Source organism: Juglans regia, chromosome 16 (assembly GCF_001411555.2).
Source record: "Juglans regia cultivar Chandler chromosome 16, Walnut 2.0, whole genome shotgun sequence".
NCBI classification, from domain to species: domain Eukaryota; kingdom Viridiplantae; phylum Streptophyta; class Magnoliopsida; order Fagales; family Juglandaceae; genus Juglans; species Juglans regia.
Window position 1 is genome coordinate 22,479,204 of NC_049916.1, and position 61,127 is coordinate 22,540,330.

The 61,127-nt window shown below is 35.2% G+C and overlaps 4 protein-coding genes across 5 annotated transcripts; 3 read left to right on the top strand and 1 right to left on the bottom strand.

The window, feature by feature from the left end:
* Positions 1-8,560: 8,560 nt before the first annotated feature.
* On the top strand, positions 8,561-10,296 carry LOC109004777 (NAC domain-containing protein 83-like). Its single transcript, XM_018983448.2, has 3 exons — positions 8,561-9,033; positions 9,263-9,549; positions 9,759-10,296. The coding sequence occupies exons 1-3, from the start codon at positions 8,853-8,855 to the stop codon at positions 10,062-10,064; spliced, it is 774 nt and encodes a 257-aa protein (XP_018838993.1). The 5' UTR covers positions 8,561-8,852; the 3' UTR covers positions 10,065-10,296.
* A 26,166-nt stretch (positions 10,297-36,462) lies between these two features.
* Positions 36,463-44,179, top strand: LOC109008338 (pyruvate dehydrogenase E1 component subunit beta-1, mitochondrial). Of its 2 annotated transcripts, XM_018988396.2 has the most exons (16): positions 36,463-36,549; positions 36,742-36,826; positions 36,941-37,015; positions 37,366-37,446; positions 37,533-37,559; positions 37,775-37,837; positions 38,089-38,175; positions 38,672-38,797; positions 39,558-39,691; positions 39,913-39,985; positions 40,084-40,149; positions 40,774-40,812; positions 40,892-41,016; positions 41,116-41,230; positions 41,438-41,536; positions 43,966-44,179. In XM_018988396.2, the coding sequence occupies exons 2-15, from the start codon at positions 36,779-36,781 to the stop codon at positions 41,504-41,506; spliced, it is 1,128 nt and encodes a 375-aa protein (XP_018843941.1). In that variant the 5' UTR covers positions 36,463-36,549; positions 36,742-36,778; the 3' UTR covers positions 41,507-41,536; positions 43,966-44,179. The 2 variants fall into 2 exon arrangements, with proteins under 2 accessions (XP_018843941.1, XP_018843942.1); XM_018988397.2 differs by lacking the exon at positions 36,463-36,549 and having other exon boundaries at positions 36,941-37,144.
* Positions 44,180-46,329: 2,150 nt separating this feature from the next.
* Positions 46,330-53,375, top strand: LOC109008336 (uncharacterized protein At2g33490-like). The gene is made up of 11 exons (XM_018988391.2): positions 46,330-46,638; positions 47,254-47,326; positions 48,042-48,116; positions 48,903-48,964; positions 49,047-49,115; positions 50,096-50,124; positions 50,199-50,406; positions 50,503-50,739; positions 51,136-51,189; positions 51,588-52,593; positions 53,105-53,375. Exons 1-11 carry the CDS (start codon positions 46,525-46,527, stop codon positions 53,113-53,115), a joined length of 1,938 nt encoding a protein of 645 aa, XP_018843936.1. The 5' UTR covers positions 46,330-46,524; the 3' UTR covers positions 53,116-53,375.
* Positions 53,376-54,664: 1,289 nt separating this feature from the next.
* On the bottom strand, positions 54,665-57,335 carry LOC109008340 (leucine-rich repeat protein 1-like). Its single transcript, XM_018988399.2, has 7 exons — positions 57,105-57,335; positions 56,845-56,977; positions 56,186-56,257; positions 55,609-55,752; positions 55,203-55,274; positions 55,051-55,122; positions 54,665-54,952 (listed from the first exon to the last, which is right to left on the bottom strand). The coding sequence occupies exons 1-7, from the start codon at positions 57,187-57,189 to the stop codon at positions 54,877-54,879; spliced, it is 654 nt and encodes a 217-aa protein (XP_018843944.1). The 5' UTR covers positions 57,190-57,335; the 3' UTR covers positions 54,665-54,876.
* Positions 57,336-61,127: the final 3,792 nt, after the last annotated feature.

A 61,127-nucleotide genomic window follows, 5' to 3' on the forward strand; every position in this document is an offset into this window, starting at 1 on the left:
AATTATAAAATAAAAATAAAAATAAAAAAGCAAGAAAAGATCAGAAAGAAAGGGAAATAAAAATCAGAGCCGCAATTCGGCTTACGAAAGCCCACAACTTTTTCTTTCCATAGAATTATATTATACAAGTGGGTAGAGAGCAATTGCTTGTGGGAATCTCATACTTTATATTTATTTTTATTTTTATTTTTATTTTTATTCTTGCTCTGTATATATCCTTTCCTATTTGGTCATCTCATGAATTTGATTGTCTAGAATTACTTGTGGAAAATAAATAGTTTCCCATCTCCCTAAGGAATCGAATCTGACTAGCTACTTCAATTGTCAATGTTTGAGGCTCCCCGTTTAACTTATAAATCTCGACCGTGCCACGTTACTCTCACTATTTTTATTTATTAAATTCCACAACCATCCCTGATATTTCAGCATATCTCCAGTAATGACATTTTTTTTAGCCAAGTCTGCAATAATTATGAAAAATATATATAGAATTAGTGGAGCTGCCCAACAATATTAATCCATTACGTACAGTTCCACAACATTGTATATATATTCAAAAATTCAAATGCCATAAGAAACCGATACCAGGTTTCCAGCTTGGTACGTGGATTGAGAACATGAAGAAAGGATGTTTGTTAAGATGGCCTGTTGTCGTTATGTTTGTTCGATCCAGTACTGTGCATGCATGCTTAGAAAACCGCATGCAGTAGAAAATGGCGCATTGTTATAAAGAAAGTAGTAATTAACATAGTCATGATCAGATGTTGCAGTACTGTGTGGAAATTAAGGGTTATACGCTGCTTTGAAAGCTGACTCGATCCCAAGAGTAATTGTATGCCTATATTGGCATGTGCGGGCCAAGTCTGATCGAGTAACTTATGAAAAGAATCAAGAGATTGATAACTAGGGAACACAGACCAAGTCATGTACTGGTACTGCCCGTGGATCTTGGAGTAGTTCAAATGGGGTGGCATGCTGCATGACAACTAGAAATGGAGCCTACTGTGTACGTAGTGGGTATTGGCAAGTCAATCAATGACCCATGAAAAATGGTGCATGTAGAGTGTGCGCAACTTTGTGGAGGCTCGAATCCGATAATCAATTATTAACCAATAAATAAAACTAGAACAAATTGAAAGAAAATGACACATGATCGGCATTGTGGGATCAGATCAGATCGAGGATCGAGCTAGCTGGCCATATATATATATATATATAAAAGTTTGGGAAGAGTCTTTCTTTTTTTTGTGGGAGAATTTGAGGGAAAATATTAATTATTAATATTCAAATAAGAAGAAAAAAAAAACATAATGACATGATTGACTTCTTTAAATATTATATAACATTAAAAAATCTCAATAAATATCTGATCATGTATTAAATTATTAAATTCGGGTGCATGCATGTGCTGAATATTTTGAGTGCATCAATGATATGGGAACCATGATATCTGATCATGTAATACACTCAATCGTTTGAGTTTATCACGTACGTCTATACATTTATAAATTATAATAGCCACCTTTTGGAACTTCTGAGTTTTATAGACTATGAAAATAGATAACTCTTCGAGATCACTACACTTTCTAGACATTAATGGGTTCTTCGAGCTTTGTTATAAATTATTAAAGAGTTTTAGAGATAACATCCATTATCATTTTTAGGGTGTATATATATAATTCAAAAGGTTCTAAATCAATTTTTGTATAATTAATTAAAATTATTGAGATATATAGTTCTCTCAGTACCTATGTACTGTGGTTTGAGTTGTTCATAAATTTACTTGAGAAAAAGGAAAGGAAATTACTTTGAGAAGACGTTCCAACTTGTTCAATAATAAAATCCTACTAATTATTTAAATTAAAATACAAATCTTATTCCTGATGATCTTTAAATTTTATCATTCTAGCATGGAGTAATTTATTGATACGACATATTTTAGATTATTATTTATTTAATTAGTAGATAGATGAAAATATTTAAAATGTTTTGTATCAATAAATATGATTAAAAATTACTAGTTTTTGGAATGAAAAATAATAATAATACTAAAAATCAAGTAGCAATATAAAATCTATTAGAAGGTTTTACAAAATTGTCTTTTCAAATGGGGTACTGAATAATTATTTTAAAAGGAGCAATTACTTTTGCAACCACGAACATAAGAAAAGCGAATGATGGTGAACTATAATTACTGATCAGCATCCAAGAATGTTAATATCATTATGACTTCTCAGTTTTGATTGGACCCTATTACTCTTTTATAGTCTTAAAAATGATTGAGATTTGGAAAACAAAATAAAAATTAAAATCTCGAAATTCGATAGCCAACACAAAGTATATATCTGTACAAAATATATATATACATAGTTGTAGATATAAAAAATCTCATAAAAATAAATTTATAAATTAATATAATTTTATATGATACTTTAAATTTTTTTTATAATAATTAAAAGTAATTCAAAAGAAATATATATTAAGAAGATACGTGTGCAATTATTGTAAATGATAAAAAAGGAACAAAAATGTAGCAATAATCTCTTGGAATTAGGTGTTGAGCACAATATTTATCAAAAGAGGTCAGGAATTTGGATTGAAATTTGAAAGTCGTGATCTATTGTCCAAATAACACTTTTTTTTTTAAGAAGATGATTGCACTCTAATTTTATTAATAATTCTCACTTATAACGGAGAAAAACTGTGATTATAAACAGACATATGAGAGATACAAATAAGCATAAAACTAAACTCAAAGTATCGAAAAAACCAACTACAATACAATATACCAAAAGGTTCACATAGATAACAGAAACCAGATCAAATCAAAGGAAAAGAACCAGCCCTTAGCAAAATGATATAAAATAAAAAACCTGAAGGAACAACTAGGTGACACATGCAAATTGTCCAAATAACACTCATTCGTGATTATTGGTTTTGTTTGGTGTCCAATCTTCTATTGCTTAAAGAAACCCATAACCATATATAATAAGTCAAGGGTTGTCATTTTTTACCTAATCTAATGAATGCAAGCCAACCTTTTTGTTTTTGTTTTTTTTTTTTTTTTGTTTTTGTTTTTTTTTAAATGTATGTGACTTTAGGCTAGGTTTGTATGTTAAGGTGATCTAAGATAATCTTTGAATAATAGTAAAAAAAATAATGAATAGTAATAAAAAAAATAGTGAATATAGAATTTGTGAATAGTAGTGAAATAGTATGAGGTGATGTCAAATTACTTCACTAACCAAACATAGCCTAAACTCTTGGGTAAATATAAACCATAGAGTTTGATCTTAATTTAAAATAGAAACCCAAAAATTTTGCATTAGTTTTAAACTAAACATCGAATTAGTTTCAACCGAATCAACATCAAAACTTTATGATCATTACGAATTATTGCAATATGGTGTCATCATGAGTTTCTTTTAGTTAGAAGATGGCCAATGTGCACTGACTAAAAAACTGGTTGCAACCATTGTCTATAAAAGCGATTGAAAGTAAAATGGAAATCCAGAGAGAGAGAGAGGAATGATTTATTCATTGTTCCTTGATGATTCTTTTTTGGTAAATTCTGTAGAATTTTTGGAGTGTTCATGGTGAAGGATATTAATTATGGACTAGACAATTATTTAGCGAGAAATAATAGTCATAATCGTGAATGCACAAACGCCACGCAATCACTTTAAAAAAATTTATTATATACGAGATTTATATGAAAAAATAATAATTTTTTAATAGTAAATCTTACTTTTTTTCAAAGCGACTGCACGACACTTGCGTACTTCACGACTGCATATAACATTACTCATTTATTATATAGTTACCCTTAAATATAGATGTGATTTCTAGTGTTTAAAACCTTCCCTACTATCTACTAAAATAGAACGTAATTAAATTTGAATAAACTCGTTGGTTTCGCAAAGAAAGACCAATAAAAGTACCAATTCTTCTTATCGGACAAGAAAAATTATATATGCAGTGTGCACAAACTCTCTTAGCATCTTCTTTGTCCTTTGTCTATCAATGCCGCAAAAAAATGTTGTCCTACTCTCCTACGTGAGAGTGAACTTACTAACAAAAACAAAACAAAATAATAATAATAATAATAAATTAAAAAAAAATAAGAGAGAGGAAAAAAAAATAAGACGAAGTTGACAATTATCTATGCAAAGGATGACTCAATTTCTGGCACCTGCATCGATCTGTCTTCATCCCAATTGAGTTTAATTTGTTGCAATTTACAAATTTTGAGTAATGCTTTCTAAAATTTAATATCGGATACGTAGCTGCCTATAAAAACAGATTTTTAGGGTCCGTTTTGATTTAAAATCTCATCTCATCATTACAATTTTTTTAAATTCACACATAAAATATAATAAATAATTCTTAATTTTCTATTAATCTTATTTATCATGTAAAACTGAGCTCAAATATAATATTTCATGGATAAAAGTTTCTCCAAACCTAGGTTACAAGGTACATGAATTTACGCTATGTTTGGTTAGTGAGATCATCACCTCAGACTACGTCTTTACTACTATTCACTATTTTATTATTATTATTTATTATTTTTTTACTATTATTTATAGATCATCTGATATCACTTTAACATCTAAACGTAACAATATATTTTTAAAAAAAATTAAAAGTAATGGTTTGAGTTCACTGTCAACTCATTATCCTTTCAAACCTTAAAACATTTCTTTTGTTCAGTAATCTAGCATTGTTAATCTTATTAAGAAAATATGTCTGATTATGAATGATAAGAGAAAAAGGGTAAAATAAAAGTAAAATTAATCACACACACTAAGTTTATTATATGATTTGGCAACGTATTTATGTTTACGAAACTGCTGTGAATTTTATTTGAAATGATAATCAAAGTACAATGTAGCGGCTGTATATGAGTTTAATATAATATATAGTAAATCCTAATTAGCTGGTCGGGTTGGATTAAGAGCCAAATAGGTCAAAAAACCCCATAATAAATCCACTAAAAAATTCACAAAGAATTTTTATTAAGGCAGGTCATCAAGTGGGGCTGCTACAAATGCAACTATATATACTCCACACATAGAATCCCAACATGTCTGTCACGTAGAGTAGCAAAAATCCGAAAGTGGATGATGTGGTTTTAGTCATGTTTATTTAAGTATATATATATTCGTAAATTATAAGTAGATCAATGAAGTACTTATGGTGATTTTGATATAAACTTGTAATTTGTCTATTTTCATGAGTCCCCATAAATAAAATATATAAGCTAATTAAATCTTACTTTTATATATTAGACTATATTTATATGGAGATAAATAAATATAAAATATTAAAAATGAAATTAAATGTATTAATTTAATAGACTAATAATCTTACAATCTTGAGACGGGGGCCGGGCATCGTTTGAAGGTGGCATTTTAATTTTGTCAGTTATCCTAAATCCGACGTGAGAGGCCGTCGTTTTGGGGTGCAAGTAGGACCCCGGCCCTGACGTTATTCTCACCACGAAACCAACCATGGAGGCACACGATTGATCTCTCAATTGACCAAAGTACCCTCTTCGAAAACTTTATTTTGTTCCCATTCCCCCCGTGAAGGAAGATAAAGATAGAAAAAAAGAGCAACACTAGTCCTGTTTGTGAAATGATCTTATTTTAATGCATTCATTCATTCATTCATGTCAATGTCATGGAATGGACCCCTCCCCTCACCTCCCCAACAATACCACCTTCTTCTTCTTCTTCTTCTTATTCTTTTTAATGTTTTTACCAAACAATTAAGGTTATTAAATTCACTTTGCACTTGCGTGCACCCTAGCTACTATCATATTTTTATTTTTATTTATCTTCGTGAGATAATATCCATATATTATAAATCACAAAAAATTCAAAATCAAATCATGGTTGCTTGACCTTTTCATTTGAGATTTTCTATGCAAATCACAACTTCATTTCAATGTTATTCTCTGTGGTAATTTTGATTAGGAGGTGGGTATATGCCTTATTGTGATACATTTTAAAAGAATAATGTTAAATATATAAGTTTCGGGATAAGTCTCTTTTTAGATATTATTATTATTATTTGTAGATTTTAATTTTTATGAAAGAGCTTTCCCTGAACATACACCAGCATTGTACAAATCACATTCCATTTGGGAGATTTGTCACCCGAAACAAAAGAAAAATCATTCCAAAAAAAAAAAGATCGAGCTTTTTGAATATTTTTAATTTTTAATATCAAATATCTTTAATTGTTTAATTCAATTTGGCCATTTATAAGCTTTAAGCATAAGATTCCTAACTTCGATTGACCACGTGTACATGTTTCTCCATGATCGAAATTAATGGCATATTATTAATTATCTAATTTTATTTTATTATTATAGTTTTTTTAAATTTTCATATAAAATATAATAAATAATTTAATTTTTTTAAAATCTTAAAATAATAATAATATTAAAAAATAATATTTTATTTAACTTTTAAATAAAATTATTTTATACTATTTAAACGTGCTTATTCAATTATTGTGTTTACAATAAGAGCATTCTCAATGAATTAGCTAAAAGTTAAATCTATTGAGAATTTAGCTATTACAACATAAAATGGCATCACAATAGATTAACTAAATTCCAAAGCTACAGTCACTTCCAAAATAATTTTTAAATTTGAAAGTAACTATTCATACATCAAATATATTTTATATTAATTATTTCTCTCTCCTTTTAAATGACAATTGAAAAAATATAATTGGAATATGATTACTAACTAATATATAATATTATGAATAGTAAAATATGATAAAATAAAATAAATTCATAATTAAAAAAATTAAAATATTTTTAAAATTATTAATTATTTATTACTATATAATGAATAAATAGATAATTTAATATAGAGATTTGATGTGAATAGTCAAAGCCGAACATCTTATATTATTTTATTATCATATAATGAAAAAATAGTTATTCTAATAAAAAGATTTATGTAAATAAAATAATTAAAAATTAAATTTATCTTATATTTATAAAAAAAAATATACTTTTAATTTTAACTAATTTATTAAGAGTGCTTTAACAAGATGATTGTTGAGATTCTCCTGAATTTTAATTAATGAAAATGAAATTGCCTTTTTAAGGGGGAGAAAAAGATATGCAGTACAAATTTCTTTAGGCTTTGGTACCAATAGAACCGCAGGCATTTACTAATTCCGTACATTCTTGGGCGAGACCGTGAGAGCCTCCCAACTATCTGTTAGATATGTTCAGTGAAATGATATATATAAATTTTTACAATTTGTTTATAAAAAAGTAAATCTCATTTTTTATTTATTATTTATTATTATTTTCACACATCATATTTTTTTTTCTCTTATTAAATGTGTAGTATATGGATAATAAGTAAAAAAATTCAATAAATTTAAAAAGAATAAAAGAATAAAAAAATTAAAAAATATATAGTATATAATATATAAAAATATGAATAACAAGAATCTTTTAACAAAAGTAAGGTTTATTATAATATAAAATTAATATTTATTCATTTTGTAATAAAGAATTCACGATATCCTATGATCATGCAAATCTTGGCATAATTGGTTCTCCGGTCACATGGGCACCAACAAGGGTAACTTTGTACTTTCGCAAGGGCACTGCTGAACCCCAGCTGTAAGCATGACACGAGCTGACTTCACTGTACCCCCTCGTGGTCAATAGCAAAATAACCATATTACCCATTATCTTTTCCATGGCACATGACAAGACCGAATTGAATTGCCACCACAACTCAATCCATCACCCCCCCATAAATTGCTTTGAAGAGTCGCGGAAATTTACTTCAATTTATAAATTAACTAAAAATCCTTAAAATACGATACATAATATAATTGAACTATGATATTCAAGTCAAAAAAATAATATTTAAAAAAATGGGTCTTGAGGTGATAAGTTGATAACTCTTACTAAGTTATTCATAAAAATTCTTTTTTTAAAAAGAAGTTTAAATTTTATTAAACAAAAATCTTTAAAAAAAAGTTTTTTATTTATTTATTAGTAATTGTGAAGTATGGTTCTCGAAAGGATAATAGACTCATTTATTTTTACAGATGAGATAAGATGAGTTGAAATTAGAGTTAAAAATTGAATAAAATATTATTAATATTATTTTTATTTTAAGTTTTAAAAATTTTGAATTGTTTATCTTATTTTGTATAAAAATATAAAAATTTTATAATGATTAGATGAGATTAATTGAAAATAATTGTGAAAACAAACGAAACCTTAACTTAAGAAAGAATCATTTTTATTTCAAAAAGCTACGAGAGAGAGCTTAGATTATTCACACACAAAGGTCACACATTGGTGTTTTATTTTTATTTATTTATTTAATTATATAGGAGACCCCCAAATGAAACTCTTTAGACGTTTGTTTGTTGTATTAAGATTAAATTAAATAGAATCAAAGGAAGAATTAAGAAAGGAGTTGAGTCTTGTTTACGCCAAATGGGTCGTCGTACTCGTATCCCATTCCTCTTCTCTCAACTTTTCTCACTTTTTTTTTACACCCATTACTATAAAAGAAGCACCCCCCACTTCTCTCAAACACCCCCACGCTCCCTCCCTCCCTCCCCTTCTCCTCTTACCTTTTCCCTTTCCTTGAATGCCATAGCATCTCCCCCCTTTTCTCTTTCTTGTTCCTGTTTCTTCTTTTTCTTCCTATTCCCTGTGCTTTAAAGCGGCTATATAAGTGGTCTGCATGAGTTGCTTGCTTCCTTGCTTGAGTTGTAGCTAAGTTTGGTCCAGTTTGAGTTTTTGGGACAAAACAACAGAAGGGCTAAGCTTTGTCTTGGGTTAATTGATGGAGAGGCTAAACTTTATTAAGAATGGTGTGTTGAGATTGCCTCCTGGATTTCGTTTTCATCCCACTGATGAAGAACTTGTTGTTCAGTACTTGAAGCGCAAGGTCTTCTCTTGCCCTCTGCCTGCCTCCATCATCCCAGAAGTCGATGTCTGCAAGTATGACCCTTGGGATTTGCCAGGTAATTTGGCTAACATAAATACAATTAATCAAAGCTTTAGGAACTCAAAAGTCCCTTCCTTTTTTGTTTTATTTAATGAAATATAAAACAAAAAAAATTCCAGATATTGTGCTTGGTTCTTGTATATAACCAAATTACAATGCCATATGGCTCCAAAATCAGTTTCTTGTAACATTTAGCAGTTCTTTTTTTCGAATTTTCTGATGCATGAGATCTTTTGGGGGTTCAGGCGATTTGGAACAAGAGAAGTACTTCTTCAGCACTAGGGAAGCCAAGTATCCGAATGGGAACCGATCCAACAGAGCCACCGGTTCCGGTTACTGGAAGGCCACTGGAATTGACAAGCAAATTGTAACTTCTAGGGGGAAACAAGTTGTGGGGATGAAGAAAACTCTGGTTTTTTACAGAGGAAAGCCCCCACATGGGTCCAGGACTAACTGGATCATGCATGAATATCGCTTTGTTAATACTGAAACCACAGCCGCCAATGCCCCACAAAAGAAAATCCCAATTGTGGTGAGTTCTTATTTCTATCTTTTTTCTGTTTCTTTGTTTCACTTATGTTGCACTGTTACTAAGAACACCAAATCTATCCGAAATTTCAACAGCAAAAAACTTCAAAAGCATCCATGAAACTCTGCTCTATAAACTACCTACCAGCATTGGTCTTGTTAATTATGCTAAATCTGTTAGCAAAGTAACGATCTTGTTTGCATCTTCTGCAGAGCCCTGGGGTTCCAATGGACAATTGGGTTCTTTGCCGCATATTTTCTAAGAAAAGAAGTTCTAAAAACGAGGAGGAAAACGTACAATCAGGCCAAGATAACGCCGCCGCCGCCGCCCGGAAACTTGCGGTTGCTCGGCCAGTTCTCTATGACTTCATGACAAAGAGCAGGACTGATTTGAATCTTGCACCTGCTTCCTCCTCTTCAGGATTAAGCGGAGTCACAGAGGTCTCTTCTAATGGGTCAGATGATCACGAAGAAAGCAGTAGTTGCAATAGTTTCCCTTATTTTAGAAGAAAACCATAACAAGTATTTAAAATCTTCTTAGCAGTTCTTAAACTGTACCAGTGATTTGGGTGCCTGATTCCCCTAATCAGAATAACTTAAGCTTCGTGTCTGTCTCCTATATGTGATTATCCTTTCAAGAAAAAAGATGAATCCAAGAAACAATGAAACCCGGCATCAACTGTCATTGGCATATGGTCCTCTGTAGTGAAATCCCAGATCAGTTTCAACATGAATAGTTAGTTAAACTCCATTTGCTTGCATTTGAACAAGTTTCTCATAACACGTTATAAGTTGACGTTGTTAAAGCACGCCATGCAAAGGTACTTATTTATCGAAAGGTAAACGATTTTTTAGTATGAATTGAAAGAGGGTAAAGAAAAGCGGAAAGAGGGAGGAAAGAGAGGGAAAGGGGAAGGCATGCATGTGTCTGTAATATTAACTTTGAGAAAAGGGAACCGAACCAGTTCTTGGAAGCACAAGAATAAGAACATGATCTTCGCAAGATCGGCTTCGCACGTGGCTCCATTCCCCCTTTAGGGAAAGGCAAAACCACTTGAAAGAACCAATTCCTTGGTCTTGTGTCCAAATGAATCGAATCTCCAAAAAATACAAAATAAGAAAATACGATTCGTCCAATAACATCATAATCTTCATAAATACTACTCCAATCCATATCATTGGAAAAATAGCCGAATCTTGTTCAGAGAAACAGACATCCTGAAAATATATTCACACATTCATAGATATTCTAATCTGCTCATTGAAAAAATGGCTCATTCTTGTTCAAAGAAACAGACATCCTGAAAGCTATTTTCCCAAACATTTGTTGCAATTGTCTTGCTCTCTTATAATACCAGTACAAGGAACAGGTATATTGCTGCTGTAGGAAGACAAGGTTAACTATAAAATTTGAATCTCCAAGACCAGTTGGTGAAAGTAGAGAGACTAGAAAAATGGTCTCTGTTTTGTGGGGGAGGGGGGTCTCTAGCATTGAAAACTAATACAATGGAGTTAGGTTGTCAGAACTTAGAAGTGCATGATTCCTTGCACCTTTCTGCAAGTTAGCTTAAACAATCCACGACAGAAAGCATTGGTCCATACTGGCAGAGAAGTATAAATAGGCTTATATACAGAGTGATGATGATTTTTTAAAGATTCTCCATATACAGTACATTAACGGGACACGATATACATTACTGCCAATATTTTCTTAGACATTCTCCATCAACCTTCCAACTACACTGCAACTTTCACCTAAATAAAGTGTGAAATACTAACTATTTTATCAATACATATATACCACCTTCTATATATATATATATATATATATATATATATAATTTTTTTTTTCTTATTATTTTTCATACAAATCTGAGAATCAAAGAGTGGAGAATGGAGGTAGATCACAAGAATAAGTTTTAAATCTTTCTTTAATTACCCTTTACCCCCACTAGAATTATTCTTCATTTTGTATCATGAGTACTGCTAAATTACCAGATTTTTCATTTTATCCCAAAACTATCGCTCTATATTCGTCCCCCTCCTTTGAGATCTATTCATCAAAATTATTTCATGTCATTTATTTTTCAAAGGGTAAAGTGATAACCTTATTAGCTTTGCCCACAAAAAATCCCAGATTTCTATTGTACTTTAATCTTCTTCATAGAAAAAACTAAACTTTTTAAGTACATATTGTCTTGGACGTGTCATACATGCATGGAGTCACCAGCCGGCAATAGTTGACTTATCCAATGATCAATCTATAAATTAAGCTGAAAATACAACTTGTCCATCAAAGTGATGATGATAATGATCAGGTACTTAATTATTAAAATCCATTAATGGAGTTCCAAATTATAAAAATGAATAATTAAGGGATCTGTTAATTCAGGAAATTGCTAAAATATGGTAGAGCAAAACCTGCAAGTTAGCTTGTCCCCGCACTCCTACAAGGATGATGATATCGTATGCAAAATAGGTTAAAAGGGCAGGCCACAAACCCCACAATTGCGCCAAGTGGACACTGGGTAGATGAAGGACGGCATGCAGGATACCTTCTCAACTTGATTAGTTTTCTCTTATCGAACTTCTATTAAGTTGTCCTTATATGAGAGGGAAATTAAAATTATTTATAAGAAAGAATGAGTCCTCCTACCTCCTACTTGCATGTCAGTGTGGACGACACATTCTCTACGCTGGTTTACTTAATAAAATTTGAAAATTTGCATTGTATTATGCATTTGTGTGTAGAGTGCATCAGATGATAGTGAGTTGCAAATAGAATTTTTCAAATAAAAGATAAGGAAATTGTTACGATCGAAGTGAGTTCTACCTAACGGGTTCATAACAGAAATCGTATTTTTCCAACCAGCGTTTTTTGTGACAGTGGTTTAGGGAAATGGACTCACCCTAGAGGCTGTTGGAGTTCTTCACGTTACCTTTTTGTATATGAATCTCAATTTCATAGAGTTTGTGGATTGCTGACTGGGGCAACAATGTTTGTCAATCACATGGGCAGCTCGTCATGGGACACCGCACACTCGCAGCTCAACAGGCTCACCTGATTTAAGGTCAATCACAAAAAAGAAATCCTATATAAATATATCTATATATATATATATATCTGTGTTGGAAATTGGTGAGGACAGACCATGTGGGTCAGTATCATAGATGGGCAGAGTTTTTGATATCTTCTATTCTAAATACATTGCCTTACAGACAGGGAAAGGGAATGGATTATCAATTATGTTGACCTGTTCCCAGAGGGCCAAAACCAACCTACTTATATATGCAGTTTTGTTTGCACCAAAATTAAGTTCAAAACAATTGTTGCTTTGTATCTCTGCAACAATGACATCTCCATTTTTTATTTCTTCAAAACCATGTTCCAATCTATATGATCTGATCAAATATGAGTATAAAATGTTGTGGGCCATGTTTGTACTTGAAGATTTTTAAGAGTCCCCCCGACCCTTCTACACCAACCAGATTGGTGTGCCTGTCAATCTTAATCATCCATTCACACGCTCCAGAGGCTTAAAGAATCTCTCTCAAATGAGGATTCTGACCTCAGAAACTGAGAAACTTCCAAGAAAATAAAATTCACAAGTTATAGTCAGAAATCAACTCCCCAAAAAAAATCTAATTACCAATGAACTGTCCGACCAGATAAAATGAATGTGTTGATGGATATGTTAATGATATTGGGACAGTTGCCACCCAAAGAGGTGGGTGCCCCACTCATCTGAAGCATCAGAATGCTGAGCTCAGGAGCAGTTGGCTGCGGTGCATGGATGGTCATTGGACGGCAACAACCTGAATTATTGTGGGGGAGTGTAGTTTCGTACTCTGCTGCAGTTCACAAATATGGCTACTTACTGAGGGAGTGCAACATATGCAGAAAAGGAGCTGCAACATCACAACCATGTTAAAAATTCAAGCTGCAGAACTCACATGCTATGTTAAAAGACAAAAAGTACACATTGGATGAACATATGAACAAGTTTTCTAGAAAGGCCCACAGGTGAGAACATCATGTTAGAGTTGCGTGTAAAAGCTCAAACAGCCTCGAGAGTGGCAAAAGGATTTCCTTGGAATACTGTAGATGTAAATGGTGCATACAATTATTGAGAGTTAAAAAATTATTAATTCAGATATTTTGAATGTCAAAGTCAGCCTTTGGGTATTCACAGAGGGGGAGCAGGGGAGGGAGTTTTCAACCATTCTTTCGGTTTTCGAGTCCACATATCATATATCTATCTAACTAAAAAAAATGTTAGTTTATTCTTGAATTTGACTGTTAGTGTATTTTAATTTTTTTCTTAAATGTTTAAATAAGTTATTACTAATATATTTGTATATATTTTTTAAATGTTAAAAGAAATATTTGATAAAAAAAAATGCAATTGTACTAAGAGCACACACAACAGTACAACTGACGCAGGCCCAGAGAAGCAGGTTCTTTTTTTTTACAACCACAATTTCCTTCAACAACAACAATAAGTATTATATATTCATATGACGACTGACTGAGATTCTCCGTGAGAAACCACAAAAAAGATCTCTCATCTGGCACTTCAACTTGGGAGGGACTACCCTTCCAAAGTTAGTGCCACCAGAGAAATATTTACGAGGCCTAAATGTTTCGCACGGGGCACGAAACCCCTTTATTCAAACAATTGCGTAGAAGCAAAGTTACATTTACATTGACACCAAAGGAAATGCTTTCACTGCCAAAAACCAGCAGTCATTCGACTTGAATAAGTACAAACTCCATGATATATATGGTCTTCCCACCAACCTCAAAACTAGGCTCCCGCACTGAGAAAAGTGATCCACTTGTGATTTACACAATAAGAAAGCGCATCAGATAGAGAACAGTTGGGCAGCTAGACAATCACAACTGGTTCAACCTTTGATGCTCATCGTTAACAAGGGAGTTTTGGAGATTTTGATTGATGACCCAAAATTGTTAAAAAGTTAACAAGCCCAAGATCATACAAGACTATGATTACACTTTGTTTAAAGAATAACAAGATGCCAAACACTTCCATTCTCAAGATAAATATCTTATATTATAGAACGATCAAAATGGTGGTCTGCTACAATATCCAGTTAAATTTTAATTAAAAGGAACATTGAACTATGAGAATGGGTAAATTAACTCCTCTCAGGCTTGCCAGGTGTTCTTACTCATTTCAATTACTTAATTGCTCCTGCTGTCTTTCTCACTAGCTACATCAGTACCAGCCCCTGAGGTTTTCGAAGGAGGTGGTTCAGCACAAGCCCTCAAGACAGCCTCATTCTGCAAGAAAAAATGCATTTCTGAGACGTCAGACATTGACATCTACAAATCCATAAAACAAAATCCCAAATACAAGCAGGTGTGTAAAGTATATGAACATGTATGCTCCATATATACATTGGCACATGAAACAAGACAAATTAAGCATGCCTCTGAGCCTGATTTACAAGAAATACACCTTTCTTTTTTCAGTTATACACTCATCCAATGATCCCTTGATCTCTGAACCCACGATCCCTCGACCCTGTTGGTATTAGGGGTGAAAAGTGACCTAAAGTAAGAGCCAGAAATCCTTTTTCTTTTCTGGGGGGGGTTATATTATGGATTTTAAAATTTTTGGGGTTCAAAGTTTTAAGAAAGATTTAAGGCTCATTTTGAGTTTCAGCAAAAACTTGAATGCATGTATTTTCTTAAAAAACATTTGGGAAAAATTATGGTTTACTAAAATTTTTCTAGGGTGAGAGGGTATTTTCTCTTACCCCAAGACTATTTAATTTGAAACTTCCCTAAAATCACATATGAAGCTCATTTTCACATAATAAGTAGCTGATGTAGGACTTAATACCCATGACTAACTTTACAACCTAACCACTCAGTGGGCTATTCTTTTATTTTTTTTTATTGGTAAACAAAATTTTATTGAGAATAAGAACTGTGTGGGTTACTAATATTCCCAATGTGAGACTGCCTAAAAGAAATATGTTCATATGAGCTACCAACAATTCAAGCATGTGAATGGAAAACAATACGACTTAAACAAGCAAATGTAGAGCTATTGAAACAAGTATGACACAAAAAAGTGCATTTCCCATTGCATTGGCTGCCTAGATTAGTGAGAAAGATGACATGCAGCTTCCAAATAAGCTACAAATCAACACCATAATAAAGAGTTATGAAGAAAATAAATGCGCATAAATGGCATGATACAAAATAATAGAAGTATTAGATTATTTCAATCATTATATATTGATTGAAAATTATGGAAGCCAAAAAACAAGCAATAAAGTCGTACCAGAGATTGTTAGACATAAATATTGAAGTGATAGCAAAAATACAAAGGTAACATGCCCCTACTCTCAAATGAAGATCATTAGATGAGAAGCTTTCATTTCCTAAAAATCAAATAGCCAAGACAGAGAAACTTGTGCCGGACTCTGGCATAGTTGAATTTATATACAGGGAGTTTCAATTGGTGGATCCTAATTCACAAACTTAAAATGCCACATTGATGCTATGCAACTAGTATTGGTGATTTCATCTTCCCGATGGCAGAAACGGCTTTCTCATATGCATTTAGTTAAAGCAGATGAGCAACAGGAAATAGGCCTTCTCTGCCCACCATTTTACATCCCCATTGGTATGATCGAGTGCCATAGAATCAAATCAAATTCATGTATGTTTATATCAAACTGTTTTCCACAGAGAGCATCCAAAGAAGGTTAAATCATTCAAGGTAACGTATTCACAGAGCGCAACGTTCTAAATATTACAGACGCACACCTGACACCATATTTCTACCAACGACAACGGATAGCATATCAAATGAAATGCAGCAAGCATATGAACAAGTTAAATAAGCAACAAAATAATGCTAAAATATCACACCATTAAACGTGATTTAATCAGACCATAAAAGATACAAAACCCTAATACAATTGAAGAGAGGGAGAGAACGACCTGCCAAACGCGGAGGAGGCGCTTCTTAGCGTTGGCTCTGCGAGTGGTAGTGAGCTTGATTCGCTTCCAGACTAGACCTCCCGAATCGTGCTTCTTCACTATTTCCATCACTCTTGTCCCCCAGAACGCACCCCCCATCTTTCTCTATCTCCGGTCTGGCTGAGGAACAAAACTGGCACCGTTTCTATTCATACAAACATGCACATAAAAATTCGGACTTTCGCCAACGACGTTATGTTATGAATTACGATACTTCGGCCCATTTTCTCTTTTGAACCTCGACTCGTCCAGTTCTTTCTGGGCTTGATCAAGGTTTAAGTGCACTGTCTCGAAACAAACCCTTTTTCTATCAGAGATTCCATCCAGATAAATGCAGTCTCTTGACCACTTTTTTCTTCTTTTTTTTTTTTTTTTTTTTTGGGTAATTTGCAACAGTAAAGAAAAGAAGCAAGATTATAGACATGAGATGGAATGAAAAAGACGTTGCTTCGAATAATCCACACACAACACTGCTCAATATTTTTCGCAATATTTATAAAGTGATATTGTTTTTATATAGTATTTTACAATAATATTTCTCATTTTAAAATATTCATATATTGTGAAAAATATTGTGTATTTATTATTTTTTATACAATTATTGGTAGCAGTGCATCTAATTATGTGAAAGCAAAATGATAGGAGTCCGAACCAACCAAGGAAAATAAAAAAGAGAAAAATGCACTGACAATAGTTCGAGTCAGAATATAAATCAAAATTACTTGTGATAATAAATTTTAACTTTTGAACTATAAAATGAATTTTAAGCCAGTTGGATACTTTGGAAATACTGTAATAATAAGTTTACTTTTGAAATAATAACTATATCTCAAACCAAACATTCTACGTTAAGAAATGATTCGTATGATCAAGTCAAGGTCGCTACGTTGATCGGCCCCATCACTCTTTTTTGAAAAAAAAAATAATGGTCCTTGCCTCCAAGAACTCCCTGAAATCAAACTTAATTTGACTTGACAATATAAATACACGTCGTGAGAGCAAACGTGTCGTCTTAACTAGCAGCCATGTCATTACCATCTTAGCGTAATAATGTAATTCAGCATAATTCTCCAAAACAAAAAAGTTCAGCATGTTTGTACTAATTGACAAAGGAAAAGCAACGCCCACGGGCCACGACCACCATCTCCATGAACAAGTGCACAGATAGATATCTACATAATTTCAACCAACTTAGAAAAATAATATAGTCTAATGTGATATACTTAACGACTCAACCCAATCAAGATAGCACTCTTTACATTCTATTTCTATCTTTACATTCTATTTTTTAGGATCAAAAGACACTTAAAAAAAAAAAAAGGTGAGTCTATGCCCACCGTTGGGAGCTTCCGTTAATGTATTTTGTACTTTTTTATTATTTTACTTTTTTTTTTACATGAATTTTTTAATATCTTTAAATATTTTTAAAAAAATAAAAAAAAAATTCACAACATTGTTACTTATTTAATCATAAAGTTATAAAAAAAATTAAAAAATAAAAAGTTACCGGCAGGAGCTCCCAATGGGAGCCCCAACACTAAGCATAGCTTTGTTTTAAAAATGGGAAAAAAAAGTGAATGTGACAAAGCAAAAGCCGCTATTCTCTCTGGAAAAAATCTCTTCCGTCTCTCTAAACCCTAAGTTTTCAAGTTTTGGAATCGAAAGGGGGTGGGAGCTCCGGCTCCTCCCCCCTCTTTCTCCTTTCCCCTCCCCCTTTTCGTCCGTCCAGTTTATCTGTGTAGTGTTTTTATCTTGTTTTGTTTTCAGGCCGAATAAGGGAGGATCGCCGTTCGTGTCTTTGCAGCCTTCTTCCTCCTACACGCGCCCCACCGGGATGAAGCCCAGCCGCCGATCTTCAAGTCCACCAAATACGGCGTTCATCGGAGTGGAGCGTAGCCCGCACGCGCGGGACGAAGTTCCGGATCCCGTTGATGTGTGCTCGTCACGCGCCACCGCGGAGCTTTCTGCCAATGCCACGCTCGGCTTCTCTGGCCTCCTTGTATCCGGGGCTTCCACGAGTGATCGGCGGTTTTCCTCCCAGAGTGACTAGCACCTGCACGCGCCACTGCCGCCGCTCGTGCACTGTTCATTCGATTTGGGTCTCTGTTTTTTTCTGTTCCAGTATTGTGTAGCGTCTGTTTTTGTGTTCTTGTGTTTTTTGTTGACCCAAGTGAGGTGTTTGTGCCTTTGGATCGTACGTAATCTGGGGCAAGAGCTATTCGAGAGTGGGGCGATGTCATGGCCAGTGATATCGTACGACCAGTATTCGCGCGTAGGTGCTACCTGCGTAGTGGAGGCTGTTGTGCCCGTGCGTGAGCTGGGTGCGCGTTCCATCAGGGCTCGAGATGCCGATGCTTACGGTGGGCGTGTCGTCCGGGTCACACCGAGGCTTGTGGCTTTACAGTTTAGTTGGTAGTTAGTAATTGTTAGTTAGTAGTTGCTATTGGATTTTGTATCCATAGCAGTGTCCCGTACTTTTCCTCTATAGGAGGCTAGAGGAGCCGTCTAGTTCTGTTTACAGAACGCTTTTCTAGAGGAGCCGTCTAGTTCTGTTTACAGAACGCTTTCTCTATTTGAAGAAAGTTTATTGAGAAGTTAAGACAATGTCCGCTACAAAGAGATTTTGTGTGTGGGGAAGCCCCAGAGCTTAGGCGTAGTTGGCTTATAGTTTGGATTTGTCCATGTATTAAGTCACATTTGTAACTTCGTTTTCATTAATGAAATGAGAGTATTTCTATAAAAAAAAAAAAGCTTTGTTTTAAAAATAAATAAAAAAGGACAATAGCCACATGGGAAGTATTTTTTTTAACTGAAACATATATATATATAGAGTGATTTCAATCAGGACTTCAGTGAATGTCCACGTATGCTTTACGCATTTTGCTTCCTTTTTTTTTTGGAAAATTCTATTCTTAAGCCAGTCCAAGGATCACACTCCACACAATTATGAGGTGGCAAACCCGGTCCATGCCAAATCCGGCCTAGTAGCCTAATCACTCTCCCCCTTGTTCCCTCTCCCTCTACCGAATCCCTCAATCCGGTCGACACGAAGAGCTCTCGCCCAGAAATTTTGGACGTGGTAGAGGAAGGATCCCTAGTCGGTTAGACACTATACATTTTGATTGTTACTCGAGAATTTCTGAAGTGGTTGGACTGAGGCATAGCGAGACGCTCGGGTTTTTCATGATGATGCTATAGAACCCATGTTCACACTATCTCAACCTGCATATGAGGGAGTGGAGTAGGTGGACACTTTGCCCAAGGTGCTAGGAATTTTTCTTCTTTTTAGAGAAGGGGTCTTCCCCAACTTCATTCAAAATCCCCAATAAAATCCAGATTTCGTGTCCCATGGCCATGGCCATCTCCAGACTTCATTCAAAGTCTCCTATCCCATGGCCATCTCCTAGAAGAAGATCCCAAGATGGTTTTGATGGACATCCGGAATTGACTCATTCAAGCTGGAGGCAGCCCAGACAGAAGAGTGAACCTAGTAGCGGCCCCAGACGGTGAAGCTGGCGAAGGGGTGAAGTGGGGAGGAAGAACATGCTGGAGGAAGGAAAAAAATTCGAAATGCCGTCAAATCTTGTTTTGGATATGTGAACCAAAATGCATGCGTTTTAAAAATAAATAAATAAATGCCACTTCATCGCGTGTGTGGTGTATGTAGAATAGATGGGCAGATGAGTAGAACTACTCTTTTTTTTCACCTGAGCACACACGCTTCGTGATGGCCGATGACATACATGGTCGGGCATGAATTCTAGCAGTGGCAACAAATTATCAACTTAATTTGTTCTAATAAAAGAAAAATGTTGTGCATCAATTATTATTTATTCTTATTCTATATATTTATAATTTTTTGTATAAGGTATAGAGGTATTTTTTATATAGTGTGGGATAGTAAATAGTGATTGATGAAAAAAAAATTTCTTCGACAAAAGAGTAACAAATATGCCACATACGGTATATGCTTTTTTTCCTAAGAATAACATGATCTCCAATCGATAACACAAATAAAAATATTGTTAGAATATTATTTTAGAATTTGAAAAAATTGAATTGTTTATTATATTTTGTATGAAAATTTGAAAAAATTATAATGATGAGATGAGATAAGTTGAGAATGTTTCTGTATTCAAACGGGCCCTTTAACAATCCATTCAATAAATTTGTATAATTTTTTTTTTTTTATAAATGGAGCACATTCATTCATTAAAAGTGGATATTATAAAGTTGACTTGAAACAAACAGCACAAGCTAATTATAACATTAATAGCTTCATAGTACACTTCTGTGACTGACATGTCTAGTCCAGACTACAAATCTCTAAAGATCTAAGTCTAAGAGACTGCACAGCTCTATCCACGACGGAGGTCCAGACTGCACAAACCTAAGTATTTGCGTGTGCTGCCTATTTATACTCATCAGTCTGGCCTTCATGGTAGTGGGGTGTCGCTCTATATGAGATCGGATACCCATGCTGCCCACCTGTTGTACCACGGGACACGTAAGCGTGATGGCGACTACTCCTGACACAATACCTTTTGTCGAGCATACCGAGCCCTAGGCTACATTGAATGCGGCATGTCTTCTTCTCTAAGTTTCTCATATCTCATTAATGAAGGGTATCCTCCACCCTGATATTCTTGGGTCGCATTAAATGCGGTGTGCCTTCTTCTCTAAGTCTCTCATATCTCATTAATGCGATGTGTCATTCGCCCTAATATTCCTGGGTCGCATTGAATGCAGCATGTGTTCTTCTTTAAATTTTTCTCATCTCTTCTAATTAGACTTTTGAGGTATGCTCGGCTCGACCCAAACCTCATGTCTGAGTTCTGACCTGAGTCTTTCGAGCATGTTCGGCCTTGTTTAGACCTCAAGTCTGGGATTCGATCCGGGCCAGTTGATAACTCCTCTCACAATACTAACCATGAATGCCATCCGGAATGTGCCTATTGTTAACTGGAAATTTTTTGAGTGTATATACTTTTTTCCTTTCTTTGGAGCGGCTGGTGGATGAGACATTTATCAAACGGTTGGGGAAATAGAATAGCCAAAGTCAATTGTTTTTCAAGCATAAAAATGAACCAGGAGCAAATTGAAGGTATTGAACGTGTGCCCCTTCCCAATCTAGCCTACTGAAAACGAAACTCGAAAAGAAGCACATCTAAGTCTATATTGTAGTTCACTCAAGCAGGCTATTCGGGCAGTAGGCCCATTATTTCCCAAGTAGTGCTTGGATGCTGCCTAGTATTGATTGCTCAGCATGTTGGCTATATAATTTCATTTTTTTATTATTTTAAATATTTTTTAAAAATATAAAAAAAATATAAATATACTAAATTATTAATAATTATTTTATTAATTATTAAATAAAAAAATTAAAATATAAGAGGTGACAAAATGAGTTATTCCCACGTGCAAAGAAGTCATTCAGCAATTATTTACTGTTCATACGTTTTCAATGCCAAAAAGGTTGGGGCTAGACAGACTTTATTTCCACGCGCAAAGATGTCATTCAGTTTCGTGATGATAAATCTTATAGCAATTATTTAATGGCCACGCGGCTAAGATTTCCAATGCAAACAAAAGAAAAATACGAGACTGGGGCTAAGAAGAGCCTAGACGAGTATGAGCCACAACAAATCCACCGCCCACTGATAACGTGACAGAATGCATTGCCTAATTACCCGAGAAACTTCGCCGCATAGGGACATTCACCACCGCGTGTCCCTTTTGACGCTCCCAATAGATATCCATCCATGTATGTAATGTTATCAGGACTAAACATTAATGAGAGGATCATCTCGTTCCAGCATTCCAATGTACGGCTCCTTCTGTTCCTTTCAAGTTTCAATATTGCAACTCTGCGTCACGCTGTTGTATCGCATCGGTGCTGGGTCGGTCCGATATTTTAGATTATAAGTACAGCAATCCACAAACTCCACGATATGCAAGCTTTTAGGGCTATCTCATCTCTGTGCGATAGATCCTGTATCACTGTATCAGTACGTATGTGGTTTTATTTTAGTAAAGTATGGGGGAAGATGGGAGGGAAAGAAGGTTTTTTTTAGGCGCACATTAGCTTGGCACCATCAAAACTTCTTGAGAGGGGTGATGGTGCCACGCTGTGTGCGTCTGAAATGGCGGACTCGGCATTTGTCAGATACATGGAAGTGGATGAACAACATTCGTCTGAAGAAAATGGAGTGCGCCAAATCCTGTCTTCCTCTCTCCCACGGATCTCGTTGATTTCATCCACATGCTCAACACCTGTTACTCTGCCGGGTATATTAATTTTAGAAAAGTTATATTCACAACAAATCAATTTTAAATTTATAAATTCGTATAGTACAAACCAAACTGTGATATATATGTGGATGATGTATTTTAACTCTTAATAAAAAAAAAAATTCCATGTAAAATCAGGTCGTTTCTGTCGGTCATGATTGAAAAACCGATGCATAATTTTTTTGTAGATATAAAAACAATTAAAAATTAGAGTTTTTTTAAAAAAAAAAAAGGTTTTACAAAAGTAGACTGAGGAGTGTTTTAAATTTAGAGATGAGTTGACATGATTTATGAATAGTAGAATAAAAGTTGAATTATTTATTATATTTTGTGTGAAAATTTTAAAAAGTTATTTTAAAATTTTAAAAAATTGAATTGTTTATTATATTTTGTGTAAAAATTTAAAAAAATTATAATAATAAGGTGAGATGAATTAAAATGAATTGAAATAAATAACAAATATAAACGAGGCAGTGTTACAGCCACCTACTTTTTACATGACTATCCAAAGTGATTATAGCCACCCACTCGGAGGTGGCTAGTTCCATCCTTTGCATAATAGGGGTGGGATTTTGCTGTTTTAAACATGTTTCATTAAAAAAAACCATGGTGCTGGTTTAAAAACGTAATAAAATGGGAGATTACGTACGTTATTTATCCTTCAAATTGTTGCACTCTTTTTATGAGGTAGTAGTTATTAAACTCTTGAACTTGTAATTTTGTCTCTAAATTATCACTCTTTTTTAATTTTGCTGATAAATATTTAAGATCATTTCAGATAATATATATATTAATTAATTACTTAAATTGCAACATATATTTCAAATTAGGTGTTAATTGAGATATTGCTAAATATAGTATATGTAGTGTGAGGGAGAAAAATACACCAGGCTAGCCCACCAGGTCACCACTAGGAGATAAAATAAGAGAGATGGGAAGGGGACAAGAATGGACAAGGGAGTGAGAATGTTAGGAGGCAGAGAGTGTGTTAGGAGAAAGTAAGAAATGAAGAAACGGTCAGACACATAAAACATACATCCATTACCACTATCGAGGTGCACGCGGGAAGAGAGTCATATAAAAGCAAGTGGCCATATGACTCGAAATGAGCTTCTTTTTTGACTTCTTCTTCAACCTCTGGAGGGAGAGCTCTAGAGAGAATATCTTCTCCAGCAAATAGATATCATGTTTTCATTGTACAGTGAAAAATGAGAGACTATGACTGTAAACAAGTATATTATAGTAGATTTTTCCTCTCTAAACGCCCGTAGACGTAGGCAACATGCTGAACCACGTAAATTTGTGTGTACATTTTTCTTTATTTTCTCTGCATTTGTTTTTCATTCACCGTCACATATGTACACACTGACACCATACAGGCTCACCGGACCACTGTCGGGGGCTCCAAACAACCCTGATCGAGGCCCGAATCATCTCAGGGGGCCAATAATGACTCATTCTCTCATTCTGGCTTGTTGTGCAAATTTTCATGCATCAATAGTGGTGCCGTCTGTGGGATTCGATTCACTTTTTAAGCCGAAAGTGGGAGAAGAACAAATTTCCAGTGCGTTGGATAATTTTTGAATGAACAAATGAAGCTTCTTCCAGATAAGTACTCCCAACTTTCCTGCTCTTATTTTTATTAACGACGTTATCACAAAAATCGAGCGAGTAAACTCTTCATCGTCCATGTAGTTGATAATAATGTACACTTAAGTGCATGCACATGGCACTTACAGCTCAAGTGACCGGGCCACTCATCTTCCTGACCCAGGGGTGTAATTTATGCACGGGACACATGCTCATGGCATAAGCACTGGCGGGAAAATACTGTGCACTTAAATGCACAGTGCCTAAACCCTTGACATAGTACTCTATGCATTGTAAATACATTGTACACATACATGAATACAACAGGCAAACACTGTGCACTTAAGTGCACAATGCCATGCATGCACGTAAGAACTGTGCATGGCACACACAGTGCACACGAAAACGTGCACCCAGGGGCCTTGATGCAGCCCACCTGCGTCGTCTGTCTCCTCGGAGATGGTCCACGACCACCTGGCCACGGCGGGGCCCTCACTGCATGGCCACGTGCATGAGAATGCATGTGGCCATCTGTCTCCTTTGTGTAATTACATTATTGCCCTCTAATTCATGCACGTGGCCATCTGTCTCCTTTGTGTAATTACATTATTGCCCTCTAATAGTTAAGTGGGTTTAATTTAATTGGGCTTGAACTCTTGTGGGCTTGATTATTTTACTTGAAGTTGGGTTGGGCTTAATATTTTAAGTTGAGTTTAATTTTATTAAATAAATATGTTAGTCCAAAAATTTTATTTTTAAAGAAAATATTTAAGGATTTTTAAATTAAATTACTAAGCATTAAATTATGAGATCTCTTGCTAAATTTATTTTATGAAAAACACGTGACACTCCTAACCTACGGGAAGGGGGTGTTACAATTTGGTATCAGAGCCGGTCAAGAGATTACGCAGACTTTTGAAAAGATAAATAGTATTTTATTAATTCTAGGATAAGGTCACTTAGGATGCTCCTGGCTCGCTCGAGAGTTATTAGAATATTTCAGATTTAGATAAGTCGCTTATTAGCTTTCAGTAGATAGCACTATATGATGTTGTTACTATTCTCATAATTATAGGTTATTATTATTGTTTTTAATTTTTCTAAACACTAGTTATTGGTTAACTTAGAATATGACACTTGGTACCAGATAATTTTATGTAGCATAGATATTTAGAATTTTATAGATATTACGTGTGTTGTGGGTTATGTGACAATATATATGGTTAGGACAATATAATTGATTGAAGGAACGTGAAGTTAGAAAACTTTTACTTTTAAGATTGATTGATTGAATGGTGAACAAAAGATTTTAGGAAAATGTCAGGTATCGTGGAATTATTTAGCAATAGGGTTATGGAAAGAAATTGTAAAGTCAATATATTTTTTAGGTATGAGAATTTAAGGTGTACGAGCCGAAGATGATTTAATTAATTCGTGCATGCCTTAGATATACACATCACAAGTTTGATGATTAGGCTAGCATAGTATTAGAATGTCACGAGATTTTGAGGTTTGATTTGGAAGTTGTAATTAATGTTGCTATGCTTATAATTGAGGTGCTTGTTAATGAATTAGACATGGATGCTAGACAAGCATAATTTGAGTAACACATTGGAGATGTGGGCCCATAACCCATAGGCCAGAATCGTTGTGGTATTTCATTTTTAAAGATTCTAGAATAGAGATATTTTAGAGACTCCAAGCTTTAGAAAGTTTTATGCTGTTATTTATTTTAGATTATTATTTTATGTGAGAAAAAAAGTATTTTAGTATGTTATGTGGAGAATCTATTTATTTTCTTATGTAGAGATAGTTACTCACTATTTATTTGGAGAAAGATAATGGTTTGGGTGATATTATTATTAGGTTTTTAATCAATCTTGTTGTCGAGATTTACATTGTAGGCTTGTATTGTATTTTTGTAATGTGTGATGGTTGACATTAAGTGCACGAACGTGTACGTGTAAAAGGATTAGGAAAATATGCGAGGTTTAGGAATGAATAATATAGGACTAAAATCTTGAAATGTTAGGCTCAACTAAATGATTAAAGATCTAAAATAGAAACATGGAAAGAATGTGATAGACAAGTATGTAGGTTGCTTAAGGTACTAGCAAATTTCGAGGACATAATGTTTTTAAAGAATGGGAGTTTGTAATAACCCAATCATAAGATTAGGTCATAAGATAAGTTTTATGTATTTTTTTCATATAACTATAAATATTCTATTATTATTACTACTATAATTATATCAGATTTATTATTATTATTACTACATTGTTAATTTTAATATCATATTGGAATTATTATTACTAATGATAATTTTATTCGTTATTAGGATGATTATACTTTAACTTCCATGTTTTCCCTCCACTCCACGTTCTCTCTCTCCTCTCGACGTTACTCATTTCCATAATCGACAAATTAAAACTATTATTTATCTTTAGACTCTTCCTATCCTTCAGAAATCCTCCCAAAAATCGCAGCAATTATCCTTATGGCAACACTCTCTCCATCATCATGCAGCAATGTCCTTCCACGGCAAACTAGAAAACAGAGCAAACCGCTCACCATCACGCAGCCATCATGAACTCCCCTTCGCACCACTAGCCGAAGTACCACATTGCAACATCAACAGACCCCATGCATGACAGTTCGCATTAGGGAGCCATGAAGCCGAAACCCGGATAGCCACCACCCAATGCACAGAATCAACCGCCAACATCGTCCAACCACCCTTAGCCACCAAGGCACGCCGCAGCAACCACAAACGTGAAGCCCGAAGCTGAGTTTAGCAAGCTTATGTCGCAGTCCCTCTCTTCCACAGTAAGCCAACGTTGTCCAGCCGTCACGAGTCTTCGGACAGCCCAGAAAGTGTCGCCGAGTAACTCTCCATCAGCCTTGCGTCGCTGCAAGATCCTCCACCACGCATGTGGGAAGCCCAGTAACACCGTCGTGGTTCTGGCCTCAACCACTATCTCCTTTGTGCCCTGCCTCCTTCCGTATGATGTCAAAGGTCCTTGGTTGCTCTCGGTAAGCATTGCCGCACAGCCTCTTGAGTGAATGTTTGCTTCACAAGTTAAAGTTGCTTTTAGGTTTTCAGTTTGTTACATACAAATGTTAATAAGATTACAAAGATGCCCTTAAAATCCTTAGAGCAAAGCTCCTTTTGTAAGGTCTCCTTAAGGATTTTGTGTAATTACGTTACTCTCCTCTAATAGTTAAGTGGGTTGAATTCAATTGAGCTTAAACTCGTGTGGGATCGATTATTTTATTTGAAGTTGGGTTGGGCTTAATATTTTAAGTTGAGTTTAATTTTATTAAATAAATATGTTAGTCCAAAAACTTTATTTTTAAAGAAAATATTTAAGGATTTTTAAATTAAATTACTAAGCATTAGATTATGAGATATATTGTCGGGTTTATTTTATGAAAAACACGTGACACTCCTAGCCTACGGCAAATGGGTGTTACACCAACCACTGGCAGGACTCATCGGCCAAGGACCCTCCCCGGCCACCACATACATCTCGGGCAAGTTGCTCAGCATCACTTCCTCGCCAACCTTGCCCAAAGTCACCCTTATCGGTCTCTGTCAGCTGCTCGCCTCGTCCTGTGACATGTTGCTCGACCATTAAATTGCAAGCACCCCTTTGTTCGGCCACCCACTGGCGCGCATCTCGGCCACATGCAAAGGCACGTGGGCAACTGCTCGACCTGAGCATGTACTTGGCCTCAGCAAACGCTCGCCCTGCGCATCGTGCAGCCCGAGAAAACGCTCAGCCTAGGCAAAGGCACAACCTGCACAAACACTCGTCTTAAGCAATTGCACGCCCACACGCATAGCTGAAGTTTCCTGGAAGCACTTCGACCACAAGCTTCACAGACGAACAAGAACATCTCAATCCCCACTCGGGTCAGCATGTTGCATGGCTCATGCCAGGTGCTTCACCATCCCCTCATCGGACAGAAGTTGCTTGCCAAGCTGCTCGTCTAAAGTCTGATTGCCTTGTTGATCGGCTTGCTGCTCGCCCAAGTCTGCTCACCAAAGTTTTCCTGGTCATGAAGCCCTTCTCCCCAAATGCTCAAGCAACAGACCACAAGCCACAAAGCCCCCCACCCTAAAAGTGAAGCTAGTCAGCCGCATTCAGCACAATGAAATTCACTCTGCGATAATAAAAATAAATAAATGAATAAGAGAATAAGAAGACAAAGAGAGAGGAAGGCGAAGAAATTGCAACTAGTTGCGCGCAATTTTCAGTCAAGCAAAAATTGACTACATCGACTAAAACTACCTGGTTTGTCTCTCTCAAAATTTGTTTGAATTTATTTCTATTGACAAAACTGTTTCTTGTGATGTGGAACACCGGCCACGTAGCCCCGCTCGAGCACGACCCAAACGTCCAAATATAATTCCTTCGGGACAAATTGTTTGGCACTAATGCGCATGTGGGCATAATCACCTCACTCGGCGGGCAACTTCCCGATAGTTAACAACCAGTGTTTAAGTGTGTGCCGCACATGTGCAATGTGCACCACGGATGAGCCATCCACAATATACGTAATGGAGAACAAGGAACAACCCTGCCCCCAGCGCACGTTTCATGGCTCTACCAACTTGCTCGCCCAAGTCTGCTTGGTCGATTTCAATCAAGCAATAATCGACTACTACAATCAAAACTCTCATAATAAATTGCCTGGCATCGCAAGCACCCGAATCTTCTTCATCATCCAAATATGACTACCCGCAAGCCTCACCAGCACATCTCCAATCTACGTGCTCCGGCAGAGCAATTCAGGTTTGCCACCACACTTTGTGATTTGAGCCATTTACGCTGACCGAATTGAGTTTTTTTAGCACGGACAAACGCCTCCGTTAGCAAAGCTGAGTCCTTAGACTCATCGCGATACAACAATCAAACACAAGTCCATAGATTTGTCAACACTCATGCTAGCAATATCAAGTCCCTATACTCGTCGCGATACAACGGTCGAGCACAAGTCCTTAGACTTGTCGACCCTCACGCCAGCAAAGCCGAGTCTCTAGACTCGTCGTAATACAACTATCGAACACAAATCCCTAGATTTGCCGACCTTCGTGCCACCAAGTTGAGTCTCTAGACTCGCCACGATGCATTGGTCGGGCTAGAGCCCCAACGCTCGCCCGCATGACCAGTTGGACACAAGTCCCTAGACTTGTCGACCTTTGTGCCACCAAGTCGAGTCCCTAGACTCGCCATGATGCATTGGTCAGGCTAGAGTCACAGGGCTCGCCCATAACCAGTCGGACACAAGTCCCTAGATTTGCCAACATTCGTACTATCAAGTTGAGTCTCTATACTCGCTGCGAAATTTAGGTCGGGCACTAGTCCCAGGACTTGCCCAAAAGACCATTCGGATACAAGTTCCTAGACTTTCCGACCTTCGTGCCATCAAGTCGAGTCCCTAGACTCACTGCAAAGTTTAGGTCGGACACTAGTCCTAGGACTTGCCCAGAATGCCATTCGTACACAAGTTCCTAGACTTGCCGACCTTTGCGCTGATACGAGTCCCTAGACTAGCGCCGAGTGTCACACTCGAGCCATAACCGCTGCCAGTGGGTTACCTTCGGGAACAAGCCTTTGGAGTTAACGGACATCCGAGCTCCACAACTGCCTTATGCGGGTTACCTTCAGAAACTAGCCGACAGACTCAGCAACCGCTTAAGGTGGACCTAGGGAGACGAAGTACCCTCTGATCGCTTTGAGTGGGTTACTTCATACAAAACTCCAACACCAACAAAATTGAAAACAAAAACATCGGGTGTACATACACTTTCAAAAAATGATAGACATACATACAAACGTACTGCCGAACTACGCACATTACACGGTTGAGCACACCTCTCGCCACAGTCGAGCTACGCTCTCACATCTTACGCGATCAAGTACACCTCTTGCCACAGTTGAGCTACGCGCTCGCATCTTACACGCTCAAGTACATCTCCAGTCATAGCCGAGCTACGCACTCGCATTTTATGTGGGATGTATCCATCTCCCGCTTATCTTTCTAATTCGAGTCATACGCTCGCACTGATGTGCTTAATTTCTATACAAGTTTTGTCATACTTTTACTCTTAATGTTATGCTAGTTTGTATTTACTTTTCTTATTTATTAGAGTTTTTATTTATTTTATTTATTTTTGTTTAGGAATAAATAGTCATGGAAATTGAAGGAGTCATCAAGAAAATAGGAAACATTAATTTCTCGAAATTCTTGAAGTACCCTTTGGTATTTGGAAGATAACTTTTTCTAGACTACTCCAATAAGGGAGATTTCGGTGTCTCCAGAAATCCAAGAGAAAACCCTAGAACTTTTGTGTTAAATCCTTGGCCGAAAATGAATATCTAGAAGGCATAAATGATGCATCAAGTCAAAAGTCGCAAAACTATCGAATTCCTGAAATAGCCTTCAGTATTGGATCATAACTTCTTCTAAAAAACTCCAATAAGGGCGATCTAGGTGTTTACAGAAATTTGTGATAAAATCCTCCAACTTTTGTGTTTAAGCCAGAGCAAAATACGAACATCTTCATAGAGGAAACAGTGCATCAAGCAGAAGGTCAAAAATATGTAGAATTGGAGTTCATCAACGATTAAGATTCTCAATCTACATACAGTTTCCTTCTTAACTATTTCATCTTCTCTTTGTATAATTTTCATTATGAATTCTAGAATTATTATGGTTTGTTTAGATTTTATTATGAACTAATTTATATTACTAAAACTACAATGTAGCCTCTCCATGACAATCCCGAATCTTATTTCTACGTGATCATAATTTTATCATTACTTTTGAGTATACATCATTGAGTTTAATGCTATCAATTATTTGGCCAATAGTTGAATGATTTGATGTGCATGTTTATTCGAGAGACGATGCATGTAGTTTAGATTCGTATAATGTATGTCATGAATTGAACGAAAGCAGGAATGTGCCAACGTGATTTGTGTGGGTTTTGTGTGAAATATTGTTAATCTTAATGTACTCAAATGCTTTTAAATTCGCATAGACATATCGCAGATTATCGTATGTTGAGTAATTCTAATTCTGCTCAAGAAAGGGTTTTAGATAAGTTAGAATTTTTCGCCATCAAATAGAATGATAATTGATTGATTATATGATTAGGATTTAGGATTGGATTGGTTAGGTGAGTCAGATGCCTTATTGTTTGCTTTTTGGGTGAAATCTTCTTCTTTTCAAGCGTGTGATCAATTCTTCATTTGTTGATTTAATTTAATTTGTTGCCAATTCTGCAGATTTTCAATCTCCTGCTTGATGCGTCGTTTCCTCTCTGAAGATGTTCGTATTTTGTTCTGGCTTCAACATGTAAGTTGTAGGGTTTTATCTCAGCTTTTCGTAAACACCTAGATTGCCCTTATTTGAGTTTTCTAGAAGAAGTCATGCTTCAAATATTGAAGGGTATTTCAGGATTTCAGCAGTTTTGCGACTTTTAACTTGAGGCGCCATTTCCTCCTTCTAGATGTTCGTTCTCAGCCAATGCTTTAACAAAAAAGTTATAGGATTTTCTCTTGGCTTTCTAAGTCGAGCCACACGCTCGCACTGATGTGCTTAATTTCTATACTAGTTTTATCATACTTTTATTATTAATTTTATGCTAGTTTGTGTTTAATTTTCTTATTTATTAGAGTTTTTATTTATTTTATTTATTTTTGTTTAGGAATAAATAAATTGAAGGAGTCATGAAAATTGAAAGAGTATCAAGAGAATAAGAAACGTTCATTTCTCAAAATTCCTGAAGTACCATTTATTATTTGGAGGATAACTTTTTTCTAGACAACTCCAATAAGGGCAATTTCATTGTCTACAGAAAACCAAGAGAAAACCCTAGAACTTTTGTGTATAAGCCTTGTCCGAAAACGAACATCTAGAAGGCGAAAACTGCGCATCAAGTCAAAAGTTGCAAAACTGTCGAATTTCTGTAATACCCTTCAGTATAAGGATCATAACTTCTTCTAGAAAACTCCAATATGGGCAATCTTGGTGTTGATGGAAAGCTGAGATAAAATCCTACAACTTTCTTGTTTAAGCTGGAGCAAAATAGGAACATTTTTATAGAGGAAACGGCGCATCAAGCAGGAGGTAAAAAATCTGCAGAATGGAGTTCATCAACGATTAGATTCTTGATCTACATATAATTTCCTTCTTAACTCTTTCATCTTCTCTTTTTATAATTTTCATTATGAATTCCAAAATTATTATACTTTATTTTGATTCTATTATGAACTAATTTCTATTGCTAAGGCTATGATGTTGCCTCTCCATGACAATCTCAAATCTTATTTCTATGTGATCATAATTGTATTATTCCTTTTGAGTATACATCATTGAGTTTAATGCTTTCAATTATTTGGCCAACAATTAAATGATTTGTTGTGCATGTTAATTCGAGAGATGATGCATGTAGTTTAGCTTCGTATGATGTATGCCATGAATTGAACAAAAGACAATAATGTGTCAACGTGATTTGTGTTATTTTTATATGAAATATTATTAATCTTAATGTGCTTAAATACTTTTAAATTCGCATAGACATATCGCGAGTTATCGTATGCTGAGTAATTCTAATTATGTTCGAGAGAGGGTCTTAGATAAGTTAGAATATTTCACCGTCAAATAGGATGATAATTAATTGATTGTATGGTTAGGATTTGAGATTAGATTGATTATGTGAGTTGGGTGCCTTAGTGTTTTATTCTTGGGTGAAATCTTATTCTTTTCGAGTGTTTGGTTAATTCTTTATTTGTTGATTTAATTTAATTTGTTGCAGTTTTTCAAATTCAAAATCCACCATTTTTCTTGATTTTTGAATAATTTAGAATTAGAAAAATTTCAATAGTTAATAGGTAACTAGTCATCGTGGGTTCGACATCTTTCTTTTCATTATATTAGTTGATACGATTTTGTTCACTTGCAAAATTTCACAACATGCACCCCACGCGGTCGAGTTCACATCCTGCCACAGCTGAGTTGTGCGCTCGCATTTTACGTGGTTGAGTACATCTCTCGCCACATCCGAGTTCCGCGCTCCCATCTTATGCGGTTGAGTACATCTTCTGCCATAGCCAAGTTATGTCGCACTTTACGTGGGATGTGTCCATCTCCCCCTTATCTCACTATGTCGAGCCACGTGCTCGCACCTCACGTGGTCAAGTTCACCTCCTGCCATAGATAAATCCCACGCTGGCACTACACGTGGTCGAGCCTAATCCCGCGCTTAGAAATCTTTACCACCTAACGCAAGAGTAACAGATGAACAGGGACTAGCTCCCATAATTTATTTCTCTATGGACTGGGACGGATCAGTTTGACTGCATCTTTCACCTTTGAAGATTCTTAAGGTCTTCTGTTTTGAGCAAATTACCCTTATGAATTGCGGGCAACTACGAGAGGGTAAAATACACCAGACCCAAGACCAGACCCAACCCACTAGGCCACCACTAGGAGATAAAATAAGAGAAAAGGAGAGGGAACAAAAAGGAATAAGGGGTGAGGGTGTCAGGAGAAAGTAGGAAAGAGAGAGACGAAAAACAGCCATCCCTCATCATTACCAAGGCGCACGCGGGAAGATGGTCAGATAAAAACAAGTGTTTAGACGACTCAAAGGGGGCCTCTTCTGCGACTTCTTCTTCAACCTCTGGGGGGAGAGCTCTAGAGAGAACATATTCTCAAACAAGTAGATCTCATGCTCTCATTATACAGTAATAAATGAGAGGCTATAAGAGATTGGAAACAAGCTTATTATAATAGATTTTTTTCTCCCCAAATGCCTGTGGAAGTAGGCAACATGCCGAACCACGTAAATTTATGTGTCCATTTCTCTCTATTTTATCTATATTTGTTTTCCATTCACCGTCATGGATGTACATACTGACACTGTACAGTTGCATTAGAATACTGTTGGAGGCTCCAAACAATACTAATCGAGGCCCAAATCATCTTAGCGGGCCGGGAATGGCTCTTCTCCCATTTTGGCCTGTATTGTGATTTTTCATGCATCAACATGTAGAAACATTGTGTATATTTAGAGGTAACTTGAAAATAAAATTAGTTATCAAATAATGATATTTTTATATACAGTTTATTTCACAACCAATCAAGATATTAATATGATAGTGTCACTTCGAAAAAATATATAAAAAAACTCTTTAAATTTCAGATTTTGCATAACCGATCTTAATTTAAAATAAAAATTATAAAAAATTATATGCATATAATTACTCAATACTATTATCCAATGTTCAGACAGATAGAGTGTATATATATTTTTTGCCCCTTTAAAAATATAAATAAAAAGTTACAAGAGTCATGGGTTGTGGCAACTATACATAGAATAACAACCATAATAACTTTAAAACCTGTTCTATAACAATATAATATAAAATATAATATTATACTATATTTAGTTGATATGCTTTGTCGAGTAGGCAAAAGACATGAGATAAATAGACGTTAAAAACAAAAATAAAAACCTGATCGATGAAACAATTTCATGGTCGGGCCACGTGTAGATGCTCATGGCCTTATTATTATTATTTTTTTCTTCTCAAAAAAAAAAAAAAAAAATCAATAAAGAGCAGTGCCGAGTAACCCGCTGCGAGTTACCGGCTAAATTTATCTCTTTATTTTTTTAATTTATATATTTTTATTATTTTAAAATATTTTTTAAAAATAAAAAATATCAATACACTAATAATCAAAAGAAAAAAAATTAAAATACATGAAATATTAAAATAAAGAAACAAATTAAGCAAATAAAATAATATTTTTCATCAATAAAAATAGTAACTCGGTTAGCCTTATCAAAATAATAATAATAATAATAATGAAAAATGCAATTGCATCAAAATAGCAAGCAATTGTTGATATTAAAAAAAAAAAAAAAAACAATTGTTGACTTTACTCCAATGGTTAAGTTGGTCACATTCAACAAAATTGTTATCCCAAAAACTTGTTAATATTCTCTGAAAATTCTCATAAATCCCATATAATTTTAAAAAATATCCAAAATAACTACTGAATTTATCTATCAAGTTTTATAAAATTCAATAACATATCTAAAAATAGAAATAAAAAGTCTAAATGAATTAAAGTATCTCTCCTCTTCACCAAGATTTTCCTCATAAGATTATTTATATTTTCTTAAAAAAAATGGGAATGATAAATCCAAAATTCAAATATTATATTGTGAGTAATATTAATTATAGTCATGAATTGTGAGAATGCCGCATACTCATTTTAAAAAAGAGTGATGTCTACTATTAAAAAATTAATTTTTTTATGTGAATCTTATATTTATTTATTTTTTTAAAAGAAATGTGTAATGCTTATACATAACTGTAAATATCATTTTTCTTATATTTTTTAAAAAGACGAAACCCAAATTGTATTTATGAGCCATTCTTCCCTTTTGTCAAAGGATAGAAATAAATTATACATGCAAAACTAGTTTATAATTTTTACATAACATGTTAATAAAAGATTAATTTATTTTTAATTTAAACGCATCAAATTAAAATAAAATAAAATAAATTAAAATTATTATTTTAATTGAAAAAAGAGAAAATAATTATTTATTTTTAAATAATTAGTATTTTAAAAAAATATTAAAAAGGAAAAACACAAATGTTTATCAAAATATATATATTTTTTGATAGGTACATTTGGTGGGAGTTTCATTTTCCATATATTTTTGCATGACGAAATTGTTAGGTGAAATGGAGCTTTGGCAATCGCAGCGGTGGAGGTAGTTGGGTCGCAAACCGCACGCTGTTGCTCCCTGCCCCCCACCTAAACTACACGTGGACCTACGCGTTACGTCACAGCGTAGGATTCCCGCAGCATTTAGTGGAATTTCCCGCAAAAATAAAAAATAAAATAAAATAGAAAATAAATTAAATGTGTACATAAAAGCTGGTTTAAAATTTAAATATATAATAAATAGTAAAAGACAAATTAGATAACCGATAATAGAGGACGGAGACTGCGAGAATTGGTGGCTGCTTGAACCGAATCTCATTTCTTCAGCTCCTAATCAGTTAGGTCCGTCCTTCTGTCCATACCTTTCCTCATACATCCCTAATCTGAATCTGCTTTCATCTAAATTCCCTCTTTTACCATTTTCTCCTAGTTCTAGGTTTTTTTTCTTAATTTTTTTTATATCTCATATATATTTCAATACACTTGTGGATTTGCTTGGAATGGCTGATAGTCTGAATGCGTTTTTTCTTTTAGTGTTTATTTGATCAGAGGTTGAGCGAAAGGGAGAAAGATGTTGGGGGTAAGGCGGAAAATCGTTGCCGGAGGCTCTTCTCTACTGGTATACCCTGAATAATATCTGTTCCTTTTTTTAAACGTTTGGTTCATGGAGTAGGTTTTGCGATGGGATTTTAATTGTTATACTTCGCTTAATCGTAAATGTCGTTTTGGGCAGACTTCAGGACGGTCCTTTCAGTGGACTCGCCCTGCCGTGTCGGCATGGAGAAGCTACTCATCAGCGGCAAAAGAGGTAATCGTCATTTTTGTACCAATTTCCATGCCGGTTGCATTACAATTGGGTTTCTTCGCTCCCCGGTGGGTGTTGGTGGATCAAGAAAACGCCTCATAAACATTTATAAGACTGCGGCCATAGATTCTGGTATTAATTAGAGAACCTGGAAACCATTATTCTTCTTCTTCTTCTTTCAAAATCTCTGGAAATTATTTTGCCAGCTGTGTAGTGCTAGCTGAGTCCAAAGGGCTAGTCTTACATTTAAAAAAAAAACGAAACATATCAGAAGCTGCCCCTTCTCTTTCATGTTCGTATTGTTTCTACATAAGCATCGAGTCTTGAACCTTTGAAATTATAATTATGCACAGATGACAGTGAGAGATGCTCTAAACTCTGCGCTCGATGAGGAAATGTCTGCTGATCCTAAAGTATTCTTGATGGGGGAAGAGGTGAGGTTAACTAGAAAGAATTAGTACTTTCTAACCTGGTCTTTATTCTTTCTACTCTCATGTTCTTTTTGATCATTTGAGTGCAGGTTGGGGAATATCAGGGTGCATACAAGGTTAGACTCATATAACTGGAGATGAAATTCGCAGATTAGAAAATGCTGTTCGTGTACAATGTTTATTCTACTTAAGGATTCCTTTGTATACTAACCTATGTACTTTAGCTATGCCTTGTGTTTTTAATAAAACCGTCGATTACTTGTATGTAAAAAATTGAAAACGATGTTAAACAAGTGTCTAACATTCAAGCTCTTAATCTTTATCTTGTTAGATATCCAAAGGGCTCCTGGATAAGTATGGTCCTGAGAGGGTTCTTGATACACCAATCACAGAGGTTATTTCTGTTACTTGACTTATTTTCTTTTTGTTGGTTATTTGGTTACTTCCATGGTTCGTCAAGTTGATTAGGAATGATACTGCAACCTCCTTTCATGCATAGGGGTCATTATAATATACTGATGCTTCTTGTTTGTTCCTAACCCACCTCTCCCCCTTCTTCGAGAAGGATATATGCATGTGTGATTCTTGTTTATATATTCTTTGGTATTAGTCTTCTAATACCATTTTTCTGTAATTTGTTTTCAGGCTGGGTTTACAGGGATTGGAGTTGGTGCTGCTTACTATGGGCTGCGACCTGTTGTAGAGTTTATGACGTTTAACTTCTCTATGCAGGTATATCTTGTATTCGATTTGAATCCCGTGCTAAGAGATCTTTTAATGTTATTTGGTGCCATAGAATCAATTGAGCACTCTACTTTCCTCTAAAATCCTAAAATGGCATCCTAATCGATTTGGACATCTATTATAGTATTAAAGTATAATGTTTTTTATAAGTAAGGATAAAATATTATATTATTAAAGGATAGTATAAGGATAACATGGTTTTTGTGCTTTATCTCTATCTGACACATACATAAAAGTCTTGGCCTGAAGGACAATTGTGTTGCCTCCTGGAATAATTCGAATATGCCGATAAATTTAAGCTTAGGTTTTTTGTTTATTTAATTACAGTGCACATTGATAGGTTTATAGCTAACTTGATGATTTCAGTCTTTTGATTTTATTGGTATGATCCGCACATTTTATTTTGGTTTGGTATTTTCAATTGATTTAAATATATTTCTTTTTTTATTTTTGCTCAAAAAATCTCATTCTATCTTTGCTGCAGGCAATTGACCACATCATTAATTCTGCTGCAAAATCAAACTATATGTCTGCTGGGCAGATATCTGTGCCTATAGTTTTCAGAGGGCCTAATGGTGCTGCTGCTGGTGTTGGTGCCCAGCACTCTCAAGTATGGTTTTTTTTTTATAAGTAAATAGATAGCTTTATTGAATAGAATGAAACTAGGCAATGGCCAAGTACACAGGAAGTATACAAAGTGAGACACCTAATTACATTCTAGTGAGCTGAAAAGAAGATAGAAACTCATGGACACTCCCACCCTTCAGTACAATAGCAGAAAACCACTGTAAAAGAGAGAATACAAAAAAATTTCAGATTTTACAAAGTGAGACACCTAATTACATTCTAGTGAGCTGAAAAGAAGATAGAAACTCATGGACACTCCCACCCTTCAGTACAATAGCAGAAAACCACTGTAAAAGAGAGAATACAAAAAAATTTCAGATTTCCCCCACTGCACACTCGTTGTTAAAGCACCTATCATTCCTTTCTGACCATAAACACCACATTAGGCACAAAGGTAACATACGCCACACTGCTGCCAATTGTGCACTGCTATGCCTCCTGTTCCAGCACGCTAGTAGTTCCACCACTCTTTGGCATTACCCAACTCAGTCTGGCTTTATCAAGGATACCAGCCCATAATTCCCCCACCACCTCACAATGTAAAAGCAAATGATCTCTCAAGTATGTTTCTTTGGGCTTTATTTGTGTACCCAGTGTCTTCTTGGTTACCTGACCATTTCTATGTCACGTCCTTTGATTTGGTGCTGGTGATGTCCTTGAGGACATAGCTTGTTTGAGTTCATTGCCAGTTCTAGGGAGACAAACATTTGGCAAGCTCTCTTTAATTTTCTTCTTTAATGCAGTGTTATGCTGCGTGGTTTGCCGCCTGCCCTGGGTTGAAAGTGTTGGCCCCTTACTCATCTGAAGATGCTCGTGGACTGCTAAAGGCTGCCATACGAGATCCCGATCCTGTTGTTTTCCTTGAAAATGAGTTGTTGTAAGTACATCAGTGCATTTTTTTTTTTTTTTTATAATTCATTGTCTTAAGTACATTAGTGATTTGTGATGGATTAAGATTGTTCATACTCATCACAACACAAAAAAAAAAAAATGCTGGAGTGTGATAGTGCTATGTTAAGATGGCTCATGCTCAAAAAAGATATATTGTGATTGTTCATATCATGTTAAAACATTGTTGATGTAAATATCGTGATTCAGATATGGTGAGTCATTCCCTGTTTCAGCCGAAGTTCTTGATTCCAGTTTTTGTCTTCCAATAGGGAAAGCTAAGGTACTTTAATAATTACCTTAACAATGATTGTTATGATCCTCCTGTGTTCTCATTATATTATTACTCATGTTTACCTTGTAATTGTCTATGACTCATAGATTGAGAAAGCAGGAAAGGATGTGACTATTACGGCTTTTTCAAAAATGGTGGGCTATGCTCTCAAGGTTTGTCTGCAATACCTGCTTTAGATGTTATTATATTATCTGATTTTCTGTTTCATAGGATGTAAACTGACCTGGCAGTTGCAACATGTGTGGTAATATAATAAAATTCAATAAAATTGTGTAGTTTGTAATATGAAAAAATGTATGGCATATATTTAGAGAATTACTAGAGATATTAGAGATATTTTTTGTTAAGTGTAATTGGTTCGTATATTACAACTGCAATAGCTGGAAGCTATATGCTTGAGTATTACAGGCTCTGGCATCTTTTGAATGTATTGTTGCATCGTCACGAGCCCCAATTGCATTGTATCATCTTGCAAAGGCTTGGTGCTCTTATCAGTGTGACATTACTCTTTGCTGCTCCTTGTATCTTTCCGAGGCTTCCCTGAATGTGTGGTTTTGTGTGCTGTTTTCCCCAAGAGATCATTTTATGAGAATTTTAGAATTTATGCTCCTATAACATCATTTTCTTTTGTTTGGGCATGGGTATGAGTTTCTTCTAAGTTCGTATCTATGTAGTCTGTGTTGTAGTCAGAATCTCTCTCTCTCTCTCTCTCTCTCTACACATACACATATGTTTGTTTTCTCTGTCTAGAAATAATTGTGTGGCTCTATGTTCAGGCAGCTGAGATACTCACGAAGGAAGGTATCAGTGCTGAGGTAAAGAATGAACACAAACTTACTACCTGTTCCTGCTATTAGTTATGAATGTATTAATAATTAATTCTCTTAATTTTAGGTTATAAATTTACGCTCAATTCGGCCACTAGATAGACCCACAATCAATGACTCTGTCAGAAAAACCAACAGACTGGTAACAGTTGAAGAAGGGTTTCCTCAGCATGGTGTTGGAGCTGAAATCTGGTTGATCTCTTTCCATCTCTTTCCACTAATATATCTAAAACCTTACCGATTGGTTTTTTATATCTGTTAGACTTATACTGTACTTCTTCCTTCAAACAGCACCTCTATTGTTGAGGAGAGCTTTGGTTATCTTGATGCACCAGTCGAGAGAATTGCTGGGGCTGATGTTCCTATGCCTTACGCAGCTAATCTTGAGAGATTGGCTGTTCCACAGGTCATTTATTACTGCCGATCCCATAATCTGCAGTTAAATTTATAGGTTTACCGCTGTGGATATGTTTGTAAGAGATGGGAGTTGATTCAACGATAGTATTCCTAGATTATAGGTTCATAACTGGTTATTTTACTTTTTTGGTATGCATATGTAAATCCTATTTACAATACATATATTTATATAATTCTTGGCTCTTGTGGTGGACAGGTTGAAGACATTGTTCGTGCAGCAAAGAGAGCATGCTACAGATCTATGCCATTGGCTGCAGCTGCCTAATTCCTACCAGATCCATCCAGAAAAATCCAGGTTATATTTTAATTGGCAGCTGCTTGTGTAGTACGAGTTTTGGGTTTTGAAGTTCTTACCTATCAAAGATGAGTTTCAATGCCGAATGACTTTATTTCAGTTTAGAAAAATTCTTCAGAAGATGTAGAGATTTGTACATTTTTTCCACTTGATCACGAGGGAGAAGCTGCTTGTTAAAATATATAGTTTTTTCCTTTTCACTCTCTCATCCCATGGGGAACAATGACTTGGAGGTGGGAAAATTTATGTGTCTGTGTTGTCATTTGATTTGGCAGTTATGTGGAACCTATTTACTTTTGAAAGCCATATTTCAAAAGTATTTTATTAAGAATTTCTATTCAGTGCATTGCTTTCTTTTTAGCTCTTTAACCGTATTCCTGAAGAGTTAGTCTTCCAAATATATTTGAATATATTTGTTTGATTTGGTAACTCTCTGGCTACATTTGCTGTGTGCCTACACTTAGGATGTTAGAACCCTAGTATTCCAGAAATAATTACAATTTTCTTCTACGAACTACCACCCCATTTTGATTTAACCTCTGAAACTTTGACCCGGTGCAACTGGACCATAATATGAAGTGTCAGTGTCTGTTACCTCTCTCCATAAAATATCTCCAATAACTTTATAGGAGACAAAGTTATCCTTTATTCCATTGAAATGTTTGTTTTTAGTATAATGGCTTTTGTCTCTTAATATATGTTTCCATTAAAGTTAATGATGATTATTGATGGGGTATATTTCTGTTAAAGTTAGGGTCTGAGTTACAATGAGTCGGAAGTTTAGTTGGCAAGTGGCAGTGGGGTGGTAGTTCCTGGGGGAAAATGTCATTAATTCTGCAAAAAAATTATTACAGTGGGAGGGGGATAGGGAAACAAAAACACTAATTGTGTAGGTATGACAACTTTATTTATTACACCCTTTAATTAATATGCCGGTGGGAAAAATTGTCTTAGTGTTAAGAGCCTAGCCTATCCTGATTAGGGAAAGAAACTTATTTCACTTGAAGTGGTGAGATCAAGGATTTTTTTTTTTTTTTGAGTAAAACAAGTATTTATTAATCCACCAAGTGTCAAATTACAAAGTTAGAAATGCCCTAATTATGTAGGAGCATTAGAAACTAAGAAGTCATGAAGGTCCATGCCATTAAAGTCTACAACAATGGCTCAAGTACAAAGAGTCCTAAAAAATAACAGCTTTAGCTCCTCCAAAGATCTCTCTGTCTTCGAAAATCCTCTCATTTCGCTCATGCCATAAGCACCACATAATACAGGTATGGATCATCTTCCAAAACGGTTTCCGGCATAGCCCATGCTTAAGTCCATTCTTTTAAACACCTCACCTCAAAGAGTCCTGGCTACCTCGCAATGTAAAAGTAAATGATTCACCGACTCATCCCCGCTTTTACACATGCAACACCAAGGATTTTTCAGTTCGTATTTTGTTGTTTGGGATTTGTATTGGCAGCATAGCATATAAAACGGGTTTGGGTGTTCTGTAGTTCCTGAGGGTATTTGATAAGTGTTTTGTGAATTGTTTTGAGTGGGAGAAATTGGAAAAAAATGGAGGGTGGAGGGGATCTCGCTTCCATGTGAGCTGAATCTTCCCCTCTGTCCTCAGCACTGAGAATTATTATCTGCATGGTGTGCGTTGCTAGAGGTGATTTCCCCCTCCGCCACAGATTGGCAAAGCCTACCTGGATTCCCTGGCAATTATGACCGGGAAGCAGAGAACCCACCTACCCGATTTGCTTGGGTCCCACACCCCGGGCAGGTGGACCCCCTTGGGCCTCTTTTTACTTGCCTAAATTGCTCTGCAGTCTGGATGAGGAATTGCTGAAGGCCCTCTGTTTGAATATTGTATTTGTTGCTTTATAATTTACAGAGATTGTCCTGGTCTTTTAGATGGTGTTGTTTGGTGTTTACATATTGCTTGTATTAATAACTGAGGTACCCGAAGGCTTGGCTTAGGTGAACTGGGCCATTAGATGAGGCACGTGTGCCCCTTTTATCCTGTTATGGGACACATGCCCCTCATCCATTAAGTCCAGTTCCAACAAGCCATTCCGAGTACCCAATGCCGCACAGCAACAAATTATCACTAAAGGTACTGTGTCTAATCTCTACCTTGTTGGTGAGGAAAACACCCAATTTGAGTATAAAAGATGTAAGAAATGGAACATGTACTGATAGATTTAATCCTATCTGCAATGATCGGTTGCCCTATCATGACAACATAATGTACATCCATGTCGCATTCAGATTGGATAACTAAGATTGCCAATCCTGTGGATGCTTTAATACTTTGCTAGCTAGAGTTTCTTAACTGACTAGAATGATAAAATATTTGGGGCCAGCAACGAAGTAACTATCTCTCTTGTAAGCAGTTTTTATTTGTTCGCTTTTGATTATGAAATTCTTCCAATATGCAGATCATAGTGAGTGGTTGATATGTGGTACATTCTGGAGATGCATACAAGCAAGTGACGCCTAAGCACAACTGCGAACTACAGAAAATAATTTTCCAACCTTCTTGATAATGCTGGAATTGAGTGTATATTATGTCAGCTCATAGGGTCGACAATTTTGGGTTTTGCATGCATAAATGACACAAATGGAGAATGCCATCATATCTTATGAGTACAACTTGAGCGATCAATTTATATAATCGAAACAATCAGCTAGGTTAGGTTCACAACGAAACCTAGACATCGATATTTTTAGCTGGCTGAAAGTGATAAGCTAGCAATTGAACAACTGGTTGATTGAAACCTCTAGACGGCTGCCATTGGTACTTGGTGTTGGATTAACGGAGTCATCTAGAAGTAAAATATAGTGGGTGACTAAAAGGGAGAGGGAAACTTAGGCCTCACTAAACACGGTTTGTTGACCAGAGAAAGTCTCTGCCCCCTCCTTCCCACTGTTCTTTTGTGAGATAGTCTTTGGTAGTCTCTCTTCATCCAATTGTCATGCCATTACAATAGGGATCCTTTGAATTCATCATACAACAGTTTAATTGATTGAGAAACATTCAAATACATAGAAAAGTAGAAGCTTCCATCAACATTTTTTAGTGTCCCTTTCTTGAACGAGAAAGGTAGGAAATCCCCGAGTTGTGGGAAGTCGGGGTGGGTGGCCCTCCAGGTGTTTTGAAGGCTATTTTGGAGGAGAGATTGTGACCCAAGATCTCACCTGTAAGCTATGCTGAGGGACAAAAGGTTGAAGCGTGTACGAGCTTTCTTGCCTACTAATTTTAACCTTCCGTGGTTTACAAATTCTTGAAAAAAAGACGATGTCACGGTCCATGGATGCGCGTTTGTGTTCATGATTACAAGTCGATTTCCCAAAAAAATCATTTGTAAAGCCTACTTCCGTTCGGCCTAACTCCATTTAAAAAACTTTTAACATGACAAGTGATGAAATTCGATTTCATTAAATTGAATTTAGCTTAATTCCACCAATAATAGAGTTCAAATCTTGAACAGAGTTGATAATTAGTATTATTGCGTCAAGTCTTGTTCATGCCATCTTTAATGAGTCAACCCTAATCTGTTAATTTCATGCTGGATTCCATTAATTTCGTCCGGCGTGTTGGATTGAATCATGTCAGATCAAATTCGAATCGTATGCGAGATTGCCAGTCAATTATATCAATCCGAACCTATTAATGGCAGTCTTAAAAAGATATTTTCTTTACCGTATTGTCTTGTTATCTTTGAATATCAAGATCATTTTGATCTCTTTTAAATTAATTACTGATAAAAGTAATTATTTTTTAAACTTTTTATAAAAATTTATTTTATATATTTAAACACGTATTTTAATTTATTTATATTTAAATATATCATCTATAAAATATTATTATTGACGGATTAATTCTGATCATCTAAAATGAACTGCCTCGTTTGTTTTCATATATGAGATGAGATAAGATGAGATGAGTTGAGATAAAAATTGAAAGTTGAATAAAATATTGTTAGAATATATTTTGTTAATATTAATTTTATTTTGAGATTTAAAAAGATTGAATAGTTTATTTTATTTTGTATAGAAATTTAAAAAAGTTATAATGATTAGATAATATAAAATGAGTTGAGATGAGTTATGAAAACAAATGTTAAAAGTAAAGAGAATGTAATCTTCGAAATAACTATTGATCGTCAAGATTCTTTGAATTAATTGGCAATACCTTAATTTCTCATTATCAAAGATTGAATCCCCTTCCCAAATATATAAAAAAAAATAATCATTATGAGATTTATTTATGAGCTTTGTTAGATACAAGCGATTAGACGTACTAAATTATATATCAACAACTCTTTTAATTAAAAAAAAAAATTTTAAGAGAAGAAAAAAGTCATTTATCTCAAAAAATATTTTTATCTTCAATTTATATTATTTTATTAAATAAATATCTTATATATTAATATCAATATATAATTTAATACGCGAATTCGTTTGTAAGAAAATTTTTATTTATTTATTTTTGTGGAGTCAAATAAAAGAACGGGTACAACTGTTTGACTATTGGGCCAATGATTTCGGCGCGCAATTTAAGTGGGTGGGAACCAATTAAAGATCACCAACATAAACTGAGTGGCATAGCTAAGCATGCTGACGTGGCAGAATTTCATTTGCCAATCAACTATAATGGGGTTGCCTCCCGTAAGTAAAGTAAGAATAGTCAAAGTGGTGTTTGAGGGAGTTCATTGGGGGAATATTAGTGCTAAAATAAAATAATAAATATTATTATATACGATAGTTAAAGTAATGTAATGTAATCTGTGGAGGTCTTGCTTCCCTCCTTTCTGTTCATGACGTGACAATACAATGGAGTCAAAAAGGAATTTCTTCTTCCATTACCAGCTTCTTTCATCTGCGTCTTCTTCATAGGTTTTTCAATACCTAAAAATTCTCAGAGCTCCTATAGTGAGAGAGAGGATTTCGTTGAGTCTTTATTGTTGTTTTGGGAATAGGAGGATATAGAAGGGATGAAGACTCCGCTTAGAAAGTTGCGAGGTTTCGGGCTTCACAAGCACCAGCACAAGGAGCGCAGAGATATCCGGCCTTTGTCACAATTGGACGAGCTAGCTCAGGCTTCGCTGGTACACTTCTGCTTTTTCTTCTTCTTATATTTTGTTTAGTTACTGAGGAGCAAACAAGGAAAATAAAATAAATGAGAGCATTAATCTCGCAGGAGCGAGCCATTTCGGGTTTTCGGACTCATCTGTTCTGAACTCCCTGGCTTTCTTCTCGTTTTCCTATGGTTTCTCAGCGGCCAAACGTGTTCTTAGGTGATCGTCTCGGTACGGTCGTTTAGTCCTGACCGGAAACTGGTTTTATTTGATCGCAATCATCCCGAATTTTAGGGTTTTTATACATTAGGAAACGAATTCTATTCCCAAAAAATTGGTTTGAGATTGAAGAAAAATAATTCTTCAAAGCTTGAAACTTGCTTGTGTTCTCACTTCTCAGAAATTTTGTACTTGAATAATATTTGACCGTGGTCTGCTGTCTTTTATGGAACTCGTAAAATGCATACTATGTATCATCTTTCTGGCTCAAGTTCTGCTAGCCCAGCTCTTTACCCTGGCAACAATCTTCTCTACTAAAATCTTGCAATCAGCAGCAGCTATTAGCTGATGCTTTGTTGTCTTTTATTCGTTTTCTTCCCCTTTTATATGAGGTGCTTATAAATTATGGGGTCCCTGTTCTCGCAGGACATGCAAGATATGAGAGACTGCTATGATAGTTTACTTTCTGCCGCTGCCGCAACTACAAACAGTGCTTATGGTACTTCATTTGTTTTGTTTGATTGTTTGATTGTCTGATATGGCTTTTTGCTTCTTATTAAAGAAAACCAGCTGAGAGGGAAATAATCATTCCATGCTTGTCTTTAGGGATACACATTATCTATTGGTATCATGATATGAATAGGCAATTCGGTCTTGGTCCCTCCATTAATTTGGCTGAAATGCATAGGCAAGACCATGCAGTGGTCTTGTTGGTTGGCACTAGTAATTGGAGAATATAGTACCAATACATTGAAGTGTATTTCTAAGATGAAATTCTGTGGGGTTTTGTCTATGACCGAGGATGTAATGTCATACATGACTGTATGTCTTGATGGCGTTTTTCGAACAGAGCTACCTTGGTTCTAGAGGATTAATCTGTAATTATGGCCTGAAGATGGATAATTTGGACGTTGTACTAATGTGGCTGAGCACTTCAATAATGCATGTCTGGAATGCCAGTTTTAATTTTGCTTGTATTTTTTCTTCTTCCTTGGACACTGTCAGATATTGTGAAATAGCATAGGGCGATTTCTGGAAATATTATAGCATGTGTGAGTTGTAAATGTTAAAAATGATGATGTGACTGGTTCAATGGCACATAATCTTAAGTTTGAAACTTGAACTTTGGCACGATGAAATGTTAATTTTCTCATCTTAAATTGTGCTGTATCGTTTTCGAGTAATATTCTTATGTAATCCCATTTATTTTTCAGAATTCTCAGAGTCATTGCGGGAAATGGGTGCTTGTCTTCTTGAGAAAACTGCATTGAATGATGATGAAGAAAGTGGTAAAGTGAAGGAAAACTTAATTATTCTGTCCATTTTTCTTAAATGATATGAAGAAAAAGTGACTTACTGCTGAACTGCATTAAGCTTCACATGAGGATCGAATCTTGTCATCTTGAGCATTTTCAGCTTTGGAAAAAAAGGAAAGAAAATGTCCCAGTTCTTGCGTGTTGGTTTCTTATTATGAGACAGAGCTCTGGTATCTCAATCTCAAATAATTTTCTTTGTTATTTGCCAGGCTAGATATGAAATCAACTTACCCCGGCCCCATGTCACCCTTTAGGCAAGAGTTAAATCTTGCTCTTGGATTTTTTTGGTCTTTAAATTTGTTCGAAATGATAAAAACTTAATTTGTCGTTCGGAAAACTCTAGCTTATAGGACCTACATAAGAAACCACAGTACAGGTCGTTATGTTTTCTTTTTAGTCTATTTTTTAAAAATGGTTTGTAGCAAACATTTCGTATATTGTCTTTGATATTTTCTTTCTTTAACCTAATTCTCTTGGTAGGGTTGCTATGTTTAAAATAAGACTTTGATGAAGTTGACTTGCACTCATGTGTTGTTGAACTTGGCAAGTAATTTTGGTTTTGTTTAATATTTTAGCGACTCATATCTGCTTCTAATTCTGGTTTTGATATGCGCCATGTCAACTTCACATAAAATGGTTTATCAATCCAAACCAATTATATTACTTGAACTTCAATTTGTTTCTCAGGAATACACATAAAAACAGTGTGGTTGTTTCATCAGTGAGAATTAATCTTTAGTTGCTATTGTTCTTGTGCAGGCAGAGTTCTACTAATGCTAGGAAAAGTACAGTTTGAACTGCAGAAACTTATTGATGGCTATGTGAGTCCTTGTTCTTTTGTATAAAGTATGTCAGAAACCTCTCCTTTATTTTGGTACTGACATTTTGTTTTAAATATTTCAGCGGTCTCATATATACCAAACAATCACAATCCCATCAGAGTCTCTTCTCCACGAACTTCAAACTGTTGAGGTTTGTTCTTGTGGCTTCTTTAAAGCTAATTTTCTTTTGCTTTCCTGTCCCTTCTTGATAATCTGTTTAGTTGTTGGGCCTCTATTTCTGAAGACAGATAATATACTGCTGTGCTTTTTGGTTGTCATATATCGTGTTTTATTCTTTTGGTCTGGGAACAAGGCTGGAGACAGAAAAAAATGCTGAGACTTGAAGATTGACCAGATGATTTCAGAGAGAACCGATGAGGAAAGGAAACCAGAATCCGAAGCTCTCGTCTTAACAAGTGGCAGCTCAATGAGTGGCTCTAATAGCCTCTCCTTTAAAAGAGGGAAATAAAATCCTAGGGAAACCAGCTCAAGATTGAGGGAATACACAATAGTTGGTTTGACATAGTAGGGAAGGCAGCTAGCTACATACCCTTAGTCTCAATTTGTGAATAGACATAGGAATTTATAAGAGGTGGCATAAATTTATGAGAGCTCAGCCAGCTGAGTGAAAAATAAACCAGTAAGAGGAACTTGTGATACTTGCTATCGAGATTCATGTTAGGAAAAGATTAGATGGCATTGTCAATGCTCAGAACTACACGTGCTCGTCCATCCCTAAGGACACTAACAAATCTATGGATCCTTTCTTGGAAATACATACAGAAGATTTTGCAAAGCCTTGAAAAACCTTGAGAAAACTCAGGCACTTCTAACATTGTAAAGGCTTACTGCAGAAATTGTCTTTTAAAACATTTTTAAAGATCGAAATGTGCAGTTTGGGGTTGATGGTAAAATATAAAATTGTTAGGTCAGTTTGTCGTTCCCTTTGATTAAATTTCTGTTGTTAAAGATTGCTTTATTTTCTGGAATATGAATGTCTGCATCGAATGCTTAGCTTTTTATGGGCTGGATTTTGACATATAGTTATAACTTACATGTACAGATATTGTACTTTTTAATTGACCATATAAAATAACAGTCTACGTGCTTTTTCCTTTCATGATGATGCAGGAGATGAAGCGCCAATGTGATGAGAAAAGGTTAAGAATTTATATATTCTGTGTGTACGTACATATGTACATAACTTCTTCTCATTATGGTACTTGATCTGCAGGGATGTATATGATTATATGATAACAAGACAAAGAGAAAAAGGGGGATCAAGAAGTGGAAAAGGAGAGAGTTTTTCCATGCAGCAGTTAGAAACCGCTCGCGATGAATTTGATGAGGAAGCAGCGTTTTATGTTTTCCGGTTGAAATCTCTAAAGCAAGGACAATCACGAAGTCTTCTTACACAAGCAGCTCGTCACCATGCTGCTCAGGTTTTTTCTCTCTTCTCATCTTCATCTTCATAAAAAAATATTCATTCTTCTTTAACTTGATGCTCTTTTTTTTTTTTTTCCCCTGCTTGAAAACAGTTGTGCTTCTTCAAGAAGGCAGTTAAATCTCTTGAGGCAGTAGAACCGCATGTGAAATTGATAACTGAACAGCAGCATATTGATTACCATTTCATCGAACTTCATGATGGGGATGAAAGTGATAACGATGATGACAATGACGATTACTATGATATGCATGATGATAGTGAGTTGAGTTTTGACTATGGACAAAATGATCTGGAGCATGATGTTTCTACATCCCAAAAATCAATGGAGGTGACTATTTTCCCTGCTTCTAGCGGAGAACTAGTAGACATATGTTTCTTCTCTTTTTGAAATAAATTTATCAGTCAGACAAAATAAATAAGTAATCAAGTATGTATATACACTTGCGTGGACACATAGCATCCACACAATGTACACATTTATTTTCTATACATGCATGTCCCAACTCCAGAGAGCTTCAAGATCATGCGCATAATGGTATTCTTTTACTATGATTTGTGGATAAAATAAATTTTGTTCTTTTCTAGTCAATGTACCAATGTAATAAATAAAATGGATAGTGAACGTATAGAGATCATACTTATATTTTAAAATTTCCGAAGTATTACATTTTTTACATAAGTTCAAATCTCATCTTGACTTGTTACTATACAATGTTTTATGCAGCTCAATCAGGTGGATATTACATTTCCCCAGGTTGCAACTCTGGAAGCTGTCAAGGTGAAGAGCCTGTTTTGTTATTGATTCTTTTGTTCATAGCGAGCACGATTCACTGTAATTTGGTATTTTTTCAAAAAATGCAACATGCTTTTCTGCTAACCATCATATATGCATAATCTTATGATAAAAGTAACCTTGTATATGCATGTGTGTAATAATATCATGCATCTGGTCACTTGTGAATTAGAATTTTATCAGTCTTCCTAAATTGGGGTCATTGGATTGGGATTGGATAGGATTGGTTCTGACACTACACATTCTACAGCTCATACAGCAACTCCAGAACCTGGATATTTTATTACATTTACTTTTCCCTCTAAAGTGTTAGATCTTCAATATGCAGAAAACGTCAATATTTTAGTTTCTGAGTATATGCTTTCTTTTTGTTATTTTTGCAGGAAAATCTGGATAGGCCTGACAGTAATTCTTTTACTTACAAGGCTAGGTCAGGTAGTCAATCAGCCCCACTTTTTGCTGAGAATAAATTTGGTTCTGCTGAAAGAACTGGGCAGATGCGGCCATCATCAACTAGGAAGTTGCAGACGTATGTGCTACCCACTCCAGTTGATATGAAGAGTTCAATTTCTGCCGGAACAGTTAATCTGATGCTCCACAAAACACAGACTCCTCCATTCGACCACACTAGGAATTTGTGGCATTCATCCCCATTGGATCCAAAAAATTATGAAAAAATTTTGGTAGACGAGAAACTCTCCAGACCCACTGAAATCAACGCTCAGTCTGTACTCAAAGAGAGCATCAACAACACTGCATCCACTCTCTTGCCCCCTCCTTCAGCTGATGGGATTTTATTTCCACATCACTATACATTTGCAGCTTCTGATCCCAAAAAACTCAAAAGACCTTTTTCTGGTCCATTAAAGAGTGAACGATGGCCTACCAAGCTAGTGTCAGTGGAACGCCCCTATTTGAATTCTGGACCTCTTCTTCGAAATCCAGCATCTTATCTTCCATCAACATCTCCAAAAGCATCTCCTAGTACTTCCCCTACTTTTGTGTCCTCGCCTAGAATAAGTGAGCTTCATGAACTTCCTAGGCCCCCTGCAAGTTCAACCCCCAAGTCTTCAAGACCTGAGGGTTGGGCTGGTCATTCAGCCCCCTTGGGTTCCAAGGATCAAATGCCTTCTGCTATAAAGAAATCTGTTGTGTCAAATGCCGCATCTCCATTGCCAACACCTCCACAAACAATTTCGCGTAGTTTCTCCATACCTTCAAGTAGTTCAAGTGTGAGAACTTCCCATACATCGACACCCCTGCAAGCTCTTCATGGCATGGAGATGGCCGAAGATGTTTCTTCACCCCCCCTGATACCAGTAGCCCTTTCTAGCAATCAGCTGTCATCAACTAATTCTGACACTGTTACTCGCACTGTTGAAATTAGAGGTAATTTTTTAGAACTGTGATTTTGTCTTCTATCTTAAAATATAGGCATTAGAGGATTTCATGACTGAAAATAAAGATTCTAGGGGCTCATACAAACACTATATGACACAATTTTCTGTTTTTAATAATCTGAATATGTTTCATGATATTTGATTTGTGACCCATCAATTTGTAAGCCCATGTAGTAACTTTAGGGTGTCTCAGGCATCACTCAACCCCCAAATGCCCCTAAACAAAGTTATAGGTGTGACACAAATACTTGAAGGATTCAGATGTGTTATTGGATGGGGTTTTTACTTTTTATTTTTTATTTTGTATTCGTGCAATTCATTTCCACAAGCTGCCTGTTCTTATTCTACACCAAGTAGAATATAATTGTTCCAATTTCAGTTAGCTAAGAAATGTGTTACGGATGTTGATAAATTATTAGTGTGGATCTAGTACTCTTTCCACTTGGTGTGCGTATAATTCATAATCTTCTATATTTAACTGTTGATAAATTTGTACACAGGTGCCGATTGATTCCATTAAATATTCAGTGACAATTTTGTTTTGTATTTAGCTACAAAAGACATGGGAGCGAGATTGTTTGTCACCTTTTCGTACAGCTGAAGATCTGTAAATGTTTCCTTCACCTACAATTTTTATTCATTTCTTTTAGCTGCCATGTTCACCGAATAAGCATAGATTAATTGAATAAATGTCAATGTTTTCCATCATTTTTTGGAGAGTTTTGTATTTCCTGCAAGCACTTAATAGCCGATTGTTCTTTTCTTTCTATCTCGTATAATTCATGTTGGCTCTCTAATTTCCCTTGCTTTTAGGTAAAAGAAAAATTTCTTATGAGTTAAGACTGTGATCCTGCTTTCTGAATAGTTGAATGTTTCAGAAATTCTAAGGGATGGGTAAAATATAGACAGCTATTAAGGGCATGTTGGGTTGTCGCATGAAACTGCAATCTGCTTCATTCTACTAATGGGAGTTGGAAAAATAAATTGATCTTATTGGACGATATGCGTTATCAAATCTCAGGCTGCTCCAAAAATAAAAAATAAAAAAACAGGGTGCATGATTTAGATCAATGCTAGGTACAGTCCTCAAATGGGGACTGCAATGCAAGTCTAGGTTATTTTAACTTTAAAATTTTTTAAAATTACAAAATTATCCCTCTTAAAATGATGTTTTCTTTCATTTAATAATGTGTCTGCACATGCAGTCTCCACTTGAGGACTGTAAATAGAATTTCTCCATGATTTATCATGCGACTGTCACTTTATTTGTGTTTTTTAAGCTTTTATTTCATATTAGAGTTATTTTATTCTATTTTCAAACCGGTGTGTTCTGCACACCAATTTTATTTCATTTAAATAGTAAGATTTGATTTACAAGATTTAAACTTTAAAATTTATTTTTCCTATGTAAGTATTTTATTTAGTGTATTTTAGACACGAACTTGAAAATATAGTTTTCTTCATAGGCAGAACCAGGGGTGAAAATTGAAGGTATCGGTGCGGTTCTGGTTCAAAACCAATTGAAACCGCACCGATCCTTTATTTAAAATGATGTAAATCTCGACCGAAACTAATTGTGAAGAAGGAGAAAACCGACGATATCGGTCTCAGCATAATTACAATTGGTTCGGCGGTGTCTTCGGTTGAGATGGAGGTGGCCCTGCCGTTGCGCATGAAGCCTCGAAGAGAGAGAGAGAGAGAGAGGGGCGGCGTGAGGAAAGAAATGAGGAAGAAGGTGTAGGGAGTTTAAATCCTAGAGTGAAACGGTGCCGTTTGGCATTAGAGGTCGTTTCCTTTATATTTTTTTTATTTTTTCAAATATTGAGTCTTAAAATGATGTCGTTTCATATATGTATAATTAAAAAAAAAAAAACATTTTATTAATGCGATAGGTTCAATGGTCTGGCCCAATATCAAACTGAGACCAAACCGCTGACCAACCGGTTCTACGCCAGTTCCGAGCTTCAACGGAAGCTCGGCGGCCGGTCCCGATCGGTTCTTCGATTTTTTGTATAGCCCTAGGCAGAACTATTATGTAATCAAATACAACAAAAACAAAATGGGTAGTTGAAAGTTTGAGACTTGAATATTAAATAAGGAAAGACGAACATGTCGGTACTATAAGGGTGGTTTTCTCGGTGTTACAGGCTATAGCTATATAGCTATATATATATATATATTAGTGAGACATAAAAGCTCTTCGATCTAAAGAGACATTAGACGGAAGAAATTGGCAACATAATATATGTATTTGCCTTTTGTTGGTACATCATTAGCAGCTTCCTCCCACATCATATCTCACAAATCCCATCAGTTCTGGTCCTTCAAGTCTTGGATTATTCTTGAAACTGCACCCAAACAATCAGCAACAGAAACTAAAACCTCAAAAGCTTGAAAATTTTATTACTCTCTATATAGACGAATATATGTGTAAATAATCAATTACCTCTCCTCCGAGAGCTTGGAAAAGGAGCCCGAGGTTGGGAATGTACCACACAAATCGTTGTGTGACACGTCACTACACAATAATTCCCACCAACTTGATTTAGGCCAAAGAAGGTTTGAAAGAAGGAAAGACGTTTTACACAGAAAACTTACAGGATCTTGAGGTTTCCGAGTTTAGCAAGTTCCCTGGGTATTCTTCCAGTCAGGTTATTGCTGTTCAATCTCCTGTATGTAGTGAACAGCAAGCAAAAGATGTTCATCTTTAAATGCCCATAAAAGAGAAATGAATCACACATCAATTACTTGGTCCCACAAATGGTGAGATCAAAGTCTCCTCAAGTTTCAGACAGATCTCAAGAGGGAAAGACAGATGCAAATGAATTGGGCACTACATTTACTAATGTCCGCATAAATTTTTCAGCCAACATTAAATGAGCAATACTTCATGAGACTATCTCTCTTCCACTTGAATCTTAATTTCAAATAAAAACTCGAAGGATCTTTTTCCCAAATGATGACCAAGTAACAAATACTGATCAGAGGATAGAGAAATGCTTACAGGAACTTGAGATTGGAGAGCTTAGAGAGGGAGGCAGGGATGGACCCAGTCAAGTTATTGTGATAAAGATCCAAGCTAACTAGGCTCTTCAGTCCACCAAGCTCCTCTGGGATGGATCCCACCAAGTTGTTCATGTACAATTCACTGCAAAACAATAGTGAAAACGTACCAACCAGACCATATTTTATTAAATGCTGCATGCATCTTTCAATATATAATAGTGAATTTAACACCAAATCTATTAGATTTAGGGTCCATAATCCAATGGGTGATGGGACTAGCTGGCTTGTGGAGGTTGGAAACATTGATGAATGCTTTTCAGCTGCTGTATTACCACCCACTACAAGCTTTCACATAGGGCGGGCAGATCTATAATTACAAGCCTGTTCTGCATTCCATCATTTTTGTTTGCAATATCATCAAAGTTCTGTCTGCATAATCTATTTTTGGTTTGTTTTTACTGACAAAAATTTATTGCCATTTCTTTTTTTTAAGTAACTTACAGGTAAACATTATATTTCAACCAGAAATACAAATATTAAAACCTGGATAGCATTCTTGTAGCAGAAGTACTTACAGATACTGAAGACGCTCAAGCTTCCCCAGCTCTGGAACCAAGCTGCCCGACAGCTTTGCATTTCCAAGGTCACTGCAAATATCATCGTGCCCTCTTAAACTCCATAGAATAAAGATTTCATACGATATGATTTAAACTTTTCATTTCAACCTGCGGTTAAAATTAAACAATATTTTCATTTCTTATTTCCATTTATTCCTTGTACTGCGGCCTGCCACAATGACCAAGTAGTCTCTTGCAGTCTTTTCCTTTGAGGATGTACAAAAATTTGAGTGGCGCAAAGGATAAAGGAAAAGTACAGAATTAATTTACACTGCTTGCTCTGAAAGAGTAAAGTAAAGTTTGGGCTGGAAACCAATCACCATGGTAGACAGAAAATTCAGAGTTTCACGGGTGAAATAACAAAGCTCAAACAGCCAGAAAAATAAATTAAGATATTTCTGTATATATTAATATAATATTTACCAAAAATATGTTGTTTATATGCAAATAAAAAAAAAGGATAATCAAATAAAAAGGCTTTTGACAGTTTAAAGAACTCAAAATAAGCAGGGAAACTGATGTATGAAATGAACACAAGCCACAGTAGTTAGACGTTGAGAAGATAGAAAGAAAAGGGCATGGAAAAAAGCAGAGAGCTAAGGGAATATGTGACTTACAGTCGGGTAACCCGATTATCACCGTCGCAAGTAACGTGGAACCAAGTGCAGGGATCCACTAAGGTCGGATCCCAGCTCTCCAGAACACCATTCGGATCCTTCATAGCTCTCCTCAATGCGTACAGAGCGTCTCCTGTTGATCAAAGCACCAAAACAGTATTTAAGAATATTACGCCAGAGGCATAGTCAAAAGAAGTAGTGTTAAATAATAATATAAATCATCATGCAAGTACACACAGATTTAAGATTCTTTTTTGTACCTTCTGAGTTTGCATTTGTAGTTTCTGAACGGATTGATAGAAGAAGAAAAGCAAGAAGAAGATGAAACATGGCCCAGATCTTCATTAGCAAATCTTGGGAGGTGTGGTTAAAGCTCTAGAACCTCAAAGGGAGTTCAAAGTCAAGATGCTTATGAACACAATGAGAGAGAGAGAGAGAGAGAGAGAGAGAGAGAGAGAGAGGGAGTTGGCTCTTTTCTGCCAAGCAAGGAATCTGAGCATTGTAGGGAGAATTTATAGAGCCCATAAAAAGGAACTGCTAGTTGTGTGGCCAAACCAAAACGATGATTCCAACTTTTTTTTTCTCAAATTTTCTAATAAATGTGGGTAAAGTTGAATACATTTAATTCACTTGGGGGGGTTGATATTGCATGATGTAGAACACTTCTTTGTGGGTGTGATTGTTAATATTACTCTTGGAAGTCTTAATGGCATGTTATTTTATAGGGAAAAAAAAACATTTTGCTACTCTTAGATGTGATGGATCAGAGTGGCAGGAGTTCATGAAAAAACACATGATATTCATGATGATGTGTATGATGGTACATTGATGAACTGATAAAGTAGTAGGTAAAATTTAATTAATTTGTTAACATCTCTGTCACGTATACCTTTCATAACATGCGTAGATACATCTTTGCCATAATTGCCTTTATATTATTTTAAAGAGAAATTTTTTAGTCATAAATGGATTATAAAAAAATAAATTTATAAACCGACGTGTCTTGATGTAATATATTATATTATAATATTACTTTTAGTATAAAATAGATCTAACAGATCATATTTATAAGTTTACTTTTGTATAATCTTTTTATATCTGTATAATTTTTTATTTTAAATTTAGAATGAGAACACTTTCAGTTATGGCTGACTAGTAAAGTCATGTTGGGTGGAGCAAAATTTCTGCTGGACCCAAAGGACCAGCAGTGGTATTGATAATGGCATGTGATATATATATATATATACACATATTTATTTATAGAAAAAAATATAGTTGCAACACTCTGTAAAAAACATGTCATGGTAAGATTTAATTTATTCAAAAGTTTAATTAAAACTTTTTTACAAATAAAATATTTTTCATGCGACTTGTAAATAAAATAACTATATACAAATATTGCAACAAATAGTCCTTATTTGGCATGTGGCCCTTAATCTGAATTTATGAACAGTAAACTTTGATATATTTAAATAGTAAAAATATAATTTTTTTTCTCATCTCCCTTCCATGTGGATGCTTATTTAAATGTAAATTTAAATTTAGCAAATAGAGAGCAGGATGGATAATGGATTGCTGCATGCATTGCCAGCATTGAAATATGAGATCAGAGGGCAATGGGTAGGAGAATCCAGCAATATATCCTATGAACACTGTAAGAGCCAAAAGGGATAGACCAGAATAATTGAGATCCGGGCATCTGTAAACTGACACACTTGCCTGCTTTTCCAGTTTGTATTATGTTCTTTGAAAATACTAAAGACATATATATATATATATATATATATATAAAATATATTTTGGGTTCAAGGTTGGAGAATCAAAAGACTTACAGAGAGACGAGTGCAAGGCATTAGGGAATAATGTAACTTGGGAATTTGTGGTGGTCGGGCCGACATATATATTTTATTATGTCCAATAAATTTTATTCCTGCACTGCTTATTGATGTTAAAAAACTATGTTGATTCGGCATTGAGAGGCTCCATTTTAAAGTAGCCCAAATTCGAGCTACAACAAAAGTCAACTGAATTCTAGAAATCAAATCAAATCAAATCAAATCAAATCGCTTGAATTCACTCACTATATCCACCTAATAATAATAAGTTTCAATGAGTATGATAATATTCATTCCTTCACTAAGGAAATTTATATAATTATTATTAATAATTATTTTGATAGTTTTACTTTATGAAAAACAATAAAAAAAAAATTATTTAAATTTTTAAGTTTGACTATATACAGTCATTTTTATGTATTTTTTATACATTCTACTAATATGATTGACCAAATTAATTATTTTATATATAAAAAAATGTTGCAGCCAATCACATTGATAGAGTGCATAAAGAACACGTTAAAATGATTGCATATAAAATTTTTAAATAGTGTATAACCCTATTCAAAAAAATACTTTATGTATATTATTAATACTCGAATAATAGTATTCGAGATGATCATTTATGCCGGTTAATCTGGACACATTTCTACAGTAATTAATGATGAATTTGTCAAAGTGAAGAGTCCGATAAAAACAGAAGAAAACAAAACGAGTATTGGAGAATCTAGCCACCATAACTTAGATCATGGACAAGAATAAAACCAAAAGGAGGAGTAAAGTAATTAATTGCAGCATGTGATCAGATACTTGTCTTTTAATGTATGGTGTAATTGTTGGGGCCATGTCTTAGCTTTGACTCCATCGCTTACCATGGTTGATATATACACGAATCTCTATTCAAATTTAAAGTAATACTGTTAATCCGGGTTTCAACTCGAGAATTTGGGTATATCCAGACTGCATACTCGGGCCGGAATCCGATTCCTATTTTTTTTTTTGTTTTTCAGAGTTTGAATGTTTTGATCTGGAAACCAAAAAGACATACACGGTGATTGATCACACTGCCTTCATTCATGTACATGCAAAATATTCGACTGAAACAAGAGGTAGGTACTGTGTGGACCCAAAATACAGAAGAAATTTATTTATTAGAATATTATTTTTTAATATTATTATTATTTTAAAATTTGAAAAAGTTAAATAGAAATTTAAAAAAGTTAAATTGTTTATTATATTTTATATGAAAATTTGGTAAAATTGTAATGATGAGATAAGTAAAAAAAAAAAGGTACCAGGTGTACGCAGGTTGTTCCGGGCCGAAATTGAAATCCGATTTCTCTGGTTCCGGATGGGGCTGGAAAAAACTTGGCCCAGATGGAACAGTTCTAAAGGTGAGAAGTAGATATACGATATTTATTATCGTCTATATAAAATCTTTTAGACAGTATTAAATATTTAATAAATTATCTATGATTAACTTCATATATCTATTTGGACGGTGCTACATCCACCGCTCCCAGTGAAAGCTCCCTGGGAGCTACCATTCGGTATAATTGGTATTCTTCTTTTTTGTTGTCTTTTTTACATGTATTTTTTTACACTTTTAAATATTTAAAAAAAAATAAAAAAAAAATACAATATTATTAAAAAATACTTTCTTAATCATTAAGTAAAAAGAAAAATAAAAAATTTCAGTAGTAACACCAATCTGTAAAAACTAGTAGTGAGAGTATCATTTTCTTTAATTTTAAGGCGGCACTACAGCCTGTTGGTTCCCGCTAGTTATTTTAGTGTGTTTTTTTTGCTTTTTTTTTACATGTATTTTTTTAACACTTTTAAATATTTTTTTAAAAAAATTTACAATATCATTAAAAAATACTTCCTTAATCATAAAATAAAAAACAAAAAAATGCAAGCGGAGAGCTCTTGCTGGGAGCGGGAGGATTAGCATTATCCTATGTATTTTTTCTCATTAGAAGTCTTCAAATTCAAATAAGAGAAACTGAACTCGTTTAGATATAATGTGCATGTGCATGTTTGGTTTTAAAGGGGAAGTGGGACACGAAAGATCACCTTAATTTGTTATCTTAGATTGATATTATGATCATATCAACTACACATGATCTCCTTAAAAGAAGTGATTTGACAAAGCTCAAAGCACAAACAGTATAACTTTCCCCCTTTTTTTTCATTTCATTTCAATTCATGATGATAAAAGATGACAAGAGGGTTGAAGAAGCACCAAAAGGGCAGCTTCTTATTCTGCTTATCTGTTCAAATAGATTTAAATAAATAAATAAAGGAACATTGAGTGTAAAATAACTAAGTGCCCACGAAGGTCGAATTTCTCCAAATGTCCCACCCCCACTCTAAATATTAAAACTTTAAAAAGGGAGTGGATGGTTGACTATACATATATAATATACCTTAAAGATTCCATCCATG

What these genes read in the sequence shown, in the direction of transcription:
- LOC109004777 (XM_018983448.2), top strand. Translation starts at nt 8,853, where the DNA reads ATGGAGAGGCTAAACTTTATTAAGAATGGTGTGTTGAGATTGCCTCCT. An exon ending in TGACCCTTGGGATTTGCCAG is followed by an intron (nt 9,034 to 9,262) that starts GTAATTTGGCTA and finishes TTGGGGGTTCAG; the next exon opens with GCGATTTGGAACAAGAGAAG. An exon ending in AAAAGAAAATCCCAATTGTG is followed by an intron (nt 9,550 to 9,758) that starts GTGAGTTCTTAT and finishes CATCTTCTGCAG; the next exon opens with AGCCCTGGGGTTCCAATGGA.
- LOC109008338 (XM_018988396.2), top strand. Translation starts at nt 36,779, where the DNA reads ATGTTGGGGGTAAGGCGGAAAATCGTTGCCGGAGGCTCTTCTCTACTG. An exon ending in TTGGTGCCCAGCACTCTCAA is followed by an intron (nt 38,798 to 39,557) that starts GTATGGTTTTTT and finishes TCTTTAATGCAG; the next exon opens with TGTTATGCTGCGTGGTTTGC. An exon ending in AGGAAGGTATCAGTGCTGAG is followed by an intron (nt 40,813 to 40,891) that starts GTAAAGAATGAA and finishes TCTTAATTTTAG; the next exon opens with GTTATAAATTTACGCTCAAT.
- LOC109008336 (XM_018988391.2), top strand. Translation starts at nt 46,525, where the DNA reads ATGAAGACTCCGCTTAGAAAGTTGCGAGGTTTCGGGCTTCACAAGCAC. An exon ending in GAATGATGATGAAGAAAGTG is followed by an intron (nt 48,117 to 48,902) that starts GTAAAGTGAAGG and finishes GTTCTTGTGCAG; the next exon opens with GCAGAGTTCTACTAATGCTA. An exon ending in CTCGTCACCATGCTGCTCAG is followed by an intron (nt 50,407 to 50,502) that starts GTTTTTTCTCTC and finishes GCTTGAAAACAG; the next exon opens with TTGTGCTTCTTCAAGAAGGC.
- LOC109008340 (XM_018988399.2), bottom strand. Translation starts at nt 57,189, where the DNA reads ATGAAGATCTGGGCCATGTTTCATCTTCTTCTTGCTTTTCTTCTTCTA. An exon ending in CTTGAGCGTCTTCAGTATCT is followed by an intron (nt 55,753 to 56,185) that starts GTAAGTACTTCT and finishes ATTGTTTTGCAG; the next exon opens with TGAATTGTACATGAACAACT. An exon ending in TCCAAGCTCTCGGAGGAGAG is followed by an intron (nt 54,953 to 55,050) that starts GTAATTGATTAT and finishes GTTTGGGTGCAG; the next exon opens with TTTCAAGAATAATCCAAGAC.